We start from the raw sequence: 72089 nt of genomic DNA, 5'->3' as shown, positions 1-72089 counted from the left end.
AGACTTTGTTAAATACATGTATTATATTACTGGCAAGTATTAGTAGCAGCTCAACAGTAAGGAATGTCTCTGATCTCCACTGTGTGATGATCAAGGTATTTATTAAGCTCTCAGCCAGATATGGTGCAGAACAGGAAACTACAAACTGAGATTCAGGTTGACACTTTGCCTGACCTCTAGAAATGTATAAGCACAGAGAGATGCGGTACAACAAAATTTAAAGATACTATTAAGGATTTAGGTATGAGTTAATAGACTTACAAGCTGAGCTATTTTCAACCTTAATTCTGCTAATGTATTTGCTTTCTTTTCCTCAAACTCTTTCTACTTCAAGATAATAAATTGCCACGATCTGAGTAAGGAACTTTAAAAGGAACAGTTTCCCACGGAAATGTTGACAAGGATGCCTTTGCAGTTCGTCATAGGGAATTCTACACACTTAAAAATGTGTAAGAAAAATAAGAACAGGGAGTGTGTAAGTTGGTGGCAGCAGGTGCTATCAGAAGAAAAGTAGTTGAGAAACCTAAGCTTAGAGACACTTTCGAAGTTGCTAGTATATAGCATAGACTTTCAGAAACTTTTTGTAATGTTAGATGTCTTCCTAACACGTCTCTCTCATGACTTTGTTTAGATGCCTCCTGCGAGAATTGGCATGATGGGGCAGAAACAGCTCTGAACTGTAAGACCAGCGACCTGCATCTTAGCCCTAAAGGTTTTTGCTTAAGGATTAAGTCCTTTCATGTAAGTCTGAAGTTTCTCAGATGAGAAACCTGAAAGCATATTCCACATGACATAAGTTCCGCATCCCTTAACCCCCAACTTGTGTGATGGTGAGTGTGCTCTCATGTTCTTCATCTGTTAAAAAACGATGAGGACTTTAATTGATCTAGACGCTCTTTAATTTCCACCAAAGTTAGTGTTCCATGCCTCACATAACTTAAAAATGCTTAATATTTTATCATTAAAATTCAGCATTTACTAAACAATTAGCTTTAACATAATTTTTCCAATGCGCCATTTTTCTGGTTGCCACATGCCAGATAACTGAAACAAAGTAAGGAACTGCAAGTGATTTTAAATAATCCAAGTTTCATATGAGGAAGTCACAAACTTTATTACTTACCTCCTAAGCCAGTTTTAAAAATCCCTAGATCCATGAAATTTCATTTTATGTAAAACAGTGATGGCCCTTAAAATTGGAATGTGTCAGTTGAAAGATACACTAAGACTCTATGGTGTTCTCCAGATTGCTGTTTTCCTGGCAAACACCGTAAGCCACACACAAAGAATCCCCCCAATAATCTAGAAATCCCTTTTTATAACAAAACGCTATCTGAATTAATTTATCAATGAAGGGCAATTGGAAAATGCATGGGTTCTGTTAATGTTTAAATTATTCTTCCAGAAGTGAGATTTTTTGATTAATGAATTTCCTGCCCCAGTGGCTGACCTGTAATATATGGAAGTATTGAGTCTTAACTTTTGAATGGAACATGAAACTAATACCATAAAATTATAAGGTATTATTTTATCCAAAAGAATAAAATATTTTCAGTTACCAATGCCCGTGGCCTTAATTCATATTTACATGCTGATGGCTACCAGATCCATAATTGCAGCTCAGTTCATTTGGCTGATCTTCAGACCCATATATCTACTGCCTACTGTCCATCACAATAGGATATACCTCTCGTCATTCAAACTTAACATGTCTGTGGTAGATGCTTATAGGTGCCTACCCCAAATATTTTTTCTTAATAATATAATCTTTGATATTTGGTTGAGCACAAGGCCATCTTGGAAAATAAAATAGTGTCCCTTGTACATAGGAGTCACCACGTGAATAAGTTCTGACTGATGTAGTCTTTATTCCAGGGGGGTAGAATCCTGATGGGCATTTCATAGCTAGAATGCATATGTGGTAGCTGGAGTTCAGACCATCATTTTGGACCATGATTTGGAGGACATATATTCATTGCTGGTGGGACAGCACAATAGTAGAAGCCTAGAATTACTTTGTGAGTCTCCCTACGGGCCTATCTGCCTGCCTCCGGACTTGTTTACACTAATTCCATTTTTTATAAGCCACTGTTACCCTGAATTTCTTGTCCCTCATATATAGCTAAATCTGATGCTATTACAATGTGCAAAACAGATTAGTTGCAATCAAGGTAAATTGACACTTTTATGTAATTATCTTTGGGGAAAAATTATCTTTGGGAAACTAATTTTTTATAGTTTCTTTATATGGGAAAGATGATAAAATATTTTTACTTAATATTCTCTAGCAGCTGATTTTAAGATACTCTTGACTATACTCTATGACTTTAAGCAAATGACTTCCATTTCTTACTTAGTGGATAAAGGTCTGGGCTTTGGCATCAAACAGTTTGGATTTAGTCCTGGCTCTGCCTCTCATTCACTAGGTGGCTCTGAAATTACTCACTCTCTCTGATTCTACATTTCCCCACCTATAAATGGGGCTAATGATAGCACCTAAGTATAGGGTTCTTCTGAGGGTTAAATGAAATAACACCCATAGAGCAATTGGCATCAGGCCAGGCACGCAGTCAATGCTCAGCAAATGTTGCCTGTTGTCACGATTTCCTCCTTCATAATGAGAAATTAATTTGTTCTCAAAGTGGGTTGAAAAATCCCTCAAACTGCTTCCTGTGTGCCTAAGGGGATAAGAAGATAGAGCAATGAGGCTCCCAAGTTTAGTGCCACTTCACCCAGAGCAACTCTGCTCCATGTGTCAAGGGTTTGCATTAGGCCTATGCGTAAAATGGAATTCAACTGAGAAAGATAGTATGTTCCAACTCCAGCTCCACCAATCACTTACTCAGAGATTTAGAAATCTCCGTCTTCCTAATCTTTGGTTTCCCTACCTGTAAATTCATGGTAATATTAAAATTATCTACATTATAGTCTTGTTGATAAATACCAAATAAGAAAATAAGTGATGGAATCATCTATACAGAATATATACTTGCTTTTTCCTACTATATGTACCCTGTCTGGATTTTGCTAAATGCAGCCTGACATGTCAGCTTTTAAAATGAACAACTAATTTTTAAAAGGCCATATATTTCTGTACATATTCAAATGTAACAGTGGTAACAATAACAATAGTATCTCCTGAGTCACGTAGACACCTGTGTTAATTTAACTCTTCTCTTGACAGTATTGGATAAGGTTTACAGGTGAACAGGAAGAACAGATTCTATCTCCAGTGTTGACTGACTCACCCATTCCTGTAACCACATGCAAATTACCTAATCTTTGAAGGTTGTATCCCCTACTTTATAGAACACAGATAGCAATGCTTCCTGTCTACCAGCCTTGGAGGTCTACTGTGAAGACTATCCATTGAATAATAGCATTGTTCCTTGTAAAGATAACTTTTATATCTTTTGACACAATGAGACAGTTAAGTCATCCTAGCAGTAGAACCACCAAAGTGGATACAGGAGACATGAGGATGGTACACCACCTAGTTAAGAACATAGGTTTCGAGCCAGATGGACATAGATTAATTCCCAGTTCTGCCATGTATTACCTCTGAGCAAATAATGTTATCATCTGAACCTCAATTTCCTCGTCTATTAAATGGGTATAATAATATAACATTAGGTTGTTTTAAAGATTAAACACTCATGATGTTTTAGAACAGTAGTTGGCACATAGAACAGGCAAAACAAATGACGGCAATTATTATTTTGTTCTGCACTGACTCACAGTTTGACTTTAAACAAAGTGCTAAATTCTTCTGTATCTGCTTGTGCAGCTTTGAAAAAGAGATACCATCTGACATCTTCAGAAGAAAGATTGCAGGATAGAATTTAGTCATAATACATGGTACTTTGGATTCCCCTAAGCTTAGTTCTATTATCTCAGAATTACTATTCTAAAAATCTCACGAATTGCCCAACCAAGCAGACCGTGTATATAAGTGAGAGAAGTTTTCGCTTGCAGATTTTGGCATGACTTGGTGTCTCGACGCCCATTTTTTTTCCCTCAACCTCGTAAAACTTCCCTGTTCTCTAATCCACTCAATTCAAGCATACTAAGTTATGCTTGAAACTGTGAGAGCATTCTTCCTAATTCTCACCCACCACCTTCGATGAAAATGTGTCTGAAGGAGTGTGTTTTGAGAAGATCTTTGTGCAGGTTCTCTAAAACCTAATTCTGACCAAGCCGTGAAAGGCAGCCAGAGTACCCATTTCACCACCTTCCGTCTTAGAGACCTGCTCCACAGGTGCCCAGCTCACCTCATTCTCAAGCACTAAAGTCACCAGGCATACTCTGAATCTCAATGCTGATACGGAAGCACATGATGTTGCCTTTTCTTCTTGAATGTTTCTATTTATTCCTTCCTTGCATCGAAGCAAGGACATATTTTTGGAGGAAAGCAGACAACAATGAGAAAATAACAATAAGGTCCACTGGGACAGTTACAGTTACTACAGACTGATGAATTCCTTCCATGAGAAGCTGCGCTAAGTGAACTTGATTTTCACGCAATAGCAAATGTGGTAATCCTTTTTAGAAAACAGTGATGATGCAATTGAGGTGCTATAATCTCAGTCACTGATCACCTTTGAGATAGTGTAGAGAAGTTAGGTCACATTTTCACCTTGTTTAAATACAAAGACAGTTGGAAGAAAATTTTAAAAGAGCAGTCCATGCCTTCTTTAAAATGTTTTTAAAAACCTATCAACGAAAGTAAAATTATACCACCACCCTTCCTCCTTCAGCGTGTTTGTACATTATTTCATAGCAATCTGTATGTGATCTGTTTCTTTGCCTAAACACTGTACGGTCAGCTATGCCTATACACACATGCGCATTTTCTCCAGGTGTGTGTGTGTGTGTGTGTGTGTGTGTGTGTGTTTTCCTTTTCTCGGTCAGAATGCAAACTTTCCAAAGACTCTTCCTTTAGCTTCCCACACATGATAGACAATGTGTTCTGGTAGCAAGAGCCAGGAAGACCAAGATCAGATTCTAGATCCAACACTTACTGACGAGGGACAGCCTGAGCTGCACTGATTTCATCTTTTAAAGGCGCGATCACAGTAAGTGTTTCGCAAGGTATTTCAAAAATTAAATGAGATGGCATTTTACAAAATGTACAGTACATAAAAGGTGCTCAACAGGTAGTTTTCTTCCACACAGAATTTAATATACAATGAGAACTCACTAAAAGTTGTTACATGGACCAGGACTGATCGTAGCTGAAGAAGTGAGGCCCTATCAAAACTTGGAGCAGGATACCCTAGCAGCTCTGGGCCTAAACCTCAATATGGTGACCCTTCAGTGTCACTACTGACTGACTTCAAGTGGGGGTGGGGAGGGGGAATATGCTTGATTGGTTTTATGTTAAGGTTTCCCCTTAAACAGATTTTTAATCTAAATCAAGTCTCTCCCTGTTAGACGTCAACTCCCCAAATCACGTTTTAGCCTCCCTTCAGTTTCCCATACCTCCTGAAATTCTCCTCTCTTCCTTAATCATCACGACACTGCATAAATGAATGCTCTTCTCCCTTGGAGGGAAAGGTGACTAGGGAGAGATCACCACCGATGAAGATATATTTATACCAATTTAAATAAAACAAAGGGCAACCTCTTTTAAAAGCTGACCTATTTCATTTCTGCTTTAATTCCTTTCTGTCTTACACATTCCTTTCTTTTTTATGGCTTCACACTGCTATCAGTTCTTCTCGACCTTTAGTGCGACTAAGAATTATCTGTGTAACTTTTAAAAATATGATTCCCATGCCTCACCCAGAGATTCATGAGAATTTCTGGGATGAGAACTAAACTTTTCTTTTTTTTTTTTTTTTTAAGATTTTATTTATTTATGTGACAGAGAGACAGCCAGCGAGAGAGGGAACACAAGCAGGAGGAGTGGGAGAGGAAGAAGCAGGCTCATAGCAGAAGAGCCTGATGTGGAGCTCGATCCCAGATCGCCAGGATCACGCCCTGAGCCGAAGGCAGACGCTTAACCGCTATGCCACCCAGGCGCCCCTAAACTTTTCTATTTTTAATAAGCACCCAGTGAATCTAATGGAGGGGGTCCAAGGGCCACACACAGACTGAGATGTAGCTCTGACCCTACTGAGTAAAAATTAAAGTCATCTTTTTTTTTTATTTGAATATTACTCATTTCATCTTTGTGTATCTAAATTTGTGTAGATATTGTCTATAAATTCAGTCTGCTCATCCTTAATTCTTGTCAGTTGTTGCTGGTGACTACCGTTAGCATATATACCCATCACCAATAAATATTTATTTAATAAATATATTCTCTTCCCAATGTCTTCCTATAAACTTATTCCTGATAGTTTTCTTTAACCTTCTGCTCTCTGTATTTTTATAAAACCCATGAGTTACTCTCTTCATGCTGAAAGAAGACTAAAAAATAAGACTTTGGGGAAAATGGTAGCATACGAAGAATAATAATTACCTGGTCCAAATTTCTTCTTACCTTTAAATTCTAAAATGGTGGTTCTCATGTAGAACAAGTGAAGCGAGGGAGAGGGCTCTTAGAAATTTGGCTAAAGAGGAAGGAGTGTACCATTTGATAACCCGCCTCCGTGTTTCTTATATGCCATCCCAGTTATGAACAATGTCCTTAAAAAGAAATTGTCTACATATTTCAATGACACTTCTTTCTTCAAAGCATTCTGGTTGTGTGCACTTGGTCCTGCAAATGTGCATAGTAAATTTAATCCCTTTCCAGTCTAGCCCATTCTCTTAATATCTCCTAGGTTGACAAACATAGATATGCTCCACTTTTTATACAGTTTTAGATCAGGAAGGAGTTTTTTGTTTGTTTATTTTTTTCTTTGAGAGATATCTTCCTCTACTCTGAAGTAGGACCAAAATATAGGTACATTTTTTGCTTCAAATTAGAGAGTACACTCAGAAAAATGCATTCCAATACTCCCACATAATAACTACTCTACACAAATTCTAGACTCACTCATATCTAGCATAGACAAAGCCTGAAATCCATTTAGTATCTTGAGTTTGATAGAGATTATATGTTTAAATAAAACCACTCTTTTCCCTATAGTACTATTCTTAAAGATAATGTAGTAAAAAGAGTAGGACAGAAAAATCATCATGGATTATGGAGAAGTACTCACAAAAGGCAGGGAGCCTTGAGAAGTCTGACTAAATTGGTTATGTCTGTAGCTTTTAGTTGCTTTATTAACGTGTACAGAAGAGTATTAAACTTTTCATAACAAGTATGGAACTTTCTATCAGTGACAGAGCCTGAGTGTTTTTCCCTATTAAGATTACCCTGGAAGTTTTACATTTTCCAAACTGTTCTCTTCTCAAACCAGAAGTTATTAAAAAATGTATGCCAAAATATGAATTTGAGAAAATAGAATTTTATTGTGAAGACAAAATTCTTTTTCAGAGCCCAAACTAGTACATGGAAACCTTATTACTGTTTAGTTTCTAACTTTGAATGAAAACAACCTCAAAATAATTATGACTTATCTGTTAGAGAAGTGATTGTGGCCAGGCACATCATTGGATTTATTTCTAAATCAACTATAATAATTTAATCATACTATCTTCTTAATTTCTTACTCTTTCAAAACATCTATGGTTTTTATAATTTAACTATTTAAACAGAAACGAATGTAATTTTGATCTGCATGACCTCACATTAATTTTTTTCTCATGTATACCTCTGAAAATAAGAGTATTTTCCCAATAAAACAAAGCCCAAGCTAAAAACAAGTTCTATTCTTGAAACTAATTAACTTGCTAACTAAAAGACAGCTGTCAAAACTGATGTGCTTTTATCTTTTGCTGAACTCATCTGCAAGTATATAGAAAAATATTTTAAGATAAAACCAAAGATGACAGGGAACACTAATATAGAAAAAAGAGAGATGTATTTCTTAACATAATTTCATGTTAAATATCAAAAGTATGTTTCTATATTAAACAAATAGTAAATTAGAGATCTACACATTCCCTGGTATGGTTCATGCCATTTTAAACTACAAGTAAACTTAAGACAAAAGAAAAAGGAACTCACCGATACATTGCTGACCAGCAGAGAAGAGTCCTGTGGAGACCAAGGTCTGCAGTCAACTGTGTGCATCCAGGCTATATCAGCAATGTCATGGGCTGGATTAAGGTGAGGAAAGAAGTCAGTAATGATCTAAATAGAACCAGTCTGACAGGTCTTGACTAGTGTGGTGGGAACTGTGTGTGTGACTAGTAAGACAAAGTCAAATTTTATACGGAGTGGGAGAACATAAATAATTTATAAACACTTTCTAGGAGTGGGAACTTAGAAGCTATTGCCTTAAGATTATACTAGCTTAAAAGTGTTCATGTAAACCAGAATTTGTATAAAGTCAGATGGTTAAATCTAGAAAGAAATTTTAAAAATCATATCACTTAGCTTCCTCATGTTTTCAGTGAAGAAACATGTTAAATGTTAAATGACAGTCAAAATCATATAGTTTATGACCCACCAAACCAGGAGTAATACCTATTTTTTTTTAAATTTATCTAACATGCTTTCTACTCTACCCTGCATATAATGAAAGTTTTCCTTTGGTATTGACTATAAGTCGGCAGTTGAAAATACAATAAAGACTAGAAAAGTATTAATATAATTAAAAAAATTTTAAAAAAGAAACGTATTAATATCTTAAAATTTTGTGACATAATTCTTCTAGAAAAGTCAAGTCGTTTATAAATATTAACCCCCAATTGAGGCAGTATATTTCTTTCATTATACTGGAGACAAGCACATCAGCCAACACTGAGTCATTACTGTCTTACTTCCGAAGTGTAAGTAGTGTATTTAAAAAATGTATGTTCATACATGTATATGCAGATATCTGTGTATTTGTGTCAGGCATAATCCTCAAATCACCATCCTTAATCCCCATAAATGATATTAGTTATTTCTCCTCTGGGCTTTTATGGTATCATAACCCTTACTGCACTGAGCTAGAATTTTTTGTTTCCTTGTATCTCAACTCTACTAGACTGAATTCTTAACAGATAGTAACTCTATTCTTAGTACATATGGGACTGCAAAAATATGCATGGAAAGAGAACAAGAAGGAAAGACGACGAGGATATGTGGGACCAGTTCTAAAAACCACCATAAAGAAGACAGATTGGTACTACTATCTATTCATTCATTCACTCATTCATTCATTCATTTTTTGGCACTGTTGAATATTACCACACATCCATTTAGCCAATGGCTCATCTAAACAGATGCAGAAGTTGGGATCCATGGTGAGTGTGCAATTAGGCTACTAAGAATTAGAATCACACTCTGGAAGTAACCAAGAAACCTGTATGTTGGGACACACTGTTCTTGGGAGTAGAGAGAGCATCAAACGTACCCTTTTTGTTCTGGCCAATAGATTACTTAACACTGAAGAATAAATAGCATGTACATTTACTTGAAGTTATTAAACATATAGTATCAGGTTTCTGTCTACTCACTTGAAAGTACAATTTAGCCAAAAATAAAGAGGCAACAATAGTGAAGTAAAAACTTCCAGGTTATGAGATTAAATTGTTCCTATTATACAGCCTTTAAAAAGGGAAAGCCTCGGGGCGCCTGGGTGGCACAGCGGTTAAGCGTCTGCCTTCGGCTCAGGGCGTGATCCCGGCGTTCTGGGATCGAGCCCCACATCAGGCTCCGCGGCTGGGAGCCTGCTTCTTCCCCTCCCACTCCCCCTGCTTGTGTTCCCTCTCTCACTGGCTGTCTCTATCTCTGTCAAATAAATAAATAAAATCTTTAAAAAAAAAAAGAAAAAAAAAGGGAAAGCCTCACTAATAAAATGTTAATACTGGCTTAATAATGCTATATTCTATTTTATCTCATATTTGATGAAAATATTGATTATACTCTTGCTTTCAAGGAAAAACAGATCTTCAGTGCAACTTTGGGTCAAAACCTGGCCAGACTCATTTTAACAGACCCTCATAACTTTTTTCTTTACTAAAATCCAGATTCCAAACTCAAATAAATTCTTTATATGCTCCTATGGTTGTGTATACTTACGGTTACGTACACCTAAAGATGTAGATGCAGAAAATGAGAGGGCTTTTATGACTTTTTAAAAACCTTAGGGATATGTGCTAGAACTATAGAAAACCAGAGATTGAGGATATGCAAATAGAGGACAAGTGGATGTCAACCAAAAGATAATCGATCCTAAGTACATCTTTCCTATGTTAATGGCCTTCATTCAGGCTACTCAAAGAGCATTTGTGTGTGTTATCAAATTTCATGATATTGCTTTTACTTTAGTAGACATTTGAAGACTAGAGAAAGATGGAGGAATCAAACATTAGACTAAATTATCCACCAAATGGAGCATTTCATGTATTTAGGTATTTCTTTACCAGTTATTCTTAGAGTTGTAGGATACAAAAAAGAAGTCAATCATTTTTAAGTTTATTGATCTCTAAGAGGAAAAAAAGGATTTTAGAGCAAAAATTTGTGTTTCATGCAAATATTCATTTTCTTGATTGCTGTTTTTCTAAAATCATAAATTTTATTTTGTCATCCTTTTGCCTTAAACTGTGCTGTAAAGAAAATGTATTCAAAGAGTTATCCTCCTCTTTGTGACTGAGATCAGGGCAGTCTGTCTTCCATGTGTCTTTCCGTGCAATGTGGAAGCAGAGTCAGGAGGAATATATTTGTGGACTTGAATCTCTTGGAAACCCACAGTAGATACGTTACATTGCATAACTAGTAAAATAACAAGGTGACCACAGGCATTTTTACTAGCCAACAAACTATTCCACAGTCCGTCCTATACTTAGCAACGTCATAGCAATGAGGCATCTGATGGCCATAAGCATGAGTATGCTAAAGAATATAGCGCCAGTGTGCCTAGTCATGCATGATGTTTATCATTGTTTAAATATCCCCTAGCTTGAATCAAGTTCTTTTATGCCTGGTAATATATAGATGCTTATGCATAATAACAGAATTAATTTATGGAAGCCCTCAAAGTTATACCTAGGTTATGTCTCTGTAATACTAAAACAATCCTTTTATTGGTCAGTTTATTGGGTTGTGCATTACAGGCTGACCAATGTTAAACCAGTGAAGGAGCGAGTTATCAGAGTAGACACTGCTATTGTCATTTGTGGCTCCATTTCCTGCTATCATGTATTGTTTTGAAGGTACTCATGCACCTTAATTTGTTCAAGCTGAGAAAACAAAGAGCATCAATGTAACTAACCTTTGGACTCTATCCAGTAAGAAGAGATAATGTAAGAATACTGCTGGAGAACCAGTCATCACTGACTCTCCTTTCCTCTGTCTGATTTTCTTGGCCAAAATGTGATTTATTTTTCACTAACCTATTGGTACCTGTCTCTGAAACCCTTCCTTTTGCCCCTATAAGCCTTTTCTATTGAGTGTCATCATGCTGTGGTCATTTCTCAGCCCATCTCATCCACTACTTTTTCAATGGAGAAGACTACAGCAGCTAGCCCAGCTTTGTCAACCCGGTATCGCACTCAGTAGGGTTCGTGGTATTGCTGCGAGGCTGCGCCACAGGCGGAGGAAGAGGCAGATGGCTTCCTCACTCTCAGCTGGTTGGAGAGTGCCACTCCCACTCTGAACACCTGGCCTTTCTCTGCAAAGAGTGTACTGTACTTGAAGCAAAGCAGTCAAACACAAATGCCATAGATGGAACTGTTTGCCAAAGAAATTTCTGGTCCTTCCCTTTCCCTTAACTGCATCAGGGAAGAATCCTCATCTCTAACTTGGCTTCTACACGGTTTTTTGAAGTGTTTTTGAGTAAGGGGACTGGGACAAGAAATCTATCATGTAGTTAAGTATGCAAGAAATCTTATTAATCCAGTTTTGTTCAACAGTTGCTTATCCAGATGATTTTTTTAAAGTCAAGTTTAGTTTCACAAAATCCTTTTTTTTCTTCAATTACTTAAATAGGAGAGAATTTTGTATAACTATTTTTATAACAAATTCAAAGACGCCTGAGAGCATAACTTTGAAGCTAAGGTTGGTGACAGATATTCTAGGAGATATGTTTATGTGATCAAGAATGTATACTTCCACTGGTCTAGCTTGATCCACAGTAGAACTCTAAGTACCTAGTTAGAGGTACCCGTGTTCCCCAGATGAACGTTCTGAAACACCACTCCTCTCAGAAGACCTTTAAATGAACACAATAGGAAATAGTCTGAGTTCATAGCCTTGACAAAGGCCTGGGGAGTTAGTATTATATGTTGCTGATTGAGAGAAGATCACATTTACTTTGTTAAACCAAGAAGGCAGTTGACAGAATCAATACTCTATCAAAACTGAGGAGTTGGGAGCACATGGGTGGCTCAGTCAGTTAGGGGATCAAATCCATTTCAGCTCAGGTTGTGAGATCAAGCCCCACATCAGGCTCCACACTGGGCATGGAGTGTGCTTGAGATTCTCTCTTTTCCCTTCTGTCTTCCCCTCCCCCCACTTTCTTGCTCTTTCTCTCTCTCTCATAAATAAATAAACAAACAAACAAACAAGTAAAATCTTTAAAAGAACTGAGGAGCTGGATGAAATTTTACATCTCAATTTTTAAAAAATTCCTTGAGATTATGATTTTATTTATTTATTTATTTATTTTTAAAGATTTTATTTATTTATTTGATAGAGAGAGAGAGACAGCCAGCGAGAGAGGAAACACAAGCAGGGGAAGTGGGAGAGGAAGAAGCAGGCTCCCAGAGGAGCAGGGAGCCCGATGTGGGGCTCAATCCCAGGACCCCGGGATCACGCCCCGGGCTGAAGGCAGACGCTTAACAACTGAGCCACCCAGGCGCCCCGAGATTATGATTTTAGATAAGAGCATTTGACTCCTTAGTAAATCCAGTGTGGTTTGTATTATGTTTTATTGCTTGGCTTCTTCTGTAATGTATCTCAACAGGAGCATAAATGCAAAATAGTTTTATTTTTACTTCAAGCAAAGCTTCCAACCATAATGTGTTGAATCTCCTGTTTGAAACCCTTCATAAAATCTTGGCACATTACATCATTATCTACTAATTTCAGTTATTAGAATTTTTGTCTAGTTTAAAACTTCAATTGTGAATCTGATGTAAATAAGATCACCTTCTTTCCCCCTCAACAGAAGCTTAAATTGTAGCGTTGACTGCTTAGGGTAGAGAAGTTGGAGGGTCTGGCTCCTTTCTCCTCACTACTTAGTTCCTCTAGTTTTGGGATCAGAGATGGAAGATAGGGGTAAGAAATCTCACATAACCAGCCATGTTTTGATGTGCAACAGTGTCCCAGGTCTTTCTGTGGTTCAATCCAGTTTTGTCTATGGCTACTGGTTTCTACTATTGAGAGCTCTGTGCTGGTGATATGCTTGGTTTTCTTTGGATGGTGTTCAGCTTTACCCTAGCTCTCTGTCATTGAGGAATTCATCAGGGAGAATCAAACATGTCCATTTTGGGCTCTGACACCAGTTCTGCCCCTAACTCCTTCTCTTGCTGCAGATTTCCTTAACTTAGAAGCTATCTTGCCTCTTTCCTTTCCTCCGTGTTGCTCTGCATATAGCTATGGTAAACACTGAGATCGCTTTCTGAACCTTCAAGAGCCACAGAATACCAGGGTTAGGTAGAGGGGGCTATTTATTCCCTGTCAGTAACAAATTATTCTAGACTGCAGTTCCTTCCTACTCTGTTATTGTGAGCTACTCCAGTGACCTCTTCAAAAATCTATGACTAGGGGCGCCTGGGTGGCACAGCGGTTAAGCGCCTGCCTTCGGCTCAGGGCGTGATCCCGGCGTTATGGGATCGAGCCCCACATCAGGCTCCTCTGCTGGGAGCCTGCTCTTCCTCTCCCACTCTCCCTGCTTGTGTTCCCTCTCTCGCTGGCTGTCTCTATCTCTGTCAAATAAATAAATAAAATCTTTAAAAAAAAAAAAAAAAAAACAAAAATCTATGACTAAAGCCATGTTTGGTTCACCAGTGCCTCTTCAACTTCAGGTAACAAGTGCTTAACTTCTCCAAGAAAACTCTTACCACAGGACTCTGCCATAGCAGCTCCAGGTACACTCATGTGTTCAGCAGCTTATCATCCCTCCAGCTGAGGAAGGAGAGACCAATCTTTCCTCTGGCACACACACACACACACACACACACACACGTGATCCTTACACATGATTCTCCCAATGGACTGCCATCATTTGGCTTCAGGAAGAGAAAAAATAATCTCTTTTTCCCTGGGGAAGAGGAATAACCTTTTCCTATGAACACTGTGCTCTCCAGGAATATGCCGTCTTTCACACTCTTTTCCCTAGTTTTCTCTTTATACATATTGACAGCTGCGTGCCTACTCTTGGCAGGGTACAGGGTCTGGCCCCAATTTTTGGCATCTCTTCAGAGTTTCTTGTAGGAAGGGTATTATTTAGCTCTTCTTTCCAGTTATGAACAACAGAAAAAGTCCTTCTATTCACTATCCTAAAGACTTTCTTAGAAATATATCTAATTATGGTCCCTAGTGACCATAAGATTTTATACTTCCTGGAGTATTTTTTATTTCTTTATTTTATTTTTTATAGGCACAATATATGTATTTTTTTAAAAGATTTTATTTATTTATTTGACAGAGATAGAGACAGCCAGCGAGAGAGGGGACACAAGCAGGGGGAGTGGAAGAGGAAGAAGCAGGCTCATAGCGGAGGAGCCTGATGCGGGGGTCGATCCCACACTCTGGGATCACGCCCTGTGTTGAAGGCAGACGCTTAACCGCTGTGCCACCCAGGCGCCCCCAATATATGTATTTTTTATTTTATTTTATTTTTTTTAAATATTTTATTTATTTATTCGACAGAGATAGAGACAGCCAGCGAGAGAGGGAACACAAGCAGGGGGAGTGGGAGAGGAAGAAGCAGGCTCATAGCGGAAGAGCCTGATGTGGGGCTCGATCCCATAACACCGGGATCACGCCCTGAGCCGAAGGCAGACGCCCAACCGCTATGCCACCCAGGCGCCCCACCAATATATGTATTTTTTAATTTAAATTTTAGGTGGCTAACATACAGTGCAATATTGGTTTTTGGAGTAGAATTCAGTGATTTATCACTTACATACAACACCCAGCGCTCATCACAAGTGCCCTCCTTAATACCCATCACCCATCAAGCCCATCCCCTGCCCACCTCCCTCTATCAATCCTCAGTTTGTTGTCTATCATTAAGAGTCTCTATGGCTTTTCCCTCTCCCTTTTTTCTCTTCCTCCTTCCCATATGTTCATCTGTTTTCTTTCTTAAATTCCACATATGAGTGAGATATATGGTATTTGTCTTTCTCTGACTGACTTATCTCACTTAGCATAATGCACTGAAACTCCATCCATGTCGTAGCAAATGCCAAGATTTCATTCTTTTTGATGGTTGAGTAATATTCCAGCGTGTGTGTGTGTGTGTGTGTGTGTGTGTGTGTGTGTGTGTAGCACATCTTCTTTATCATCAGCCCATGAACATTTGGACTCTCTCCATAGTTTAGCTATTGTTGATAATGCTGCTATAAACATCGGGGTGCATGTCTCCCTTTGAATCCGTATTTTTATATCCTTTGGATAAATAACTAGTAGTTCAATTGTTGGATTGTAGGGTAGTTCAGTTTTTAACATTTTGAGGAACCTCCATACTGTTCTCCAGAGTGGTTGCACCAGTTTGCATTCCCACCACCAGTGCAAGACGGTTCCCCTTTCCCTGCATCCTCACCAATACCTGTTGTTTCTTGCGTTGTTAATTTTAGCCATCCTGACAGGCGTGAGATGGTATCTCATTGTGGTTTTGATGTGTATTTCCTGGGTGATGAGTGATGTTGAGCATCTTTTCATGTGTCTGTTAGTTATCTGGATGTCTTGTTGGGAAAAATGTATATTCATGTTTTAGGCCCTTTTCTTAACAGGGTTATTTGTTTTTTGGGTGTTGAGTTTGGTAAGTTCTTTGTAGATTTTGGATACCAACCCTTTATCTGATATGTCATTTGCAAATATCTTCTCCCATTCCATAGGCTGCCTTTTAGTTTTGTTGATTGTTTGTTTTGCTATGCAGAGGCTTTTTATCTTGATGAAGTCCTAACAGTTCATTTTTGCTTTTGTTTCCCTTGCCTGTGGTAATGTGTCTAGTAAGAAGTTGCTGTGGCCAAAGTCAAAGAGGTTCTGCTTGTGCTCTCCTCTAGGATTTTGGTGGTTTCTTCTCTCACATTTTTCATCCATTTTGAATTTATTTTTGTATATGATGTGAGAAAGTGTTCCAGTTTCGTTCTTCTGCATGTGGCTGTCCAGTTTTCCCAACACCATTTGTTGGAGACTGTCTTTTTTCTGTTGGATATTCTTTCCTGCTTTGTCAAAGATTAGTTGACCATATAGTTGTGAGTCCGTTTCCGGGTTCTCTATTCAGTTCCATTGATCTGTGTCTGTTTTTGTGTCAGTACCATACTGCCTTGATCACTACAGCTTTGTAATACAGCTTGAAATCCAGAATTGTGATGCTTCCAGTTTTGTTTTTCTTCTTCAGAATTGCTTTGGCTATTCATGGTCTTTTGTGGTTCCATACAAATTTTAGGATTATTCTAGTTCTGTGCAAAATGCTGGTGGTATTTTGATAGGGATTGCATTAAATGTGTAGGTTGCTTTGGGTAATATAGACATTTTAACAACGTTTAGTATTCCAGTCCATGAGCATGGAATACTTTTTAATTTCTTTGTGTCCTCTTCAATTTCTTTTATAAGTGTTCTACAGTTTTTAGAGTATAGCTATTTTACTTCTTAAGTTAGATTTATTTCTAGATACCTTATTATTTTTGGTGCAATTGCAAATGGGATTGATTCCATGATTTCTTTTTCTGCTGCGTTGTTATTGGTGTAGAGAAATGCAATAGATTTCTGTGTATTAATTCTATATCCTGTGACTTTGCTGAATTCATTAATCAGTTCTAGCAACTTTTTGGTGGAGTCTTTTGGATTTTTTACATAGAGTATCATATCATCTGCAAATAGTGAAAGTTTGACTTCTTTCTTGCTGATTTGGATGCCTTTTATTTCTTCTTGTTGTCTGACTGCTGAGGCTAAGATTTCCAGGACTGTGTTAAATAGTAATGCTAAGAAAGGACATCCTTGTCTTGTTCCTGACCATAGGGGAAAGGCTCTCAGGTTTTCTCCACTGAAGGTATTAGCTGTGGGTCTTTTGTATATGGCCTTTATGATGTTGATGTATGTTCCCTCTATCCCAACTTTGTTGAAAGTTTTTATCAAGAATGGATGCTGTATTTTGTTAAATGCTTTTTCTGCATCTATTGATAGGATCATATGGTTCTTATCTTTCTGGAGTATTTTTTAATCGTGATGTTCCATCATTTCTGTTGATCCATTAACTGTATCTACTATTAATCCAACATTACTTGGCTACTCCCACTGTATCTCCAAATACTAGATGTTGCACCTATTTGCTCTTGACCCCTGAATTCAGTTCAGCCTCATTGCTTTTACATTTGCTGTTTCCACTTTCTAGAATCCTCATTGATTTTTCCAGACTTCCTCTATCACTTCACTCATATCTATGCTCAAAAATCATTTCCTTAAGAGCCATTCCATCTGAAACAGTCTGTCCCACTAATATCGCCCATCACTCTTCATCCTTTAGCCTGCCTTCTCTTTCTTCAAAGTATTTATTAATAGTTAAAATTATTTACAGTTTCCTCTATTATAATGAAAGCCCTTAAGATTGAGAACTTTATGTTGTTCACTTTGACTCTGACCCTAGGACCTAGATAGCACCTGGAATATGATAGGAATTCAAAAATACTTGTTGAATGAATTATTTATTGAGCATTTCTTTGTACCCAGTCTCTTTGTGTAACAATAGGAGACTACTGGTATAATTAGATAGCAGGTTCTTACACTCAAGTAAAAATAGTACTAGGTGATGTTTATAGAATGTTTGCCTGTGCCACATTCTTTTCAAGGCACTTCACACATGTTTTAATCTTCACAACAAGCCTGTAAAGTAGCCACTATTTTTAACTCCATTTTGCAGACAAGGGAACTACAATACAAGGACTTATATAATTTTCGTTAATTTTTATTTTATCATGGTAAGAATAGGTAATGTGAAATCTACTCTTTTTTTTTTTTAAATTTCATTTATTAATTTGACAGAGAGACAGCCAGCGAGAGAGGGAACACAAGCACAGGGAGTGGGAGAGGAAGAACCAGGCTCCCAGCAGAGGAGCCCGACGCGGAGCTCAATCCCAGAACGCCAGGATCACGCCCTGAGCCGAAGGCAGACGCCCAACGACTGAGCCACCCAGGCGCCCCGTGAAATCTACTCTTTAAACAAAATTTTAAAAGTATACTGTATTATTTTTGACTATAGATGCAATGCTGTACAACAGATCTCTAGAGACTAATTATCTTGTTTAACTAAAACTTTATGCCCATTGATTAAGAACTCCCCGTCCCTCCCTCCAGTCCCTGGAAACCACCATTTTCTTTGAGTCTATGAATTTTTGACTATTTTAGATACTCATATATTTGGAATCATGTAGTATTTATCTTTCTGTGACTGCTAATTTCACTTACCATGTTCTCAGGGTCCATCCATGTTGTCACATATTTCAGAATTCCCTCCTATTTAGGGCTGAGTAGTATTTCATTATATTGATATACCACATTTTCTCCTTCCTAAGCAAAATTTAAAATATATTCATCAAAAGTTTATATTGCATCATAACCTTCAAAGATATGAATACTTATTTCATCTCAGCAAAAGGAATGGTATTATTGTAACCTTATTAATTTTTTAAAAGTTTTCAATATTTAAAAAAACTTTTTTGAGTACAGTTGACACATAATGTTTCATTAGTTTCAAGGGTACAACCTAGTGATTCAACTTCTCTATATGTTATGCTGTGCTCACCACAAGTGTAGCTCCCATCTGTCACCGTACAACTTTATTACAACATCGTTGACTATATTCCCAATGTGTGCCTTTTATTCCCATGACGTATTCATTCCATAACTGGAAGTTTGCCTCTCCCACTCCCCATGATTTTGCCCATCCTCTCACTAGCTTTTTTTCTGGCAACAATGAGTTTGTTCTCTGTATTTATAGGTCTGATTCTGCTTTTTGTTTGTTTATTCATTTGTTTTGTTTTTTAGATTCCACATATGAGTGAAATCATATGGTATTCGTCTTTCTCATTGTGACTAATTATTTCACTCAACATAATCCCTTCTAGGTCCATCTTTATTGTCACAGATGGCAAGATTTTTCTTTTTTATGGCTGCACAGTATTCGTGTGTGTGTGTGTGTGTGTGTGTGTGTGTGTGTGTACCGCATCTTCCTTATCCATTTATCTATCGATGGATGCTTAGGCTGCTTCCATATCTTAACTATTGTAATAATGCTGCAATAAACATGGGGTGCATATATCTTTTCAAGCTAGTGTTTCATTTTCTTTGGGTAAATACCCAGTAGTGGAATTACTGGATGATATGGTATCTCTATTTTTAATTTTTTGTGGAATCTCCATACTGTTTTCCCCAGTGGCTGCACCAACTTACATTCCCACTAACAGTGCATAAGCGTCCTTTTTTCTCTACATTGTTGCCAACACTTGCTCTTTCTTGTGTTTTTGATTCTAGCCATTCTGACAGGTATAAGGTGATGTCTCATTTGGTTTTGATATCCATTTCTCTGGTGACCAGTGATGTTGAGCATCTTTTCATGTGTCTATTGGCCATCTGTATGTCTTCTTTGCTGAAATGTCTGTTCAGGTCCTCTGCCTATTTTTTAATCAAATCACTTGGTTTTTTTGAGTTGTATAAGTTCTTTTTATATTTTGGGTATTAACCCTTTATTAGGTATATCATCTGCAAATATCTTCTCCCATTCAGTAGGTTGCCTCTTCGTTTTGTTGATGATTTCCTTCACCGTGCAAAAGCTTTTTATATTGATATAATCCCAACAGCTTAATTTTGTTTTTGTTTCCCTTACCTTAGGAGACATATCTAGAAAAATGTTGCTACTGCCTGTGCCGTCTTCTAGGAGTTTTTGGGTTTCAGGTCTCACAGTTATGTCTTTAATCCATTTAGAGTTTATTTTTGTGTATGATGTAGGAAATGTTGGTCCAGTTTCATTCTTTTGCTGGTAGCTGTCCAGTTTTCCCAGCACCATTTGTTGAAGAGACTATCTTTTCCCCATTGTATATTCATATGTCTTTGTCATAGATCAATCGACCATATATATGTGGATTTATTTCTGAGCCCTCTATTCTGTTCCATTGACCTATATGTCTATTTTTGTGCCAGTGCCATATTTTTTTATTACTATAGTTTTGCATTATATCTTGAAATCTAGAATTGTGATAGCTCCATCTTCATTCTTCTTTCTCAAGATTGCTTTGACTATTTGGGGTCTTTTGTGGTTGTATAGAAATGTTAGTATTATTTGCTCTAGTTCTGTGAAAAATGCTATTTATATGCCACATTTTCTTTGTCCAGTCATCTGTTCATGGACATTTAGGTTGTTTCCATGTTTTAGCTATTGTGAATAGTGCTGCAATGAATATAGGAGTACTAATATCACTTCAAAATCCTAACTTCAATTCTTTTGGATAAATACCCAGAATGGGATTGCTGGAGCATGTGGATGCAGTAGCTCTATTTTTAATTTTTTGAGGTACCTCCATACTATTTTTCATAGCAGCAGCTACACCATTTATCATTCCCACCAACAGTGTGCAAGAGTTTCAGTTTTTCCACATTCTCATCAATGTTTTTTTTCTTTTTTTTAATAATGGCCATCCTGACAGGTGTGAGGTGATATCTCACTCTGGTTTTGATTTGCATTTCCCCGATAGTGATATAGAGTTTTGTTTTGTTTTGTGTGTGTGTGTGTGTGTGTGTGTGTGTGTGTGTTGGCCCTTCGTATGTCTTCTTTGGAGAAATGTCTTTTCAAATTTTTAGCCAATTAAAAAAATCAGGTTATTAGTGTTTTTGCTTGAGTTATAGGAGTTCTTTGTGTATTTTGAAGATTAACCCTATATCAGATAAGTGGTTTACAAGAAGTTTCCCCTATTTCATAAGTTGCCATTTGACTCTATTGATGATTTCCTTTGCTTGGTCGAAGCTTTTTAGTTTGATATAGCCCCACTTGTTTCTTTGAGTTTTGTTATTATTGTTGTTGTTTTGTTTTGTTTTTTGTTCTTTGGGGGTTTTTTGCCAGGATTTATGTAACTCAACCTAGATGACATACTGGTAAGTATCTAAGCTAGAATTTGAGCCCAATCAGTCTAGTACTAGATTATAGGCTGGGTTGTTAACTATCATAATTTAGTAGTGCATTTTTAACTTCTAGGTTGGTGGTTTTCCAGCATTAAAGTATTCGTGATAAATCAATAAACTAAAGACCTGAAAGACTGGCCCTCTTGAATCTATAAGGCTAGCCAGAAGGAGAGTATATGTAAATTATCTCAACTGTCTGAGAGGAGGCACTCACTACTCAACGTTCAAGTCAAAAAGACAATGTCATAGTTGGTTTCTTTCTTAAACTTACCTACCTGTATTTTTATGAAATGCTTCATTCTAAAAAAAAGAGAGAGATAGGACTGAATATTTAACAATATTAATGATTTGGTGGATGATAATGTAAAAGACATCTTTTTTGACTTTTTAAATTTAAATTTAATTAATTAACATATAATGTATTATTTGTTTCAGGGGTACAGGTCTGTGATTCATCAGTCTTATATAATACCCAGTGCTTATTACAACACATACCCTCCCCTAAAAGACATCTCCTAATACCAGAAGTGTCCAAGTTAAATGAGCTTAAGTGGGGCTATATTAATTGAAATTGAACTGCAGAGGGACACCTGGGTGGCTCAGTTGGTTAAGCGTCTGCCTTCAGCTCAGGTCATGATCCCAGGGTCCTGGGATCCAGTCCTCCATCAGGCTCCTTGCTCAGTGGGGAGCTTGCTTCTCCCCCTGCCTGCCACTCCCCCTCTTTGTGCTCTGTCTCTCTCTCTGGCAAATACATAAATAATAAAATAAAATAAAATAAAATGAAAAAGAAAGAAAGAAAGAAAAAGAAATTGAACTGTAGAACATAACAATGACTGTTTAAATAAGTCCTAGGAAATTGTGTTTGGCACATATGTCTCTGTTTGGAAGTCTAAAAATCCAAAAAAAAAAAAAAAAAACAAAAACCAAAAAAAAGAAAGAAAGAAAGAAAGAAAGAAAGAAAGAAAGAAAGAAGAAAGAAAGAAATTGAACTGCAGAACATAACAATGACTATTTAAATAAGTTCTAGCAAATTGTGTTTGCACATATGTCTCTGTTTGGAAGTTACAAAATGATTTTAGTTATAATGACAGAAAGGCTAACTTCTATTGCAGTCTCTTTTAAGGAAATAACTTTTTTTTTATTCATCTTTCATTCCACAAAGCATCTAGCATAATGCCTAGAACAGCAGACTCACACAAAAACATTTATAGAATGACCAGAAATATTATTGTAAAGTATGTTGTTCTGCTTGTTTAAAACTGGACCTAGTGAACAACTTTTTTTGTTTCCTTCTAACATCGTAAACAAGGCTATTTTGATCTCTGGAAGCCACAACTTCCTGTTACCAACCCAAATCCAAATATACTACAGTAATATGTTTTTCTACCTATTGGTAAATCTTTGGGCCTAATAAAGTTAAAACAAAATACACAAGTGATAATGAGATCCTGCTCTATGTGTGAAGTATCTGGAAGTGTGGGATATAAAGTATTAAAAATGGAACCTCCAAAGAGGCTGTCAGAATGGATATGCCCTTTCTTCATGGTCTCAAAATATTTAAGGGAGAATATCTAGTATCAAGAGCCACCTCATAACATTTTTGCGTCTGATATATACCTGAAATGAAAAAGAAAGGAGAACTAAAGTTGGAAAAGAAAAAGTCTAGACATCAAACAGTCTTTTGATTAGGTAACTTGAGGTACAGGACTATATATCCATAGAAGGGTATGGGAAGGTAGGCACAGGCCTTTCTTCATCAGTTTTCTTACTCAGATCCATTACTCAGCCCTGATCAACTGTGTGTGAACAAGGCCTATCTCTCTCCACCTTAAAGGAGTTCACTAATGTTTTGGTGTGTTTGTTACTGAATTACTCAATAGGAAATGAGTCTCATATCATATTCACCTAATCAAGACAATTTCAGAACAAAAACCAATGTCACCAACATAACCTCATTCTTTTATTGAGAAAGAAGAAAGGGAAAACAAGCCTAAATTTGCTCAATACTGAGATAGTATAGACTTTTAGTGATAAAGTAATCAAAATAATGAGTTGTCTATGAAAATAAAATTAAATCTGAATACATTTAATTCTTATATTTGTTAAAGTATCTATTATATTTAAGTACTATACTGAGTTCTGAGGTTAGAAAATGGAATGATGAGTTGCTTTCCACTAGCAGGAAGTCGTAGCAGGAGAGGTCAATGTAGATGGTCCTCGAGTGGTATGGAAACAAAGGGCTAAGGGAAGAGAGACAATGGAGTAATTGATTCCACTTGGCAAAGATTTTACAGAAGGCCAAGAACTCACAAATAATGAAGATATCACCAGGATAACAACAAAAGTTCATTCCAGGAAGAAGCAACAGCGTAACCAAAAGTACTGAGACTTGAATAAAATACACAATACATTTGTAAGAGGTTCACAAAAAAAGCTCAATCTGAAAGAAATACAATTTCTTTTTTCTAATCCACATGCTTAAGTAATCAAACTCTTTGTGCTAGTCCCTTCTTGATAGATCAATGTAATAAGTAACCCTGGAAATAAGTTCCCATACTGACAGCTTTTTCAACTATTTCTTTACTTCTAAGAAACCATTCTGCATGGTTGAATAAGACTAAGTTTTCATTCAAATGCAGAAAATTACCACCAAGCCATTCCTTCTTTGTCTTTCCTGTCATTACACTGCATCACATTCTTGGAATGCATTCCTGAGCCACATAAGAGACCCTGCTCTGTGCTTCTTAAGATAGTACTTCACATAATGTTGCATTTCTTAGCCCACTTTATAATTGTCTGTACGTTTGTATCCCTCATGACAGTGTAGGCTCCTTAAGACAAGATTGTGCCCTTCTTTTTAACCATAGTATTCCCAAGGCCTGCCCAAGTGCCAGACCCATAGTTGGCGTTCAATAAAAATTTATTAAATAAATGAGTGTTTGTATGCTTATTGTTTTGGAATTCTGAGATCCTCTTGTGGGGTATCGGGTCAGGCCTGGGCAGGACAAGAATCAGTAGGGCTGGCAATTGAGGACCAGTTCCTAGGGTAGGACACACTAGCTGAGGAGGTCTGTGGCAGAAAAACAAGAGGACTGAATTTAAGCCAAATCCTTAAAGAGAATGGAGTTTCAAAGTCAAGATAACAAAATCAAATCAAATGGCAGAATCAGAGTCTTAAATGAGGAGAAAGCCGAGGCTTTGCTTCTCAAACAGGGGACCTTGTGTTCACAGGAGTATTTGTCAGGGTGCCTCGAAGGACAGGAAGCCATAAGACCAAAGTGGACTGACTTCCTACAATGTCAGATTTATTCAATGGCGAGTAATTTAAAACATTCTATTTCTACTAAACATGGAGTGAAATGTAAATTTTCACATATTTTAAAAATAAAACTGAGCTTTCAAAATAACTCTAGCTTTCAGTGAGCCACTTCATTTGTATGCCCAAGTTCCTAGAGGCATGTGCCTTTCCCCTGATATTAGGGATACTGCAGTACAAATTTCTGAGAAGCACAGGTAGGGTAAGAAGCTGCACAAAACCAAACTTCCAAAGAAATGCATTGAGCACAATTCGAGAGGGATTTTTTAAAAAGATTTGATTAATTTATCTATTTTAGAGAGAAAGTGAATGAGTGGGGGTAGAAGCAGAGGGAGAGGGAGAAAGAATCCAAAGCAGACTCCACCCTGAGTGGGGAACCTGATGTAGGGCTCCCCTTGGGGCTCGACGTGGGCTCAATCCCATGACCACAAGACCATGGCCTGAGCCGAAACCAGGAGTCAGATGTTTAACTGACTGAGCCACCCAGGCAACCCTCAAAAATGATCTTAAGGAACTAACAAGAACAGTATCGGACCGTCCTTAGCTTAATTTTACTGAATTGCATAAAGGTGAATTCTATGGATTAGAGAAAATGTTAAGTAAGTGACTAGGTCTTAACTTTTTTTAACTAAAAAAACTTTTTTTTTTACAAATAATTACAAAAAAATGCATAAAGCAAGATTTGGCACAAATTGATCATTGTTGAAGCTAGGCGATGGATACTTGAGGATTCATTATACTATTCCCTTTATTTTTTTTATTTATTTGAAAGTTTTCATACTAAAAGTTTAAAGAGACAAAACCAATGTGGCTTAGTTATAAAATAATGTTACGTGCAGGTAAGCAAAAGGAAGAAAATGTACAAGAAATGTAATTCCATCACCCAGATACCACCATTTGGTAGTATTACTTTTCAAGACTACTTGTAGATAGCAATAGATAGAAATATTTTTTAAATCTATAAGAAATATAACTCCATTGCCTGGACATTATAACATTGTAGGGTTAATTTTCTAATCTATTCATAAATAGAGGTTAGATAGGTATTTTAAAAGTTGTGTTTGACTCTCTAAACACATTCTACCTTATTCTCTATTGAATGGCAGCACTTTGGTTTGGGAAATGGACCTTAGCTTAATGAACGAGCCTGACTGGTCTAAAGAGAATCACATTCCTTTTACCAGCTATGAATTTAGAAATCAGCAGATGATGCAATTCTGCCAATGATAAAGGAGGAAATAGCTGCTAACAGCTTCTAGAAAAGTTCCTCCTCTTCAGTCTTTATAGCAAATGAAGGCCATTCTCTACTTCTCTATCTGAATGTGAATGAGGAAAGAAGTAGTTATGCTTAATTGTACTTGGAATCTATCTTACAATTATATGGGGAACCAGTTATAGGATGAAGCATGTTTTGAATGACAAAGCAAGAAGAAACCCCCTGGTTCCTTGATAACATTGTTGGGTCACTAAATCAGCCAACCGTGAATAATGCCCTACATCTGGGCTAGATGAATTGAATTAATACATTTAATAATTATTATAAAAACAAATGTATCATTTTTAATTCATTTTGAATTGGATGTTCTGTTACTTGCTGCCAAAACTATCCTGACACCATGCAGTTTAATCTTTTTTCTACTTAAGGATGTATCGTGAACATCTGTATCAGCGTTATTTTGAATGTCTATATAGTACTCCATTGTGTACCTCTATCTTTCCATCTCCAAAGTGTATTATGCAATCTTCTTGTACCATCGAATGCATGAAGTTCTTTAGCAGTGAATCCATTAAGGACAAACTGGTTGCAATATCAGTATCCTTTTTGAAGGCAAACTGCTCTTCCAATAAATGACCACTATAATAAAATAGCAACTATATGTTAAAAATTGTTTTATCTAAATTCAAGATTTGAGACCAAGACAGCAATTCTTTCTTGTGAATCCATGGAAAGTTTACATGATATTTTCTTCTTTTCTACCTGTCATGAGCATGCTATGAAGGCACACACAAGAGTCGTGTCTTTCCACATTGTCAGCTTTGTTCAATCTCAAAGCAAAGTCAATCACAATTATAAAGCAGGTCAGGATTCCAAACTCAATGACATTTCACCGTGTAATTAAACGTGGCTTCTTACATAGCACACAGAGCAGGACATAAGATAAACCACACAACAAACAAGGAGGGCCTCGGAAGTTAATGAACCAAATGCAAAGTCAGTCTGTGGGCAGACAGTTGAGACAAGGCCTTGGTCCTGTCTGAGCCAGCTCTATGCTCTTAAACTGGTTCTTATTTTCAAGCAGTGAAGGATCTCAGTTCTGTTTGGAGATCAATCGGGTAGAGCCTTTGGCATCAGTTGCTTTTTTAAGTGGTCAGACATAGAGAGAGGTCATGTCTGAAGACTCTGAGAGTTTGTTGCCAAAATCTTCCCGTTTTTAAAGGGATTTAATTGGTCTTGGGTCCCGGCAGACCTCCTCTGGTTCTGCTCGCTATCAGTTCTGGGGTGTCAGCTGATGCTGGTCCTGGCATATCTCCTAGCTACAGTACCTTAAACTGCTTGTGTCATTGCTTGACACAGGACCCTGCTTGACATGAAAGACTCCATTTTTCTCTCTACACCACCCTTTATTAATGAAAAGGTTACTATACCCTGATACTAGAACAATTCTGCCACCTCATGTAGGATGCTATGCAAAGATCCCCCTCCCTGATATCCAGACAAAGATAGGAGTTCAGTGGCAAGAGATTTGTTATGACTGTTTTCCCAACATATTCATGCATCATTCAGAAGTGTCAGAAACTAGTGCCCCCCAAAGAAACTCTGGCTGTTGTAAGGAAAAGTAGGTTTTGAGGTCCCATTTAGGGGTTTTTAAACTTGATATGTCATGTTAACCAATTGTCCTTTGACTGGATGCAATGTTCTCAGAAAGGATATTGTATTATCAGATTAGGATTAGGATTATCTAAAGAGAATGGACAATAATTTCTTTTAGCTATAGCTTCCTATCTGTATCAAGGACCCCTAATATGGGTAGAGAAAGTGTGAAAAGGGGCAATAGTTCACATATGGATAGTCACTTCAATAAATAGTCTTATGAAAAACCACATCATGATTAAAAGAACATTGTTAAACCATAAATATTGCAAATATCAGGGCATCAGTGCTCTACTAAGTTTGACTGCACTTGGTGCCACTTCCCCGGTTATTTGCCTTTAATTTGGGGTGGTTTGCCAAAATCTCAAATAGTCATGTTATTTTTTATTTCATAAATAGACAGTTTAACTTGTGTCCTATTTATACTCCTTTGTTCTAGTGCTGGTGAATTGGCAATGGTACTAATTCAGATTACTTTATGAATAGAAAATTAAAATTATTGTCATAAAATGGAACCACAGTGGATATTCACTACTACGTACTCTTCGGTTGCCTAGCACACATCCAAAGACATACCTACAGCTCCAAAAATATTCTCACCATGCGTGATCCATGTGACACCAAAAACACCCACCTTCTTCCCAAATGGGAAGTTATACCAAGTCATGTCTATTAGACCTTCACAATGTCCTGTGGTAAGTGATCTTCAAGTCCAAGCTTTCTGTACAATCTCCTTCAGTACAGTTGAGTCAGATTCTAATGTGAGAGTTTCAAAATACCATTCTTGGGTTAGAGGACAAGTTTCATTCTTCTTCAGTCAGGGTCCCAGAAAGAAATAGGTGGCACAACTAAATAGGTTAACTTCAAGGAGGAACTGTTCATAAAGGGATGATTTACTAAGGAGTGGGTGTGGGAATTACAAGGTAGAATGCAGGAACCCAGGGTTTTGTAGCAGTTGAACTATTGCCCCTCGGCCAGAATTTACCAAAGGAGGGAGAGAGTCATACAGAGTGATTTGTCTTGAGTAGATCATTGACCTTCAGTGAAGGACGCAGAAGGCAAACTTGAAAGGAGGGAGCCAGGAGATAAGTATTATGACCTTATCCTCTCCCCTCCCTATGATTCTCTTTAGACCAGCTAGCCTCACTCATTAAGCTAAGGTCAATTTCCCAAACCAGAGTGCTGCTGTTCAGTGGAGAATAAGGTGGAATGTATTTGGAGAGTCAAACACAATTTTTACAATATCTACCTAATCTCTATCTATGAGTAGACTAGAAAATTAATCTTACAATATTATAGTATCTCGGCAATGGAATTATATTTCTTACGGATGTTATAGTACATGCTTTTAACAAGAGATCACCTTCTTCCATTTCTTTTCTCTAAACGAGATATTTTATTATAGTTTCTGTGCCTGTGGTATGCCTTTATTTTCCCCTCTGAATCCACTGTCCTCCCTCTACCCTTCTCTACCCTACTCTCTGTCTTGGGAGGCTGACCTGTACAGACACCATTAAAGGATTCTAAATCCTCTGGCTTCCAGGTGGTCTAAGCCAATGAGGAGGCACAGCAGTAGATCTGTGAGGCATAAGTTGGTTTTGGGGTATGCTGAGGACAAAAGTAGGTCTGACGATTGTGTCAAAATTCTAGAATCTCTCTATAGGTATGAGGGGAAGGAATAAGTTTGAAATTAAAGGAATGGAGAAAGGACTGATGATGCAGCAGGGCAGCATTCCTGAGACCATTTCCTTCATTTCTCTGAATTTAGTGTAGGAGGGCAGATTGCCTCAAATGTTTGCCATTTTGAAACTGGAAGTCTGCCCTCCACCTTTTTCTCATTAATATGTGTGTTTTGTACTTAGTAATATGGTCAAATAATTATCCATGGAATTTTCTGGAAAAAAAACCCACAACCTTTAAAAAATTCGATAATTTCATTGTATTTCATTTTTATTCCTTACAAACCTACCTCAGTCCTTATTCCCCATCTCTATATTTTAAAAATAAAAATAGCTATTGTAAAAAACAAAACATAAGTCATGGGAATAAAAGGCATAGCATAAGGAATAGAGTCAATGATGTTGTAATAGTGATATAACAGAACATGGTAGCTACACTTGTGGTGAACATAGCATAATGTATAAACTTGTCAAGTCGCTAAGTCATATATATACCTAAAATTATTATAACATTGCATATCAACTACAGTCAAAAAATAATTTAAAAAATAAAATTTATAACCACTACCAACAGGAAAACAAGAACTTATAAAACTGTAAAAAGAGTAATTGACCTTTGAAAAATACAAACACGTATGAGAGAGGTCACAGATTCCCTTGGGAAAGTTCTGACCTAGGAGGTAAAACCAGCTAGACCCGGAAGCAATTGACAGGATGGTTAGTTGGAGTACCACAAAAGAAGGAGGCAGGCAGGTCAACCCTTGCATATCTTTTTCCTCCCCCTCTTGCAAGACAAATGGCAGTATCTACCTCCGGGCAGCAAAGATGAATATGGGCACCTACTGCAGAGAAATAGGACAATGTCCTTGAGGGCTAGTGGCAGTAAGAGGAATGGGGAACTTTCAAACCCAGACCAGCCATTAAGTTAGCCTGCCAGGCATGACATCTTTCACTAGATTTAGACAGATTTTAGATAGAAGAAATATTTCAGGGGATAATTGCCTAGAATTTTCCAGAACTGCACAAAGACATGAAACCTCACAAAGGGTTAGCAGAGACCATGCAAAATAAAAACACAGAGAAGAGATGGTGAAATCTTAGAATATCAAGGTAAAGAGGATAGTCCTGAGGCCACTTGAGAGAAAAGATGGATTCCTTACAAGACAATAAAAACAGACTTTTCATTGGCATACTGCTTGCAATGAAACACATACAATATCGAGTGAAAAACCTTTGAACCTGAAACTCTATACCCAAATTATCAAATACACAAAATCATCTGCAGAGAAAACAGTAACTGGGAATTTGATGGACTCCTTTTCTAGTTCTGAATGAGTTTAGCTTAATGTTAAGTATCAAAATTAGTTTTAGGGGCGCCTGGGTAGCGCAGTCGTTAAGCGTCTGCCTTCGGCTCAGGGTGTGATCCTGGCTTTGTGGGATCGAGCCCCATATCAGGCTCCTCCGCTATGAGCCTGCTTCTTCCTCTCCGACTCCCCCTGCTTGTGTTCCCTCTCTGGCTGGCTGTCTCTCTGTCAAATAAATAAATAAATAAATCTTTTTAAAAAATTAGTTTTAAACATATCTCAGATATAATATGCAGCTGATCCTGCCAGTAGGCCCCTTCCGATTACCTACTGTGGATGAATGCAGTTGTTAGTTTCTCTGCAACGAAATCTGTTCTTTGGAAGCTACATTCAGTTTGTTCCTTTGTAACACAGTTATTTTCTACTCATTCTCCTATGCCTCCCCACTACCTCACAAAGAATGTAGGTTTTACATTTATGTGGTGCCTTGTGTCTCTGCCTGGATTCCCCTATCTCTAAAGCCTATCCTTCTACAATCTCACATGTCTACCAGACTTGAATGGTGGCCTATTCCAATCTGGCTCATCCAAATAACACTTAAACCTTGATTAGGGCAAATTAAGACTTTTAGTAACATACGAAATTATATGTTATGTTACAGTTTGAGGCTACAATGTGTCAATAATAAATCAGAAGAAATAGAAGAGTCCTCTAGGCTTTTAAATTTAAATCGTAATCCTACAATTTACTAGTTGTGTGACCCCGGGCCAGTCTTATTATACATGCTTAAACCTATTTTTATAAATGAGGAGAATACCCTTTTTATCTCAGGGTTATTGTGCAAAACAAATGATGTAATATATTTAAGAAGCCCAAACAATAGTAGGCTATCAATAGATGGGAGTTTTCTCCACTTCCTCCCTCTTAACAGCAGGGCAAATTCTGTTGATGAAGAAATACAAATTCATTTAACCTTGAAAAATAATTTGAGAAATAAAAACAAAAATTCATTTTTCCAGTCCATGAATAAAGAAAAGTTAAAAATGAGTTGAAAGCACCAGGTGATATTGTAATTTACCATGTTGCTATCTGAGGATGCCTATTTAAAATCAAATTATCAAATATTTGAGTATGTAAAATGCATAAAGCACTCCCAATGTGTTTATCACATGGAATTATATATTTGTGTCACTACAGCATATAAACCAGAAAATGTGTATGTTAATTTGCAATGAGAAATATGTCAATCTAGCTAAGTGAACCACCATTTTTGGTTTGGCCTGACCAGCACATTCTTTTCTGGTAGGCAAATCTACTGGGAAAATTAAGTTATCAGAATATTCTCTAGTGCGCATACAATCAGAATAGATATTAGTTAGGTAATTCCAGTGTCGCTGAAGCATCTTCTCCACAATGGATAGCTACCTGCTGGGTTATCCAAAAACTAGAGGTGGCCTCTTAGCCTCTCCCCAGTGTGATGCTGTTTCTTACTACTGATAGTGGACCTTGGGACGCTGCTTGTTTCAGCTTCTGTGGCTGAAGTGTTCTTCCTTTAAATTTGCTTTGCTTTCAACTGGGGTTCCTGAACCATCTAGCTAGTGGAAAGTGAACATTAAATTTTGAAGCAGGAGAGGCTTCCAAGGAGAAAGTGACATACAGGTCTCCTGCATGGCATGGAGAGGAGATGGGCCTTTTACACTTGGACACAAGTAGCTTTCCATTATTCTTGAGGAGCGTCCTGAATATAGGGAAGCGGTCTCCACGCAGAGAGGCCTGACACTGGGCTGAAATGTTCTGCTCAGTCATAGAAATTTGATTTACTAGCGAGGCTGCCTCCACAGAACTGAAGACAGTTTCTCTTAAGTCTGGATTTAGCTCTCTACCTGAAGATTACTATTTCATTCCTGGAAGCTGTGTTTATAATCTTTGTTCAAGAATTTGCTCCCAGGAGGGTAAGAGGTGAAATTGTATCATGTGTGCAGTTGGAACTTCTTGCCTCATCCTGAAGGCAAGACTAAAAGCAAACTGTATTGAATTCAGTGCAGTGGCATCTGAGCTATATTGTAACCCTTTCCTATAAAGTGTCATTTGAGATGGAATTGGGCAAAGCATGTGACCATTTTAAGTAGTTGGTTAAGCCAGATTCCATTAGTGGAAAGGATGTGGGTTTTCCCCTGATAAGCATGGAATTCTCCCTCACATGCACTGTGTGTGTGTGTGTGTGTGTGTGTGTGTGTGTGTGTGTGTGTTTGGCTCCTGCAATGCTGAAGTCTGATGGTTGCTATGCAGGGACTTGGAACTATAGTTGGGCTATGGGTTCTACAAGTAGCTACTTGTAAGAGCAGTGTTAGTCAAAGATATAAACTAGGGGCCCACAGTGACTCCTCAAGGCCCAGAGAAATGTTTGGTTTGGCCATGGTAGTGTCATTTAAAAAATAAAAGAATCAGGTGCCACACTGCTCAGAAGTAAAGTTTCACTTAAGAATACTAACTTCACACTTCTTGCAAAATCACGTCTGGCAAACCTAGGTCTTTTCTCGCAGGTCAGCTCTGTTCCCAGCAGCATCTCCCTTCCAATGGAGCAGGTACTGGCTGGTTCACCACCACTCTCACATTGTCTATTATTGGGTGACATTTAAGCCAAATGTCATGGCCACTTTTCTTACAGCATGCAGCCTTCACACTTCCCCATTACCAGCCAGACCTCTGTTGACATTCAATTTTGTGATTCCTCTGCCTCCCAAACCTTGCCAAGGAGCTAGCAGGGTCTCAAGCATCTTCTGGAGAATTACCAAAACAGTGTCGCCACTCAGGAGCTGGGCAGGCAATGCCAGTGGTAGTTAGAGGCAGAGTGCCAGGCTGATACACATCACTAGCAGCAAGCGTAGCAAACATCCTGTCAGCCAGCGGGATGGGAAGGCTGCAGGGAGGAACCTTGCTGTAGCAGAGCTCGCAGCCGCATGCAAGGGATACCCTGCAAACTCTCCAAACAGGTGCCGATATCTGATAATCAGATAAAGTCTTTAAGCATCGTTATCTAGACACAAAAATGAAACATCGCCTCAGTTTGTAGTGACGAGCTAATGAAGCCGGAGAGGAGGGTTGCACAAGTGCTGGAGGGTCATCTCAGGGTCACTTCGTCAGTTTCTCGTTTGTTCTCCACTGTCTTACTTGCACGTGAAGGCATGCTTTGGCTTCAAATAGAAAAAAAGATTAAGCAGTTTTCCTTTGGAAACAGTAACTAGGGGGGAAGTGACATGTTTCTTTCATGGCTGCAGAGCAGCACTGATTTAGATGTGGGTTGCACCTTCTCATAGGAGCACATCTCAAATCTTATACTTTCCTCTGCGGTCACAAATGTTTAATTTGTGAGTATTTTCAGTAGATGAATAATAGAATTGTATATAATTCTGTATTTAAAGAATTGACAGTACGTAATTTGTGTTGTCGTATTTACGCTTGGGAGGATCTGCTGTGCTGCTGTTCAAGCCTGAGAACTTTGACAGAAGTTGAAATACCTGAGCTCAGAGGTACTGTGGGAGTGAGGTAGGTTTCTTCTTTTTGGAAGGAACCTTGTGAAGACAGAAGTCGAGCTCTAACTCAGCCTCAATACCCAGGGAATAACTTTTTAATTCACTTTAGTGAATTTAAGTACCTATATACAATGCCCATTAATTATAAATTTTACATCATCTATATAATATATTATAAATGAAAGAGAAGTATGTGAAACAAATGCAGAGAAACAAGAATTTTTTTTCTGGTTTGTTTTTTGTTGGTGATGGGTTTTGTTTTGTTTTGTTTGTTTTCGGGGTTTTCTTGTTTTGTTTTGTTTTTGAGAAACAAGAGTTTTTATAAGTACAAACTGAGACAGTAAATAGCTGGATAATAGGGAGTCTCCATGTGCAACTTTGCTAAATATTGTCAAATTGCTTCCCAATGTCATTTACCAATTTACACTCCCATGACAGTATGTGAGAGTTCCTGTGTCCATCCATGGTTATTTCTGTCATTATATCTCAAGTACCTACACGTAGTAGGAATATAAATGACGTTTGATGAATGAACAGATGAATGAGAACCAGGATTGTTTTTAACCATGGGGACAGTCCAAAATACAGGTCCAGCACCAGCTCTTCCTAAAGGCATGTAAGAGCAGAACTAGGATTGCACGAGGGTCTGCTCAGAGAAGCAAAGTAGAACACATTACATGCAAAGAATAGTGATAAAGAAGCAATCAAATCCCAGGTGAGAAAAATGTAACATTAGATGGATGGGACATGGCAGGAAGGCAGTCTTCCAGTAGGCAATACACAGAGATCCAGGCAGCACTGACTATCTCAGTGAATTCTCAGCTAGTGGGAACTCTAACTCTGATGGCAAGACCCCAGTTTCTGGAAAGGAGTGTCAGAGAAACTATTGTCTTTATGGAAAGACAGTGGGAGGTACAAAGAACTTTAAGGAGGATGGGCATTGAGTGGAAACTAGAGAAAACCCCAGAGCTAGAAATCAGAGTAGGTCTGTCAGACTGTACCTTTGTCTTTTTAATCTCAGCTCTAGACCCCCCAGTGTTCATAGATATCAATGTATTTTTGGCTGTAGTGGAAGGTCCATGGTGTCAGTTCGCAAGCAGATTTCCTCTTTTTCTTAATTCCTTTTACCCTGCCGCACCTCCCCCCCACTCGCCATCACCTGGGTTTCACTCCTCAGGCTGTGTGGTCTTACAGGCTCTATGACAGAGTCATTACTCCTGGTTGCCATCCTTTAATACTAAATCATGACTTCCCGAGTTTAGCCCAGTCTGCTGATGGGATTATTTCAAATTAATCTGCTAGTATTAAAAAGTTTAAGGGGTGCCTGTGTGGCTCAGTTGGTTTAGTGTCCCACTCTGGATTTCGGCTCAGGTCATGATTTCAGGGTTGTGAGTTCAAGCCCTGCATCGGGTTCCGTGCTTAAGATTCTCTCTCTCCCTCTTCTTCTGTCCCGCCCCCACCTTTCTCGAACTCAAAAAAAAAAAAAAAAAAAGTTCAAGGGATATGCAGGGAGGAACAATATCTAATAGATTCATAAATATCCAATAACGAAGGATAAATGCTACTTATCTTTGAAAACACTGCTGATCAATCTGAATCTGAGAGACTTGAACTTCAGCTTTCACATTGCAAAAGGATACATATTTCAAGGCAAAAGGGAATATCTACTTTCTATAACACTTGTATACAGTCCTCCTAGAAAAGAAAGCTGACTTTGGGAGGGATCTTTCTACTAAATTATGACCAATGGTAAATGTAAGGAAGAAATAATCAGTAAGGTTTGTAACATGTTTCTTTTTTTGCCTCTTGGCCTTAAAATTAACAAAAAGCTTTCCTTTGATTAGACCCCTCAGTTCAATATTTATTGTTTGTATTTATTGTTTTACTATTAAAAATTATATGCATAAGACTTTATGCTGCAAGATACCATAGAAAATGCAAAGACGAAAAATGAACAAAAGCCATTCCTCATAAACTAGCCCTTGAAAGTTGGAGTTTCTATAAATTTTGCAAATCAGAGTGGCAGATTTTCTCTATATGAACATCCCTTATCGGGGGACATAACTTATACCACTTGAGTGCTGCAAATAAGGCATGATTCTCCACTGAGGCAATACTGCATCTTCAGTGGGGACAGTGAAAGTGCTTCATCCAGACTACGACTTGGAGAGTTCAGAAGTCAGATGTCATTTAAGAATCCAGGACAATTAGGAGCACAAAAATAGAATTGACTGATTCCTATAGAAAAGCTGGGATCTTGCCATACTTGCTTTTCTTAGAAGGAAATACATTTCCCGTACTTCGTAAATGTCACTGGGGAAGAAAAGGGTTAGCATGTAAGTCCCCTCAACCTCAGGGTTCATAGCCAACCTTTAGTTTTCCATTTCTGTTATTGAGTTCCTCATCCTGAAAACCACATATACATTTATAGATTTTTGGTTGAATAATAGAAGATTGAAAGAAAACCCTTCCTCCTATTTTTAAAACTCCTTGATTCTAGGATTATTGTCTTTCCAAGCTCTCCTTTCTTTTCTACATCATGTCAAGGCCAAATGCTTTCCACCTGGAGACCCTTTTGAACATCCTCATAATTCCAGGGAGAGGTTCCTGCTTATCCAAATCCCAGCACAACAAGAAAGAAGACACAGTCCATGATGACCCAACCCAACTGCAGTTCGAGAGTAGAAAGATAGGATAAGAGGGAAGACAGCGCTCTGCCGCGGGTGCGCGTTGCAAGGAGGCAGGGGTGTGGGGTGTGCACAGAGCACCGCACCCACATAAACAAAGCCTGAAACTGTTCCCTCATCAGCTCAGTAGCCTCTGCAGCCAGCATCTGCCGTGACACCTATGTTTATAGTCATAGCAACCGCACCATGTCAAAAGGATTATTTCACTGTCACAATTCATTAAGGGCAAGTCTTGTTATGAAAAAATTCAGGCTTATATTTTTTTTCAACTTTATTGAGGTGTAAAATTCACCTTGCATAACTGAGAAGTAGGGACTGCTTCACAAATTTGTGTGTCATCCTTGGCAGGGCTCATGCTAACCTCTGCATGGATCCAATTTTTTAATATATGCTGCAGAAACAAGCACCAGGCTTGTTTGGATTTTTATTTGGAGTATTGTATTTTTTCAGTAATTGTTTTGACATTCCTTAGATCTGAAAAATCATCAAATCCAAAATTAATAAACTATTTATGCTCTTTGAGAAAAACAGATTTTCACATTATTTTAATTGTTCCTTTACACTGAACAGAGTTGATTTTTTTCTTAAAACAGTGTGTGTTGTTTTAATTATTGCATAATTATTATTTTAATTTTCTGGCAATACTAGTTCTCTGTTCTAATTCTCTTCTTCAAATATTTCTCAGCAATTACCTTCTATATAGTCTTTCAGATAAAACTTTGAATCATTTCATCAAGCCCCCTCCGCCTTAGGATAAAACCTCTAATTTATTTCTCTCACCAAAATATATTCCAGATAGTCTTGAGTTAAATATAAATATGCAAGCCAGCACCAGAAATAATTAGAAGGAAACATAATTGTTTTCTCTTACCTCTAGGCAGAGAACTTTCTAGGCATAAAAAGCAAAGGAAGAAACACAAGATGAAAAGATTGATGGACTAGATCTCACTATTCTTAGCCTTCCCCCCTTTGCCTGGATTAGTTTTACTAGCTGGGTAATCTTGGGGAAGATACTTATCCTTTCTGTGTCCTTTGTGCCCACATCTATGTAGTTGAGAAATGAACTCAGTCATGGTGAGTTTATGGAACACCAACTGTATGGAATAGCATACATTAAAAACATGCTGAAGAAGCACATGGATAAAATGTAATCTTTAGAAGTAATGTGGTATAATCATAAGAATAGACTTTGGAATTGGACAAACCTGGCTTGTAAATTCTGCTTTTTCCACTTGAGTAGATCTGTGACTTAAATACGTTGATAGCAGTTTAAAGGGTTGCTTTGAGAGTTAAAAATAGTAGAGGCTAAAGTACCAAAATAATAATTTCATTGCCCAAAACAGTAAGCCAATCATTCAAATTCTAATACAATCCAAAAACCACCATTCGTGTCCCTAACTCAATCAGTTCCTCCCAGATCACTCATCTGTCTTTGTTTAATTTCTCCCCATAACAAGGTTATTAGCATCACAATCTACTCCTAAAAACCTGTAAACCAGATAAGAAAGTAACTTACAAAGAAGGAGAATATTTGCAATGCATATGACCAAGTGTTAACGCCTTTTATATTAAAAAAGACTCCTAAAAATCAAAATAAAAGATGAGTATGTTCGGTAGAAAAAAATGAGTAAGTAACTAGCAATTCATAGAAGATATACAAAGGATGAAGAGAAAGATGTTAGTTTCATTTGTAATTAAAAAATGCAAATTTGGGAAACCCGGGTGGCTCAGTCCTTTAAGTGTCTCCTTCAGCTCAGGTCATGATCTCAGGATCCTGGAATTGAGCCCCATATCAGGTTCCCTGCTCAGCGGGGAGTCTGCTTCTCCCTCTTCCTCTGCTCTTCCCCCCACCTGGTGCTTTCATGCTTGTTCTCTCTCAAATAAATAAATAAAATCTTAAGGAAAAAAATGCAAATTAAAATAAGAATATACTATTGTTTAGCAATCAGCATCAGGTATTAAAAAGTCTGATAATACTCAGTATTGCAGACAGTGAGGGTAAGTTTATAAACAGGTACAACTTTTTTGGAAGGTAATTTGATGATATATTAAAAAATCTATCTTAAAAACATAAGTTGTTTTTAGCCATACCACTTATAGGAATTCAACCTGAAAATAGCAGAGAGAAACATAAATATTTATATACATGAATGTTCATTAGGGCATTATTTTGTAATAACATAAAAAAATAACCTAAATTTCTGTCACTTGGGTGAATGGTTATATAAATATGTAATTTCCATCTGTTTGACTATAATACCACTGCTAAAAATCATGACCTGGAGGGCCATTTAAAGAATGAAGAAATTCTTATAACTAAGCCTTAGATGGAATAGAAAGCATATAAACTATATTTCTTAACACTATTCCAATCCCGAAAGTAAACCACTTGACTACACATACAAACACACACAGAAAAACAAACACAATAAAGTAATGTACATGAAGTTTAGATTTTTTTTCACTTCCGATTATCAGTATTGCCTGAAGTTTCTGCAATGAGAAGTTATTTACAATTTATAGGTTAAGAACAAGCACAGTTTCTTTTTCTTTCAAAAAAAAATGATTATTTCATATACACGTGATTTTTTTCTTCTATTTTAATTCATTTTAATTTATTTTTTTCACATGCTTACAATCAATCAATAGATAAATAAGTGATAATTATTTTATTTCTAAGAAGACCTTGGTGATGAAACAATCCATTTTTGTAGCCTGAGTGCTGTAGTGTATTTAAAGACAGAATTTAGGACACGAGCACAATAAAAGGGCTTAATAACAAATCAACAAATGCAAAAATATTATATCAACAATACAGATGGATGATCTGGTTCCAGCTGGGTAAGCTTTTGTTTAGACTCAGGCTCAGGCAAAATCACCACTCTTACTAAAGTAAGCTGATGTACCAAGTCCTATCCTCCACCCGTCCAGACAAACAAACAGATAAAAAAAGGGTTTGGAATGGAAAGAGCAAGCCCAGTTTATTCACAGTATTAAGTACTGTTCAGTGAACTCTCTGCTCATTTAAATAATGCTAATTAGAGTAGGAAATGAGGTAGAGAGTCTAGGAACAACTTAAGGAAATGTGCAGGCCCTACACAACCAGGACATACCAGCATTTCACCTCCTGGACCAAATAGTGAAATCACTCGTAAAATCAATACATCTATGGTTTTTCTCAATTCTTATAGTCTGTGATGTTATTTGTTGTGTCATAACAAATGAATTTGCATATATGCAGGAAAGTCCTGTATTCTCATTCCATTCTGAAAAATATTTGACCAAAGTGAAATTAATAGAGAAAAAACTTGTTGTTGACTAGTTATCATATAAAGACATAGCAAAACTGCTACCAGATTGTAATTTAAGTTGTGGTTCTTATGGGAAAAATTTCTTATTGTTACCCCACAATACTGCATGATGTTCTGTATGAGAGAAAACCCCAACGCAGGCAGCATGCAGCTCAGGCAACAGCACTCTCAAATCTAATTCTCAAGTGCTGAGTCAACAGCTTCGTATTGATAAAATTTTCAAATTTGGTCTGTTGGTCCCAGCATGACAGCATTCAAACATTTTAACAATGTTCACATTAAAAACTGTGGTCACCTACATAATTGCTCTGGGAATTTGCATACTAATCGTACCGCTCTCTGAAGCAGTTGCGAAACTGTTGATGTATGTAGTTATTTTTTAAAAGCCGCAAGAGAGTAATTATAAGGATGGGTGGATGCATATAGTTTGGAATTTTAACTCAGAGATCCCTATCTAGAAATTCCCTGACGATGACACTTTGTCAGAGAGACAAATGCTTGTACATATACAGAAGAGATTCCAAAGCTTAGAGAAGAGAGGGTGTAGTCACCTCAAAAAGAATCAGGGTGATGTTTTGGTGGCAAAGCCCTGGGGCAGATGCTGAAAACTGGTATTCCTCTTTGGCTTTCCTCCCTTTGTTTTTAGTCTTCTAAATGCTGCACGGACTCATTCATAGTAAAGCCTGAAAATTTGAAATTCCCTGGGAATGAAATTGAAAAACTAATAGTTTATTGGGGTGCCTGGATGGCTCAGTTGGTTAAGCGTCTGACTCTTGGTTTCACTCAGGTCATGATCTCAGAGTGGTGGGATAGAGCCCCATGTAGAGCCCTGTGTCTTGCTCAGCAGGGAGTCTGCTTGTCCCTCTCTCTTTGCTCCCCCCCCACACACACTCACTTTCTCTCTCTCAAATAAATAAATAGAATCTTAAAAAAAAAAGAAAAATTAACATTTTCATTTTCAGAAAGCAAAACATCTCATTTATATAGAGAAGAGGCAGTCATTTTTCAGTGGATTGGCAAAAGCTTTTTTCTTTTTTGTTGTTGTTGTAAATTTCCATGATTTATTATTTGTGTATAACACCCAGTGCACCATGCAATATGTGCCCTCCTTAATAAAGCATTTATTCTTACTTGGAAAAGACTTCTTAGACATTGTTTGGTCTTTTCTATTCTTTTAGGTAAAACAGTCAAAGTTTGTTGTGATTTAGACATCTTTTCCCCTGCCATTGGAGCTAATGTCATTGACTCATTTCTAAGAAAACACCATGAAACCCTCAGGTGAGAAGTCGCTAGCTATTATCAAGTTGAGCAAGTTTTAGAACTAGTAATGATGTGGTTTGAAGTGGTGGGGCTCTGAGCCAATGGCCAAGAAAGAATTCTTGAGACATCTTCAGTGCAAAAAGGTGGGTTTATGAAAGCACAGGGAAAGGACCCATAGATGGAAAGAGCTATATTATAAGTGGAGGGGTGACTGATTATATCTCTCAGAGTTGGGGGAAGTAAGGGCAAGGAAAATTTCCAAAAGGACTTTCATATGTAAAGAAGACTTACAGGATCCTAGAGGCCTGGCTATTATCAAGCTAAGGTTGTTTTTCCACTAGCAAAGCATTAAACTTAAGACAATTGGGAGTTTCCTGGAGAAATGTTATATTCTGCCTGCCTCAAGTATTTGTCATTGGGCTGCAGGTTATAAGGAAATTTAATTTTATCTACGTTTGCTTCTGCCTTCTCCCACATCAGTAACATGGAGAGAAAATTCCTGAAGTATGAGTCAATCTCGCTTGCTCTGAATGGGATTTAAACTGTGTAACTACTGTAAGTGCAGTCTAATACAAGGGAGAATGAAAAAAAACTGGCTTTATAGACCAACTAGTAAGCATTAAACTGGATAGAATAGAGCTTCTTCTAGTCGGATGTAACTATACGAGACCCTAACAGGTAGAAAACTCATTTGGAATGGAGTCATCCTTTGAATGATGAGTTCATGCTAAAGGATTCATCTAGACAAGGATTCATCCAGACTTTACCCTTTAAAAACTGATACGGTCCATAAAGTTCCTCAAATATGATTTAGTACCCATCTCTCCCCCTTGGTCTGTAGAGCCCAGCTCTTTGGAGGTTCTTCTCTACCCTGCAGACTAAATTAGACTTTTCCTTCCCCTAGCTCCCAGAGAACATCATAGATTCTTCTATTATAATCATAGTTAATACATACAGTGCTTACTATATGCTAAGCATTATTCTAGGTTATTTAGATATATTAATTCATTTAAACTTCAAAGTAACTTTATGAGGAAGGTTCTAATATTATCCCCATTGAGCACACAAATGTTACTTCAAATGTCGTTCACCTAGTAAATTAAAGAGCTGGTTTTGAACCCAGGCAATCTGGCTTAAAAATCCAAGCAATTAACCATCACTGGATTTTAACAGTATTTTTACATGTTTAGGTCATTGTGATCTGATTTATAATAAGAAGTACATATTTGCTCTTCTTCCTCTTCCAGGCACAGAGCTCCTAAAACTCTTGGAATTTCCTAAGCGATGAGAGCCATAAATATGTCTTCTATTATGTTAATGAAGTGATTTCTGGAAAGTCCTGAAGTCCCATAAGGGTGGGGCTGGTTTTCAGGGGAACCAATGCTGTGAGTAGAGGTTTGGACCCTTCAGTCCCTCCTACTGACCTTCACAGAGGGGAGAGGGGCTGAAGATTGAGTCCAATCACCAATGGCTAGGGATTTAATCAGTCATGCTAAGTAATGAAACCCTTATTAAAACCCAAAAGGACAGAGTTTAGAGAACTTCCAAATTGCTGAACCAGTACACTTCCCTGTCGACTGTGCCTGGCTCCAAACTCCCCAGGGACAGAAGCTACTTTGTTCAGGACCATGCCCTATGTATCTCTTCTTCTGGCTATTACCCTTTGTAATTAACTACTAATCTAGTGACTAAATTGGTTTCCTGAGTTCTGTGAGCAGCTCCAGAAAATTAATCAAACCTGAGGAGAGGATCATGGGAATCTCTGATTTATATCCAGTCGGTCAGAAGCACAGGTAACGATGTGGACTTGTGATTGGCATCTGAAGTGAAAGGCAGTCTTGTGGGACTGAGCTCTTACCCTGTGGAATGTGATACTATCTATGAGTAGACAGTGTCAGAATTAAGTTGAGTTGCAGGACACCCAGCTGGTGTCTGAGACCTGCTCGGTAGTGTTTGGATTCAGGGAAGTTCCACTCTCAGATTCTTTGCTTACGGCCACGGGACAATGGAGAGTACATGAAAGATAGTGAAGGACATTTAAGAAGCCAGGTCTGGGAAGTGACACAAATGGCTTCTGTCCATGTTCTATTTACCACTTCATATGGCTGCAATCCAGCTGATCTGATTTCAGGAGACACTCTGAACTGTAGCCTTCCCATATGCCCAAAAGAAGGAAATAAGATTAGTGAGCATCTAGCCAGTCCTCCTTCCTGGCCACTTATTATCCCTTTATTCATCCTCCCACACATGAAACAGTCACTTCCATCACTAACTCAAAACCTTTAATCACTAACTGCATCAACTCAAAATCCACAGTGCCGTGCAGTCCTTCCCATCTGATCCAGATGTGATGCCCCAGGCTCTGGAGACCAATGAACTAAAAAGACAAGGAAGTCCTCCTCACCCAAACACATATCTAATTACAATGGTGGAGTAGGAACAAGATAACCACAATCAACGCATCCATTTAGGAGAATAAGAAACGCGGCAGCAACTGGTTTGAACCAATTTTGAAATCCCACTGGGCAGATACTGCCCTGGGGTAGGGGAAAATCTTGATTAGGCTCAATTATGTTTTCTGGGGAGAACTCCCATTATCCAATGTTCTCAACCTCTGGAAAGCTCTTCCTTGTCCAATATTTTCCTTGACTACATCTGGCATGGGTATTGGGCAGTAAGCCCTTTTTAGAGGATGTATAGATTGAAGAGTCTGTCTACTCCTGCAGGGTTGAGGATCTGCATATTGTTTTAAATCCTAACATCACAAATGTTTTTTATTGCACTTTCTTAGTTTCATTGGCAAAAACATTTCTTCAAAATTTTAATAGTTTCGATCTGTGGCCAATCAATTCCATATGCCAGTAGCCACACTAATAGTCTTTTTCTAGACATGATTTTGCAGTCTGATTTGTGTTGTGGCTTCACCCTATGACTTTCTTTTTACTTAATGGCAGCTACCTTGAATCTATCTTGAGCAAATTAAGGACATACTCATACTCATACTCTGTTCTCTCTTTCTTTCTTATCATTTCTACTTTTCAGTTGGCCAATTTTCTCCTGGAATCATCTCTTTTTTTAAACTATACTTTGACAAATGAGCAAATAGTCCTAAAAACACTGCTAACATTTGGTTTTCCAAACTCTTCCTATAGAGTTTACAAGCCCAGCTGGCACATGGTCTGCATTGTAAGGAAAAGCAGGTAACAAATTTACTGAAAATGTTGCTACCACATAACAGAACTATCCAGTAACTATTTCTTCACTCTCCAGAGCCAGTAGCTGAGCTAATGCCACATATTTTAGGTTTTTGTTATGGTAGTACCTCACTTCTGTTACCAATTACTGTGTCAAAATGAGTAAAGATCACTAGCAGCTTTAGCAATAAACCCTCATATCAGAGGAGCATAATACAACAGAAGTTTGTCTCCAGTTCATAATGTGGCCCAGGTAGCTCTTTCAGGTGACTCTACTCCAAGTGATGACTCAGTTTTGGATTCCTTCCTTGGTAAAGCTCTTCCATCACACTTTTAACCACTTGAACAGAAAGAGAATTTGAGATAACAGAAAATACATATATTGGACTCTGCCCCCAGTTCCTGGCAAAGAGCTCCGAAAACCCTTGTAATTTCTTAAGTGATAAGAATACTAGGAGCAACTCTTATTCTAATATTTGTCTTTGACCCCATCCCTGACACAAGGCTCCTAAAACTCTCATAAATTCCTAAGTGATAAGAACACTAGGAGGTTTTTTTTGTTCTAAGGAGGCAACTCTGGGTGGACTCCTAGATGGCTTCCAGATGGTGGTTGATCATGGGGAAGAACAAGCCATGATTAGAAGCTTAGAATTTTCAGTTTCATCCCCTCCCATGCCCTCTTCTTTAGAGGGGGAGACGGGCTGGAAATTGAGTTACTTGGTCATGCCAATGTGAGGAAGCCTCCATAAAATTCTCATAGTGTGGGGTTCAGAAAGCTTCCAGGCTGGCAAAAACCACATGGGGGAATGATACACCCCAATCCATGGGGATAGAAGCTCCTGTGCTCAGACATGACATTCTCACACCGCACCCTATATATCTCTGCTTATACCCTTTATCATATCCTTTAATAAACTGGTAAACACAAGGAAGGTTTTTTCTGGGTTCTATGAACCGCCCTAGCAAATTAATCAAACCCGAGGAGAAGGGTGTTGGGACCCCTTATCTCTAGTGGGTTCGTCAGAAGCACAAGTAATAACCTGGGCTTGCAACCAGTATCTGAAAGGGTAGGTAGGGTGGGTGAGCCCTTAGCCTGTGGGATCTAATGCTGTCTCCACATGGGTAGAGTCAGAATTGAGTTAAATTGTAAGACACTTAGCTGGTGTCTCAGAGAATTTGCTTGGTTTTGGGAACTCTACACATTTGGTGACCAAAATGTCAGAAGTGAATGGTTGTATGTGAACAATAAAGGAGACTCATAAAAAAGAAATACACAAAGGGAAGAAATGGATTTTTCCTTACATATGGGAAAAAAAAAATCCCTTAGGTTTTCCCTTTAGAGAGTATGTACAAGATTGAGGAGACATTTTAGTGGCTAGCACTGGAAGTAGCAAACATCATGTTCACTCATTGTCCATAAACCAGTCACTTGGCCCCAGACTAATGACAAGAGAGGCTGTGAAATGTGAGCTTCCTGTGTGCTTAGTAAAATGAAAAAGTATTGTTCAGCGTGTAGCCGATGGATCTTTGCAAACTATGATGGGAAGAAAAAGCCCCAGACTTAGAGCAATTATATTTGAATCCCGACTCTTAGTTCTTACTAAATGTTTGATTTCAGCCAAGTTAATTAATATCTCGTAATCTTTGTTTCCTAATACGTAAACACTATTCATAAAATTATAAGGTTATAGAGATATGTAACTCGATTCTATATTTTATTGGTCAGGGTTATTTAACCAAGTAAAAGAAGCCAACTCTAATTTAGGCAAAAAAGTAATTTATTGAAAGGATTTTATGTAACTAAGAGAATTGCCAGAAAAGCTAGAGAACCACATTCTGAAACAGGGAAAGTACAAAGAATACTAGGCAACCAACCACAACTGAGACCATGGACCAAGGGCCATGAGGGTGCTGCTCCCACCACTGGTGAATGTTGGATGCCACCACTTGCACAGCCACCCACCTCCGGCACTGGACACCATCTGCCACACTGGGTGGGTGGGTGCAGCTAATTAGTGGAGCCCAGATCATGTTCCTGTGCCCTAGCTGAAAAGGGAGATGGGATATAGAGTACATGGGCTTTAGGGCTTCTGTCAAAGAGGCACGTCGCGAAGAGTTCCCTAAGTATAAGAAGGGGATTTGCACTTGGGGCCAAGAGAACAACAAAAGATAGATATTTACTTCAGACACTTACTGAGCTATATCTGGCGATTTCTGGGTTCAAGGGACACAAGTCAATGAAATAGTTCCTGCCTCTAAAAAGCCGTGTATGGAAGTGTTTTAGGAATTGGAAAGCCCTCAGAAATTGAAGATCCTGATGTTACTGTAATAATTTCAATATCCAGATTATACTAATAGATTCTGGAGATATTTTTATAGACTTACGTGGAAGTGCCCATCTAATTTCAACATTACCTTAATCTGTTCAGAGATATAAGAACCTCAAAATTTGACTTCATATGGACAATACTATTTTTAACTAATAGCTTTTGATGAAGATTAGCTGATAGCAACTCCAAAGTTAAAAAATACAGTATACATGAATGAGTTTTGTAATTTCTCTTTATCCGGTGAAACTGTAGTTCCTGATCTAGCTGAAGAATTGCCTGTATTTATATGGACTCATTTCAAACAACTTAGGGGAAAAAAGGCAAACAGAATAAAAACTAACGTTGCTCATCTTCTATTGTAAATAGAGACTTTGAAATTTCAGATGTTTCATTAAAGCACATTTTACTTTTCTACATTAAGAGATAAAAGAACTGTGGATCTCTGAAGAGTATTTCTCCAAAAAGAGAACAAAGGAAATGCCTCTCTCCCAGAACTAAATTAGCAATTAACATTCAGTGAGTTGAATGAACTTGTAAAAGTAAGTACTGCAGTCATTCTTAGTTACCCTGCTTATTGTGGCAATGAACTAGGGAGTTCGCGACTTAGCCTGACCCAGAGGGATGGATCAAAATGGGGGGTTGAACCAAATCTCACAAACTCTACTTCTTTGGAAACAAATCATAAGGAGGAGGTAAAAACAATCAGCAACCAGCAGGCAAACGCTAAGCAAAATAAGCAGGAGCTTATAGGTCCAACATGATCAGGTCTGAAAGGGTAAGCTGGTTCATCTGTCTTTGGATTTCAAAATAGTCATTTTTGCAAAGTAAAATCATTTCAAAATACAATATGTATAAAAGTTTCCATGAAATAACCAGAAAAAATAAACACAATTATGATGAAAATAGAGAGGAAAGCAGCAGCAGTATCACACTTTACAGAGTGACTACAAACCAATTTACAATAATAATCAGTTTCATTAGGTAATATTTCTGAATCTATTCCTTCTCAATCCACCTAGTCAGAGAAATAACTAACCTAACCTTGTTCACTAGTTAGAAGATGAAAGAAACAGATGACAGCTGAATTGTAATCATCACTGAGTATGTAAGTTTTTTCTTTCTCAAATAGTAATGTCTATATTTCCTCATCCCCCAAAACAAGCGCAGCTTTTTTATAAAAAGAACTTTTTGAAGCACTTTAATCAGCAGCCAAAGACATTCTTTAGATTCCCTTAGGTGCAAATTTGGCATTTTACCCCATAATGAACATTCACTCCACTATCAATTAAGGAGTAATCGGTGATATTAAAACACATTGAGTATAGTTAAATATTCTACATGGGAGCATAATATCCTCTTAGTCTTTACATTCAACAGTTAAGAAAATATTATTTCAGCCATTTCCTCTAATAAACTGTGCCGTATATTCAATTGCCTTCTGTTTCTTTTGTGTTTGTTCAAGGGAAACAAGACAGTAAGGATACAGAGCACAGGGTAAGTGCAAGACAAATAATTTTGAGAGGCACAGAGCTCCAAAGATAATCCTCTTCCAAGGTTATTAATGACAATTAAAGAAAGATAAAATGATAGCTTCGACTGAAATAATTCCTAGTGACAACACATTAAAATCTATTAGTGCAATATTAAGACTCACTTACACCAATTAACAAGATAACTACAAAGGAAATTCCACTTGAAAAAAAAATCACCCTATTTGTCATGGAAAATGATGACGATTATGAGGAATATGGTACATCATTTCCTTTTTCTTTTTGGAGTTTATTTATTTATTTGGGAGAAAGAGCATGAGCAAGGGGAGTGGCAGAGGGAGAGGAAGAAGCAGACTCCCCGCTAAGCTGGGACCCCAATGCGGGGCTCCATCCCAGGACCCTGGGATCATGACTTGAGCGGAAGGCAGACACTTAACCGACTGAGCCACCATGGTGTCCCCATTTCCTTTTTTCTGTTCTACTGTGTGTTATTATTTTTAGATTATCAGTTTCACAGAATGGAATTAATCACATTCTCCATTTCATTGCACATTATCAGCATCTGTGCAATGCTTTTTTTTTTTACTTTCCAACTTTTACTATTTTTTCCATTCATCTACCATCTTTATCTCTCTGCCACCCTTGTGTATATAATATATGCCTTTCCAGTCAGTCATTTCTGTTTATTTAGACACATGCGTATCCTTAAAAATAAATGTAGTGTTGTTTTCTGGTTGTGAGCATTTGATCTCCTTAAAAGATATTCCCTTATAAATCTCATATTGTTTCTTTTTTTTTCCACTTGCCATGATATTTGAAGATTCACCTAGCTATGTATTAATATAGAACATTAATTCTGAGTGCTGCATATAACTTAATTATATGTCTGTCTCTCATTTCACTTCCCATTCCTTTCCTGATAGACATCTAGGCTTCCTCCATTCTTATTACCAAAAACAGTGCTGTAAAAAGTATTCTTAGTGACGACAGGTTCAAGAGACCTGGGATATAACTGCTACATCATATAGAGTGTATAAATGTGGTTAATTTACCAGTACTTTCAGGTTGCTCTCCGGAACGATTGCACCAGTTTACTCTCCCTAAAGCTGTATGGAAGGTTTCTTACTTCCCAACATCCTCACCATGACTTAATGCTATCAGACTTTCTAATTAGTGTCTTAATTTGCATTTTTGTAATTAGTGGTATGGGCAAATATCTTTTCAGTTGCTTATTACCCATTTGGGTTTTCCTGTTTGTTTTTGTATCCTGTTACGACAGTAGAATGCAGACGTAATGGGTGCTGTTAGTTATTTGCATCTTCTTTCCTTCCCTGATTAGTGTGAACAGAAAATTATCTAATTAATCTTTTAAAAGAAAAACCAGCTCTGGATTTTTATAGCAATCCCTAGCACATAGATGCTCAATATATATCGAATGAATGATGAATAAAAGAATACATGACAAATGAATGTCTTTTCCTGGATAGTAAACACCTGATGGCTCAGTGACACAACATGGTTATGCAGACCGGTCTGTTGGAAGCTGTGGCTCTGCTGAGATCTACTGGGCTTGGCTCCAGCTTGCAGTTCGGTTGAGGTCTGTGATGAGGGGAAACTTTCCTTTAGATTTTAAAAATACTTTGCTTAATAGGTTCCAGGTTTAAAACTGCCTTTCCTTAAAATATAGGAGAGAAATGGTACAGAACATTTACGACCCAGGAAACCTAACAAAAAAACTTGCAAGCTGACTTTTCAGGAAAATATCTTGAATAGGATCATATTTGATTATTTTATCTTCTTTATTATAACTTAATATCCCCTACTTAAAGAGTCTGACTTCCAATGTAAAGAAGACTCCAATATTTCAAATTGTTTTACTACAGACTGTTTTAATCTCTCAGGAATATAACAGCTACGCAAGATGGGTCACAAAAAAAGGAAACAAGCAAAGCATGTTTCAGAAATTCCTGTGAAAGTTATCAAATGTGAAGGCATATTGCCGCTCTGCCAGCATACATGACCATACCAATTGTCAACATTTTGACGCAACTCCGTATCCACTGCTAAATCGGCTCTACCCTGAACCCCTACCCACTGCCTCTCCACTGCCCCAGCCTGTCCCAAATACATTCATAATCCCCACGGGGAAAACACAGCCAGAGCCTCCCAGAACACGCTCCAGCACTTTAGCTGGTGTCTGCTCTGATTGGTCAGTGCTCCATGCCATACTAGATATATTTTAAATATCACCTCTGATTGTAGGAAATAGCGCATATTCACATGTACAACTTGAATTGTAAATAAATTCATGGTAGGGCTTTTTTGGCCTTTGTTCCTCCAGTAAATACACACATATACATATGACACATGTGACACACATGCTTACTCTATGAAATCTCTGGGGCAAAGAAAACAGTCCAGTCTTGTTTTTCCCTAAAGCTATTTGTTTTAAAGATGCCTCCAGCAGTTTCTGTTCCAAACACAATGCAAAGCTTTGCTTCTTCTGTACTTTCCACTCCCAGTTACCTTCTGAATTCATTCCTTTTCTTGATCAAACACTTCTTCCCACAGTATTTTCAAATATTTGCATCAGCCTTCTGAGGCCTTGTATGTCTTAAAATAACTTATTCAGCCTTACATACAATAAATTAGATAACAAATTCTAGCTTCTAAGTTCTCTTATTTTAACACTTTCTCTGTGCTCTTTCCATCTGGATACTATTATTCTTTAATCTTTCAAAATTCATAAGTCACTATGCCTTAACTTTTCTGTTTTTTAGTACAACTTTGTAACTTCCTAATTCCTTCTGGTAATGTTCACTGACCCGGTATTACAGCTTACTAATTTGTTTTTCAAGTGTATTCACTCTGATAAATAGTATCCACAATACAGTAAAAAGGTGTAGCCAACACTGTACTTACTGTGTTATTTCATCTAGTAGATTTTTCATATTCAGTATTTCCAATTAGTGCTTCATAACTGATTTTCCTGATTCATGTTTCCATTTTTTTTGCTTTAGTTCTAATATTATTTTTTATTCTTTTCAAAAATCCTTGTTGCGTCTGGTCCATTCATTTGGTTTCCTCTTTTAAAGATTTTTCAGTTTGCTTACTTTCTTTTCATAGTACTTTCATTCTTCTTTTGTTATTTTTTTCCTGTGTCTCTTAGGATCCGGAGTAATATCTAAATGATTAATAACCAGATAGCATGGACACCAACTAATCCTAATAGAATGTTGAACATACTGGAATAGATAGATGCCCATGTAACTACCTGATATAGGCACTTTGCTGAACGACAGCCCAGTTTGGAGCTATCAGCTATCTTTACTGATACTAATAGATTAATATCTCTAGAATGCAAAGTTTCTTATACCAAAAATCTCTGCCAGTGACCCAATTCTGATGTTGATCTGTTATAAATTGGTTGGCAACATATTTTTGAAATCTTCTCCCTGAAACAATTGAAATATAATTCACATTTTATTATGAATATGATTTTTAAGATTATAAAATGTTTAAAATGTTAAAAGTTAAAATAAAACATTTTCAAGAAAAGACTGCAGTTACAAATATTCTGTTTATCATCCCGGGGTATTCTTTTTATTTCCAATTAGATGACCTGACACAATATCCAATTATAATCATGGATTACTTTACATAGAGTTTTTATATCCAAATTTATCAAAACAGTGTTGAGCTTTATTTGATACTACAATACTTACTGTTCTCTTTTAAAATATTTGGCTCTTGGGGCGCCTGGGTGGCTCAGATGGTTAAGCGTCTGCCTTAGGCTCAGGTCATTATCAGGTCATGATCAGGTCATGATCCTGGGATTGAGCCCCGCATTGGGCTCCCTGCTCACGGGGAGCCTGCTTCTCCTTCTTCTTCTACTGCTCCCCCTAATTGTGCTCTCTTGCTCTGTCAAATAAGTAATAAAAATAAAATCTTAAAAAAAATAAAATAAAATATTTGGCTCTTAACATTCAAGTGTCAGGATATCTCTTCCTAGGAACTTGCCACTAGATGGAGAGTGATGACCACGTAAGGTCTTGTAACCAGTCCGCCTTTAAAGGGAGCTGTTGAAGGGTAATGCGTATGTTTAGAGCTTTGCCTTCATGCAGCAGAAGATTAATATTCTAGTTTTAAAGGCGAATTTAGACAAGTTTTTTTCCCCCTCTAAATCACTAAATATGAATAAAACAAGACTTCTTTTTAATTCCTCCTCTAAATCTTCCCATATTTATTTGGTTAGAAAAGGGGGAATTCTTAGCTCCAGGAATAGTAAGTAATTAAGTAAGTAATCAAATCAATCCGCACATCAGTTAATCTCTTAACATTTCAGTCTAGATGCTGAACATGCTGCCTGCCAGAAGAAAAAGACATACAAACTGTTGTCCTGACAGGCTGAGGATTCCCCCAGAATTCATCCAGCCATATTCATCAGGAAAGGACAGAGATTCCATCAGCAGATTCCATCAGCAGTTTCCAGCAGATGGAATGACAGCTGTCTGTTTGGACCTTTCAAACCTCCCTGAATCAAAGCGCTCTTTCTTACAGAGCTTTTCTCCTTCCAGGGCTCTTACTGTGAGGGGCAAGACATTCAGAGGCTGGACCCATATACAAGTAACCCACAGACCTCATAGAACTATACTGATAGATATGCAGACATTTATAATTCACATCTAGCATTTGCACCAAAATTGAAGTGGCTGCCTCATAATCAAGTTACATAATCTTACTTTTACGTTAAAGCCTACAGGCTCGACTAAGTTTCATTTTAGAGATAGTAAAAGAAGAAAGTTTCCTTAATCCTTATTTGAAAGACATACTATCTATGTACCAATACAGGGCTATGGTAAGAGGCCACTAGATCTTAAAGTTACTTATTTAACTAGCAACAAATATGTGTGGATGAACAAAACAAATGTTATATTTCTCATCATTTGAGATAATGAATAAACGCATTGTTGAGAAATACTGGGGGAATAGGTAAAGACTTGGCTGTAATTCACCTATGGTAAGAATTAAAATGTTCAAACTCACCAGCAAAAAAATTTCTTAGGGTTTTTTTGTTGTGTGTGTGTGTGTGTGTGTGTGTGTGTGTGTGTTTGTGTGTGTGTGTTTTAAGTAAGTTCTACTCCCAACATGGGGCTCCAATTCATGACCTCAAGATCAAGAGTCATGTGTTTCATCTACTGAGCCAGCCAGATGCCCCTGAAATTCTTAGTTGTTTTTTTTAATAAAATATTTTATTTTTTTATTTACCAGAGAGAGCGAGCGCGGTGCGCACAAGGAAGGGGAGCGGCAGGCAGAGGGAGAAGAAGGCTCCCTGCTGAGAAGGGAGCCTGACATGGGGCTTGATCCTAGGACCCTGGGATCATGACCTGAGCTGAAGTCAGATGCTTCACAGACTGAGCCACCCAGGTGTTCTGGAAATTCTTAGTTCTTAAATGATGTGTCATTTTCCTTTTTCTTTCTTTCCCTTTTTGTTTTGTTTTGTTTTGTTTTGGAGAGAGAGAGAGTGTGCAGGGAGGAGGAGGTACAGAGGGAGAGAGAGAATCTCAAGCAGGCCCCACGCTCAGTGCAGAGCCCTACATGGGGCTCAATCTCATGACCCTGATATCATGACCTGAGCTGAAATCAAGAGTCAGATGCTGAACCAACTGAGCCACCCAGGCACCCTGTGTCATTTTCCTTTTTAAAAGTACAAATATGGGGCAACTGGGTGGCTCAGTCTGTTAGGCCCTCAGGCTCCCTGTTCAGTAGGGAATCTGCCTGAGATTCTCTCCTTCTCCCTCTGCCCTTCCCTCCCCCATCCCGGGTACGCTCTCTCTCTCTCAAATAAATAAATCGTTAAAAATAAATAAATAAAAAAGAAAATTACAAATGCGTTAATCATGATTGACAATATGGAACAGAGATGGCTGTAAAGAACATAAACTGTTGTAAATTTCCAAGAGGGCAATTTTGCAATAATTATAAAAAAAAAACTTGAACAGAATTCATATTGGTATACTCAGAGATTTCACTTATAGGAATTATAGGAATTCAATTTATAGGAATTTCACTTATAAGAATATAGGATTTCACTTACAGGAATTTAATTATTTATCATAGGGAAAGTATGTATCAATCTAAAATCAAAATTGAAAGAATGGTTAAATAAGTTATGATTCAATGCTCTACTTCCATATCAGTCTATTTCTAATATTCTTCCTGGCCTTTGAGGTTGGAAGGTAAAAACTACATTTACCAGATGCCTTCAGTGTTAGGGTGGTAGATGGGTTTGCGTCCCCCAGTGAGGGACACCAGGTTCGTGGAGGCAGGACTTGCAGCAGCGGCTGTTTTGGTTCTGTTGGTCACCACTGTGGTTTGATGACTTCGCAGGGGCAGTGCTGCCGCCAGAACGCGGAATAAGCAGGCCAGGGGAAGTTATCAGGAGTTCACTTAGTTCCTGCCATTCCAAGAAATTTACACCATCAAATACCCAGTAATAAATTTTTGCTTAAACTAGGTAGGACAGTCTGCAAGTGAACCCCATATCCAATAACTCATGTCATATGATGGAATATGACACATCAATTTAAAAATCACATTGTCGCAGGATTGTTGAGCTCACGGTGGTCAAGAAAGAACTCTTGAGACATTTTACGGTGCAACTTAGTATATTTAAGTAAAGACTGAGGACCGGATCTGCACTTTTGTTATATGAAGCTGGTGGTTATATACTTGATGTTCAAGGGGGAGGGGAGATGCAGGGAACATTAGATCATAAGTGTTTGCTTCAAATTTCTACTTGTAAAACTACTTTCGTAAGATTTTTCTGGTGCTTGTCATTCAGCTGCCTATTAGCTGTCCGTGCGATGTACAGAGAGTCATGAGACCCTTTCAGAATGTAGCAGCCAGCACGTATTTGATCCTTATCGGAATTATACAGGCTTAAGGTCAGCCTTCTGGGCTAAGGGTGAACATTTTTCTGCTTCTATCCTTCACCAACATTGTCAAAATTAAGATTTGATGATCTACAAGTGAATTTCTAACTTTTTTTTTGCTGGGTCAATTTATTTTCCACTGATTTATAATTTATCCATCATTACTTAGGCCAAAAACTGTTTTCTTAAAGGGCCTCTGTCTTTGAGAGCAAACACTTAAATACATGTAATAAGTTCAATCTGGTTGTAGGGAAAATTACGAATGATTTTTTAACTCAGAGCACTAAAATGATTTCCTTTCTGCTATTTACCTTAAGCCATGATTGCTGTTCTACCCAGTTTCCCTCAAAAGCATTTGTTTTTAGGAGTAATCCGGTTAATCATTTAGCCTGTCCTTCAATCTTCAAAGAAATCTGGCTCAAACTCACATAAATAGTATAAGTTCTGTATATCTCCTGCTTCCAATTGTTCAGCTAATTTTTGAGAAGAGATGGAAGGAAGGTGGGAGGGTGGCTTTGTTTCGGGTTTTTTTTTTTTTTTTTTTTGGTTGTTTTTTTTTTCCTGAACAGTTAATCTAGTGGTCTTCTGTTTGTTGTCCCCATTCTTTATAATAGGGTAAGGGAACAGTACAGAAATGTCTTTCCCTCTGATATAAATTACACTACTTTCCTTACCTGTGCCAAATTAATTAAAGAGGTCATTAGACTGAGGTGGCTCTAAATGCCCTGTTGGCCCAGGTAAGCAAACCAAACCTTAAGCTTGTAAACGCCTCAATGTTACTACATCAAAAGCTAAAGACAACTAACCACAAACAGCTAACTAGGCTTTAAACTATAACCAATCAATAATTTCCTTACTTTGCTTCAGCTTTTTCTCTATAAAACTCTCTACCCAACTCCTAACTACTTCTGGTTTGGCACTACCCAATTTGCATTGATTTTTGCTCAAACTCAAAATTTTTAATATGCCTCAATTTATCTTTTTAATAGCAGATGGAAGGAGCACAGTCCATCTTAGTTTTAAATATGTTTTCTACCTCCATTCTACAAGATGACTCAGTCATCATTTTTTCATTTGAAAAACTTGTAAACCTGAGACCACACCAATATGTTCTGTATATGTTTGTAGACATCTTTGGGATAAAGACTATACAATGTAGATGAAAGATAAAGTATATCATTCAGAGGAAGGACTACAATACAGTTTATAAAAAATGCCGCTTTTTTTTTTTTTTCTTCAACCTCTAGAACTGACGGGAGTTAAGAGCTAATTTTATGAGTCTCCCTCTTACCCTACTTGGTCTTCCCAGGCTGCCCTGACTAGAAGGCAGTTTGGTACGTAGGCTCATATGGGATTTAAGATTGGTTAGTTCCGGGTTCAAGTTTGAGTTCCTCTACATACTTTCGTTTGGCCAAATATGTTAACCTGTTTCAGTGTCTTCGTCTTTAAAAATGGGGATATAAGAATTCCTTCCTCAAAAGGTTATTATGCAGATTCAGTGAGATAATGCATGCAATTAAATTTTATCATTTAAGAGTATAAGGTCCTGGGGGGATGTAAGTTGTGAAGAAATTGGAAGAAATTGACCCAAACTGGATTTACAGTCCTTCAATCCTGATTCCTCTTTTATAATCCTTATCTCTACTAATACATCTTTTAGATGCTTGTCAAGAACAGATATTATTTCCTTTTCTGAGCTAAGTATAATTTGGTTCTTTTAAAATAAGCAATGAGAAGAAAATTTCAGAGCAGCAATAATGGTAGAACATGTTACATAGGGATTAAATAAGAAAATGCATGGAAAGTGGAAAATAAACTAATAGTAACAAAATAAATCTCTGCCTATTTCTAGATAATGGAAGCAGTGAGAACTCTTCTCTCTTTTGAACTAATTAAGTATCTAGTCATGCCCCAAGAGCTTGACCACAAATTGTGGGGAAAACTTCATGTCCTACTCCTCTTCCCTCAAAAAAACAAAGTGTGGTAAAACTGCCACCAGTCATAACTGCAAGAACAACCCGCAGCGGTGCCTTCAGCTCAGATCATGATCCCAGGATCCTGGGATCGAGCCCGCATTGGGCTTCCTCCTCAGCGGGGAGCCTGGTTCTCCCTCTCCCTCTGCTGCTCCCCCTGCTGGTGTGCCCTCTCTCTCTCTCTCTCTCTCTCTCTCTCCCTCTGTCAAATAAGTAAAATCTTAAAAAACAAACAAACAAAAAGCATCACCACCGGTAATACTAACAATAACTTCCATCTTTTGAGCACTTACTGCTGTGTGCCAGATACTTATGTGCTTTACTTTCTAAATGTGGCACAGTCGCTCTCTGAGCTAGGAATTTTGGTCCACATGTACCCCCGGAGATGAAGACACAGAGTAGAAAGAGGTTAATTTGGCCAATAGCTCCTAAATGTCAGAGTCTAGATTAGAAGAGAGAGCCTGATTCCAGAGTTCCTGAAGAGAAATAAAACTTGCAGAGTTGGGCAGCCCACAACCCAAATTACTAGATGCATAGAAGCTAATAGGCTTATTTTAAAATGTAAATCCAATCATGTTATTCTTTTGAATCATTTGAGATGCCAGTTAAAAGGGCAGATTACCAGGCCTATATCAAGCTTCTGAATCTGATCTCTAGGATTAGTACTAGGAATCTGAATTCTCAATAAATTTTCCTTAGGAATTTATACACAATACAAGATGTGACTTTGGAAACTCCAGATCAAGAGGATCAAATTCAAACTTTTTATTTTGGAACAAAATCCAATATCTTGAGCCTACCACAAAATAGATGTTTAATAAATGCTTGTGGGGAAAAAATATCCCAAGGAATCAGGGAGGGGAAGAGGTGGAGAAGGTAGGTCTGACTGCTTAAATTCTAGATAAAATTAAGGCTTAAGACAGAAATAAGAAGAATAGACTAGATACCCTACAGAAATTCTGCACATATTAATTCCAGTCTGCTTTCTGCTTTGTTTTTCTTTCTCCAAAATTGATATAGCCCTTGAAAAACAAATGCAATGATTAACTGTCAATTAACTATTTCACTTTTTATTTTTATTTTTATTTTAAAGATTTTCTTTATTTGAGAGAAAGAGAGAGAGAGAGAATATAAGCAGTGGGGAGGGGTAGAGGGAGAAGCAGACTCCACAGAGCAGGGAGCCTGATGCCAGACTGGATCCCAGGACCCTGGAACATGACCTGAGCCGAAGGCTTAGAAGCTTAACCAACTGAGCCACCCAGGTGCCCGTTAGCTATTTCACTTTTTAATGCCTTTCATTCTTTCCCTCTTTTTATCACACCTTTCTCTGCTTACATTGGCATGTGAACTGGTTGTTCTGGTCAAATCGGTTTGGATGGAAGCATTAATTTATAGGAGCACAGCTTGCTTTGAGGTCCTTCAAAGCCATGCATAGTCACACATGAACAAAAGTAGTGGCTGTGGGGCGCCTGGGTGGTGCAGTCGTTAAGCATCTGCCTTCGGCTCAGGGCGTGATTCCAGCATTCTGGGATCGAGCCCCACATCAGGCTCTTCTGCTGGGAGCCTGCTTCTTCCTCTCCCACTCCCCCTGCCTGTGTTCCCTCTCTCACTGGCTGTCTCTGTCAAATAAATAAATAAAATCTTTAAAAAAAAAAAAAAAAAGTAGTGGCTGCACATCTGTATTCCAGTTAGCCCACAGCATTTTTTAGATGTTCCTGGAAATTTAGCCTGAACACTGCTTCAGAAAGACTGGCACAATTTAAATCCAAACTTACCCAAGTAAGAAGTCTCCTAATGATGGTTTTTGAAGAGCAGTTTCAGACTCACAGTAAAATTGAGAGTAAGGTACAGAGATTTCCCATGTACCCCCTGCCCTCACACATGCAGAAAGCCTTCCTCATCAACATCCCCCACCAAAGCGGTACATTTGTTACAACTGATGAACCTATGTTGACATTATCACACAGAGTCCATAGTTTAGATAAGGGTTCATTTTTGGTATTGTACATTCTATGGGTTTGGACAAATGTACTTATCACTATAGTATCATATGGAGTAGTTTCACTGCCTTAAAAATCCCATGCTTCACCTATTCTCCCTTCTCCCACCTCTAACCCCTGGCAACCATGGACATCCAGATGGCTACCAGAATGAAAAGGTGCTCAACATCACTCATCATCAGGGAAATGCAAATCAAAACTATAATGAGCTAACAACTTACACTTGTCAGAATGGCTAAAATTAACAACACAGGAAACAACAGATGTTGGCAAGAATGTGGAGAAAGGGGAATCCTCTTACACTGTTGGTGGGGATGCAAACTGGTGTAGCCACTCTGGAAGACAGTATGGAGGTTCCTCAAAAAGTTAAAAATACAACTACCCTATGATCCAGCAACTGTACTACTAGGTATTTACCCAGCAACTGTACTACTAGGATACAAAAATACTTGAAGGGATACGTGCACCCCAATGTTTACAGCAGCATTATCAACAATAGCTAAATTATGTAAAGAGCCCAAATGTCCATTGGCCAATGAATGGATAAAGAAGAGGTGATATATACATATATTATGGAATATTACTCAGCCATAAAGAAGAATGAAATCTTACCATTTGCAATGACATGCTTCACCTATTCCTCCTTCTTCCACCTCTAACCCCTGGCAACCATGGATCTTTTTACTGTCTTCATACTTTTGCCTTTTCTAAATGTCTTCTTTGGAAAAATGTCTATTCATGTCTTCTGCCCATTTTTTAACTAGATTGCTTTTTTTTTTGAGTGTTGAGTTTTATAAGTTCTTTGTAGATTTTGGATAGCAACCCTTTCTCAGATACGTCATTTGCAAATATCTCCTCCCATTCCAAAAGATGCCTTTTAGTTTTGTTAATTGTTTCCTTCATTGTTCAGAAGATTTTTATCTTGATTAAGTCCCTATGGTTCATTTTTGCTTTTGTTTCCCTTGCCTCAGGAGACATATCTAGAGAGAAATTGCTATGGCTGATGTCAAAGAGGTTACTGCCTATGTTCTCCTCCAGGATTTTGATGGTTTCCTTTCTCATATTTAGGCCTTTCATCCATTTTGCATTTATTTTTGTGTATGGTGTAAGAAAGTGGTCCAGTTTCATTCTTCTGCATGTGGCTGTCCAGTTTTCCCAAAACCATTTGTTGAAGAGACGGTCTTTTTCCCATTGGATATTCTTTCCTGTTTTGTTGAAGAATAGTTGATCATATAGTTATGGGTCCACTTCAGAGTTTTCTCTTCTGTTCCATTGATCCATGTATCTGTTTTTGTGCCAGTACCATACTGTCTTGATGACCACAGCTTTTCAACATAACATGAAGTCCAGAATCATGATGTCTCCAGCTTTGCTTTTCTTTTTCAAGATTGCTTTGGCTATTCAGGGTCTTTTGTGGTTTTAGGATTGTTTGTTCTAGCTCTGTGCAAAATGCTGGTGGTATTTTGATAGGGATTTCATTAAATATCTAGATTGCTTTGAGTAGTATGGATATTTTAACAATATTTGTTCTTCCAATCCATGAACATGGAATGTTTTTCGATTTCTTTTTGTCTTCTTCAACTTATTTCATCAATGTTCTATATTTTTCAGAGTACAGATTTTTACCTCTTTTTTAGGTTTATTCCTAGGTATCTTATTATTTTTGATACAATTGTAAATGGGATCAATCCTTGGTTTCTCTTTCTGCTGCTTCATTATTGGTGTATAGAAATGCAACATGGGGCCTGGGTGGCTCACTCGGTTAAGCGTCTGCCTTCGGCTCAGGTCATGATCTAGGGGTCTTAGGACTGAGCCCCGCAATGGGCTCCCTGCTCAGCAGGGAGTCTGCTTCTCCTTCTCCCTCTCTCTTGTGATCTCTTTTGCTCTCACTCTAATAAATAAAAATAGAATCTTCAAAAAAAAAAAAAAAGAAATGCAACAGATTTCTGTACATTGATTTTGTATCCTGCAACTTTGCTGAATTCATGTATCAGTTTTAGCAATTTTTTGGTGGTCTTTTGGGTTTTCTACATACAGTATCAAGTCATCTGCAAAAAAGTGGAAGTTTGACTTCTTTCTTGCCATTTTGGATGCCTTTTGTTTCCTTTTGTTGTCTGGTTGCTGAGGCAAGGACTTCCAGTACTATGTTAAGTAACAGTGGTGAGAGTGGACATCCCTGTCATGTTCCTGACCATAGGGGAAAAGTTCTCAATTTTTCCTCATTGAGGATGATATTAGCTATGGGTATTTTGTATATGGCCTTTATGATGTTGAGATATTTTCCCTCTATCCCAACTTTGTTGGGGGATTTTATCAAGAATGGATGCTGTATTTTGTTGAATGCTTTTTCTGCATTTATTGAGAGGATCATATGGTTCTTACTCTTTCTTTTATTAGTGTGGCATATCACACTGATTGATTTGCAAATATTGAAGCACCTCCGAAGCCCAGGAATAAATCCCACTTGATTGTGGTGAATGATTCTTTTAATGTACTGTTGGATTTGATTTGCTAGTATCTTGTTGAGAATTTTTGCATCCATGTTCATCAGGGATATTGGTCTGTACTTTTCTTTTATAGTGGGCTCTTTGGTTTTAAAATCAAGGTAATGCTGGAAGTTTGGAACTTTTCCTTCCATTTCTATTTTTGGGAACAGTTTGAGAAGAATAAGTATTAACTCTTCTTATTTTTAAAAAGATTTTGTTTGTTTATTTATTTATTTATTTATCTATTTATTTATTTGAGAGAGAGAGAGTTTGTGAGCAGGGGGGAGGAGCAGAGGGAGGAGGAGAGAATCTCAAGCAGACTCCCCACTGAGCATGGAGCTCAACGAGGAACTCGAACTCACAACCCTGAGATCATGACCTGACCCAAAATCAAGAGTCAGAGGCTTCATCAACTGAGCCATCCAGACACGCCAGTACTAAGTTTTTTTAAATGCTTGGTAGAATTCCCCTGTGAAGCCATCTGGCCCTGGACTTCTATTTTTGGGGAGATTTTTTTACTACTGATTAAATTTCTTTGCTGGTGATTGGTCTGTTCAAGTTTTCTATTTCTTCCTGTTTCAGTTTTGATAGTTTATATGTTTCTAGGAATTTATCCCTCTCTTCCAGATTGCCCAGTTTGTTGGCATATAATTTTTCACAGTATTCTCTTATAATTGTTTGTATTTCTGTGGTGTTGGTTATGATCGCTCCTTTCATTCATGATTTTATTTATTTGGATCCTTTCTCTTTTCTTCTGGATAGGTCTGGCTAGGGGCTCATCAATTTTATCAATTTCTTCAGAGAACCAGCTCCTGGTTTCATTGATCTGTTCTATGGGTTTTCTTTGGTTGTTGTTGTTTCTGTATCATTTATTTCTGTTCTAATCTCTATTATTTCCTTTCTTCTGCTGGCTTTAGGCTTCATTTGCTGTTCTTTTTCTAGCTCCTTTAGTTGTAAGGTTAGGTTGCATATTCGAGATTTTTCTTTCTTCTTGCAGTTGGCCTGCATTTCTATATACTTTGCCCTTATGACTGCTTTTTCTCCATCCCAAAGGTTTTGGACCATCAGGTTTTCATCTGATCTGCTGCTTGGTCCACACTATGGTCAAAAAATTATTAGCTTTAAATATTCATGTATTACTTATAGCTTCAGCCAAACAGAGAAAATGATTCCCAGTCTGATTCCTGAATTCCAAGTCCTGGGGGAGGTGACTTGGAACTTATTCCTATTCCTACTTCACTCTCCTTAGCTGTGGCCAGAAGATAACTGTAACATTATACAAAAATGGCTAGCAATAGCTGTGTATCTGAGGGGCGGTTAAGGGCAGTTGAGTGCTGGAGCAGTCATAATGACCTACAAGAGCCAATTGTTAGATTTTCAGAAATTCTGGAAGCTGGTTGTTAAATACAGGGATTATTAAAAATTAGATTTATATAAAGTGATAAGTATATTATATTAAAAACAAAAGTAACAAATTTCAAAACTGGTCACTTCCTAATTTTTTCAACCAAAATTTAATATCTATGTTCTTGAGTTTATCTACATTTACATCTATTACATCTGCAGAGTGGAAATAATATATATGTTACTGCATACTTCTCAACTCTGTATTCAGTATTGTGATGTCACATTTACAGCTTGAAATAGGTCATGGTGGGAGTATTAACACCAGAGAAATTGTCAAAAACTACAAAGAAGGTTTTTTTCCTTTTGGAGAACTGGTTGTTAAGTATTTACCAGCTCACCACTGGTTAAAGGAGTCAAAATACCCTTTACTCTACTACTTATTACTTCTGTAGTAGAAGATGAAGTTCCTTCAAACTGGCTATAACACAATTGATTCCAATACAATAGTTTCTTCTATGATTTTTGATATTCTACTCAAGTTACAAAAAAACTGAGTATGTACCCTGGTTAGCATGATTTAAATTTAATTGTTTATGAAGCTTCAAAGACACCCACATCCAAATGTATTCTTTATGGTAGAATTCATTCTTCAAATGATTGACTTACGACAATTTTTTAATATCATCAGTGGCAGTAAAGGATAGAGGTTAAGGGCACAGGTCCTGGAATCAGAAAAGGCAGGTTCAGACTCTAGTTCTGCAATATACTAGCCATGAGCTTCTATCTAGCAAACTGTAAAATAAAGGTTAAATGATAGTGCATGTAAAGCATTTTTTTATAGTGCTTGGCACCTAATCATTAGTAAATTTTGAATTGTTGTCTCAGGACAGTATTGTTCATGTATCAATTGTTTTCATATCTAGTTTCCCTAACACTCCCAACACACATGTACGTGTACAAAACTCTCACCCATGTACTACCCATAGCCTCGGTATAATGGGCCTGTACTCAGTTTAGATTTTCAAGTTAGAATCTCATTTACTGAAAAAAAAAAAAAGCATTTTTGATTTTGTTTTCATGTTTGCATTCAACAAATAATGGTTGAACAGCTCCTTGTTTAGCACTATAGGAGGATAAAGCTGTCGATCACATAAGGATCATACTTTTCTAATTTTTCAAAAGATTTTAAAAATTGTTTACCATTTATTTTTATAAACACTTTATAAAGAACTATACCATTTTGGCACTTGAAGTAGATGCATCCCAATTTTGGTTCAAAAAATAAAAAGGTGGTTTTAAGGCTAAATTACTGCTCACCCAGAGGTGACTATGCGTTTGGATACAAGTAGCCACAAGGAGAACAGCAAGTGTCATAGGACTATAGAGCAGGCAGTTGTCACTTGAGGCAAACCGGGTGATATCTCAAAAAAAAAGTGATACTAAATAGTTTTTCTTTATACGAGGTATACATACTTAAAGAACATTTATTAAAATTAAAGAAAAGTATAAAGAATATGTCAGTTAGGAAGCATGATGGATTCCTTATACAGAGCACGGAGGTACCCAATACATAGACTTTTAGGCAAGTGCCACAAAAAATAAATAAATAAATAAACAACTGGAACATAATTTAGGATACAAAAAATAGCTCTGATTATTTCACAGGTTTTACTGACTTAATCACAAATACCTCTCAGAAGTGGAAATTACTTGTTTCCTTCTCTTAGAATCAATCCATCATTATGGGGAGTTAGGGTTGATTTTTTTTTTTTTTTTACTTTGACTCCTCTTCATCCCACAAACAGCATTTTTGCCTTCTGTTCTTGACCCCATTGTCTTTTTTTTTTTTTAATTCACGGCCTCTGGTTTATTTATCTGTTTCTGCCTACTTTACCGTTTTTTTTTTTTAATTGAGATATAATTGACATATAACACTGTATTAGTTTTGGGAGTACAACATAATGATTTGATATATGTATATATTATGAAACGATTACCATAATAAATTGAGTTAACATCCATTACCACATATAGTTACAAATTTTTTCCTAGTGATGAGAACTTTTAAGCTCTCTCAGAAACTTTTAAAAATGCAATATGGTATTATTAAATATAGTCACCATGATGTATATTTCATTCCCAGGACTTATTTATCTTCTGACTGGAAGTTTTTACCTTTTAATTACCTATCCTTAGTTTGCCTAACCTCCCATGCCTTGCCTTTGGCAACCATCAATCTGCTTTCTATATTTATAAATTCAGCTTATAAATTTTTTTGAATTTTATTTTTATTTCTTTTATTTTTTATTTTTTTTTAAGTAGGCCCAGTGTGGAGCCTAACGTGAGGCTTGAATTCGTGACCCTGAGATCAAGACCTGAATTAAGTTCAAGAGTCAGATGCTTAACTGACTGAGCCACCCAGGTGCCTGGGGTTCAGCTTTTTTTTTAGATTCCACATATAAATGATATCATACAGTATTTGTCTTTCCCTGTCTGACTTATTTTATTTTAATTAGCATAATGTCCTAAAAGTCCAACCGTGTTGTTGTACATGGCAGGATTTTCTTTTATACAGCTGAATAATATTCCACTGTACACACACACACACACACACACACACACACACACACACCATATTTTCTTTATCCATTCATTAATCCATGGACACTTTGGTTGTTTTTCCACCTTGGCTATTATAAATAATGCTGCAATGAACATAGAGGCACAGATATCTTTTCAAAATACTATTTTTATTTTTTTCAGATAAATAACTAGAAGTGGAATTGCAGGATCATATGGTAATATTAATTTAATTTTTTGAGGAACCTTCATACTGTTTTCCATAGTGGCTGCACCAGTTTGCATTCCCACCAACAGCGCACAGGGGTTCCCTTTTCTTCACATCTACCCAACACTTGTTATCTTTCTTTTTGATGATATCTGTTCTAACAGGTGTCATTGTAGTTTTGACTTGCTTTCCTGATGATCAATGACGCTGAACACATTTTCATGTACCTGTTGGCTATTTGTACATCTTCTTTTGGAAAAATGTGTGTTCAGTCCTCTGCCTATTTTTATTGGATTGCGTTTTCTTTCTTTTTTCTTTTTCTTTCTCTTTCTTTCTTTCTTCCTTTTTTCTTTCTTTTTTTTCTTTCCCTCTCTTTCTTTTTCTTTCTCTGCTCTTGAGTTGTATGAGTTTTTAAATATATTTTGAAGGTTAACTCCTTATCAGATATATGATTTTCCTATTCCATAGGTTGCCTTTCACTTTGTTGATAGTTTCCTTTACTGCACAGAAACTTTTTCAGTTTGATGTAGTCCCACTTGTTTTTGTTTTTGTTGCCAAATCCAAAAAGTCATCGTCAAGATGAATGTCAAGGAGCTTACCCCTATGTTTCTTCTAGGATTTTTATGGTTCGGGTCTTACATTCAAGTCTTTAATCCATTTTGAGTTGATTTTTGTGTATGGTGTAAAATAGGTGACCAGTTTCATTCTTTGGCACATGGATATCCAGTTTTCCTAGCACCATATATTAAAGACAGTATCCTTTCCCTGTTTTGTTGTTGTTGTTGTTTTGTTTTGTTTTTCTTTTTTAAGAGTAACAAATGTTTATTCAGAAATGGATAAATAACACAAAGTCTCCTTCCTTATTGCCTCTTCCTCTCCTTTTGAACAAAAGAGACACAGATGGGAAATGTAGGAGAGTGATAGGTAGAGAGGGACACAAGACAGACCACATTCTCTTCTCCGTTTCCCATGATGACATCCTGTTGAGCAGAGGAGAAAAACAAGCTTCAGCCCCCAATGTATCATACGGCTATCCAGAGGACAATGTCCAGATGGCCAGGCAGCTGCAGCTGGACTCAATGAAACTCTGTAATAAACAGAGTGGCCTGGCATGGGAATAGGATGGGGAAGGGAGGGTAAACCATGCAAGCAATGTATTCACTGTCCCTTCTTGAAACAAAATCCAAGCAGTGATCCAACTGCCCCCAATACCTGAGAGACCCGGTCTGACTGTTCTATGGGTGCTCTCTTTGGCCAAGAGGGGGAAAGAGTAGGAGGAATGTCTTCCAGCTGCTAAAGAGAACTAAATTTGTACCCATTCAAATGGGAAGAAGGGAATAAAGGGGCATTTTTTTTGTTTTTAAAGAACTAAAAAATAGAGCACCATCAGGCCCATTCCTTGGATTTCCCAGACCTGGGCAACCTCAGAGCTGGAGGACTGAGCTGGGATTAAATCCTGGGTCTTTTCTGCTTCACAGAATTAATTCTGTGGAAACATAAGTTTCTAGGTTTTTCTTTGCTGGGCTAGCCCAAGCAGGTCATGAGAGGCTCTTAGTACCTCAAGTCCCTTTTACTTTTAGGCTTCTGCCTTTCACACTTGCTACTGGTTTTGTAGCACTCCCTGAATCCTGCTCCCCAACTCGCTCCAGCTCTGCCAACCTGGATTCCCATTACAGCCCCAACAAACAAGCAGGAGACTGAGAATGACACTGGGGAATGACACTGGCATTCAGGGGCTGTCCTTGGGTTCTATAGGCTCTATCTCCAAGTACACTCTATGAAGCATTTGGGCTTCAACATAGGAGTTTGGGGGAACACAGTTCTACCCATAGCACTACATTAGGCTAGAATGAGCAAATTAAGGGTGGAGTTATCAGAAACCAGATAAGATATCTATATAGTGTTGACTGCTAGGAATTGGGGCCATGGATAGAGGGACAAAGCCAACCTCTGGTAATCCTATAGGGAGGGAATCATGAAAATCAACAGTTAACCCTCACTTTCTTCCTACTTTCAGATCTGCTTGTGCCTCCCATTGTTTGAACTCAACGAAAACCATGGAAGCGACTCAATTGGGCAGTCTATATGAATCAGCTTTCTAAGGTACAGAGCAGGGCAGAGAGTGTGAAAAATGGGTCAGGGCAGCCAGAGATATACAGCTCATTCCTATACCAAGATGCTATCAAGAGAAGGAAAGGGGGGGGGGAAGCAAAAAAACCCTAAAAGACTAAGCATTTACTTAGAAGAAACTTACCTACTCGGTAAGATAAAGATAACAATAATGCCTCATGGGGTTGTTGGATGGATTAAGTTAGGTAAAATATAGCCAGCATGCAGATTACTTGCACAGTCAGTACTCTGTAAATGCCAGCTACTGGTATTATTGAGAAGTAACCAGAACAACTTTGGAAGCCCAGAATTCCTTAAATATCCTAGGAGTAGATAATTATTTTTTAAAAGCTCTGTTTTTTTTTTTAAATACTTATATTTTGAAAATCTGTTTCCTATTTCAAGAATTGAACCAATATAATTTTGTTAAAGGAGGCAAGGCTACCTTCTGTGGTACACAAAAAAAAATAAAGGAAACTTGATCCAGAAGAAAAGGTTCAGGTACCTGGTTTCAAATCATAAGATTAATACATTTCCAAATGTAAGAATACCCGGTAATATTTAAGTAGTATTCTTACTTTTATTGACTTTTTTCAATTTAAAAATTTACTTATTGTTATAATAAATAGTTAACTCACAAGCTGAGTGGTGCAGAATACATTTTTAAATATGTTTAATGATTTCCATCAACGTATTTTTAGATCTTTATAAACCTACTTCAGATGGGTTCAGGACATTCCCTCTCTAACCTCTTGATTGTGTTATTTTATAAAAAGATCTCATCCTTGGGAGGCATGAATGAAGATTATTTTCAGTTACTGCTTAGCTCTGATAGGATAATCACGGATTAGGGAAAATGGCATTTTGATATCTCCTCATTTTTTGGGGGGGTGTTTCTCTTGCTCTTTCTCTAAAATTATTAAAGAAAATCTCAGATATATTTTTAAGAAAGTAGAGAGGAGAGTATGTCTGTCTATGTAGGTGTCACCCGTTTTCAACTTATAAGCAGGTGTGTTTCATAACTAACCCCACATATAACCCCTGCTCTTATCTAGATTATTTTGAAGAAAATTCTAGATACCCTTTCATTTCATCTGTAAATACTTTAGTATGTGTCATGAAACTATAAGAATTCTTTTTTAAACATAACTTACAACTAAAAAAAATCAAAAGCAAGTTTTTAAAATCATCATTCACTCACTTTTTGAAGTTTGTTGATAGGTATATGTCAGTATGAGTATGTGTTTGTATGTGTACTCATGTATTCAAATAAGCATCTAAAGAAGGTCCAAGGTACTAGTTTCATAGAACTGCTATAACACAGTACTGCAGCTGACTTAAAGCAATAGAAATTTATTCTCATAGTTCCGGAGGCTAGAAGTCTGAAATCAAGGGGTGGACAGTGTCATGCTCTTTCTGAAACCTGTAGGGGAGAATCTTTCTTTGGCTCTCTTAGCTTCTGGTTTTTGCCTATTATCCTTGGAGTTCCTTGGCTATATCACCCAACCTCTGTCTCTGTTGTCACAAGTTTCCTTGTGTGCCTCCATCACTATGTCTCTTTTCTTCTTGTAAGAACACCAGTCATACTGGGTTAAAGGCACACCCTACTTCACTATTACCTCATTTTAATGAATTACATATGAAACAACACTGTATCCAAATAAGATTATATTCTGAGGTGTTTCAGGTTAGGTCTTCAACATATTCTTTTGGGGACACAATTCACCCTATAACATCCATGTACTATAATTGGCTTATTTTTTTTACATTGCTTATACGTTTACTTTAATGTATAGATTATTCACTCCTGTAGTTTCCTACTGCCTGGCTTTTGCTAATGGTATTTGTATGGATTGCTTAAAATATTCACCTGTGCTTTGCCTATTTCCTAGAGCATGATTTTTCAGCATTAGCACTACTGGCATCTGGGTAAGACAGTTCTTTGTTGGTGGGTAGGGTGTACGTGTGTGGGGGGGTGCAGTTTTATAGACTTGTGTGCCTTATAGGATGTTTAACAGCATCCCTGGCCTCGACCCACTCTGAGCTACTCGTACTTCTGTTGGGCCAACCATAAATTTCTCCAAAAATTGCCAAATGTTCCCTGGGCACAGAATTATACCTGGTTGAAAACCACTGACAAACGTTTTCCTGGGTTTAGTGTTTTGGCAAGATTATTTCGTAGATAATGTTATGTATTTCCATCAACAGGCATATAAAATCTGATTGTCTTTCTGATACATAAATTAGCAGCCTTTAATAATGATTGCCTTGATCTGTATTTCATTAATAGCTGTAAAATGGCAATGTCCTAGTTTTATCATTACTTCACCCTGGCCATGTATTAGCTGGAATACTTCCATAGAGAAACTTTCCTTCAACAACTATTTGCTTTGTAACCCCAAGATACAGTTCTAATTGGAAAAACAAGATCAATGATGATTTCTCTGTTTACCAGTTTTCAAAATAACTTGTTCCCTAGCATCATCCAAAGAGGACTGATGGTTTTTTTTTTTTTAACTATTATGGAATTTGTGGATTGAAACATAATCTAATGCAGTTTTCTCTTTACAGATGCTCAAAATGTCTCATATCTGGTTATTGGGAGCCACTTTAGTTAGCAACTCTTCTGAGTCATTTTGACAGGATCCTAGCATTCTTTCATTACCACTTTCTGATATGACAAGATGTCCTAGGTTCATATTGTATCTTTGCATTCCCTTTATCAATATTCTTCAAAATTTGGGACTGAGTCTTATTTACTCCTCACCCTATATAACCTTTCCAGGGAGAAAGATTCCAACTACCCTCCCCCCACAGTCCCCAGAATCCAGACAAATTTCAATCAGTAATATTTGCCAGGGTAAGGCAACTGAGAGGGGTGATGGAGGCCATGTCTCATCGAAAAATGTTAATCAAAGCATTACACTTCAACAAAAACACACAAACACAGTGTTGGTTCAAGATCAGCAGGCGCCAATTTGCAACCTGTATTATATAACCTAGCCTTGGCCTGATTTAATGTTGAATATTGTGGAAAATATGTTTCAGAGACTCCAGATTTTATTGTCGTCCTCTGAGGAGTGCTGATCACTTTGAACTTGTGTATGCTTGGTTTTACATTTCATAGGCATGAATCTTTAGAGAGGCCAAGGTGTTTTCCCTTCCTGTCCTACAGTGGGCTCAACCTCAAAATTCTGTCTCGTCTCAAGTATTGTACTGCTTTTGTTTCAGGCTAGGTCCTGATTATGCCCTTACTCCTAAGATATGGCCTGTTCTTCAAACACTATCTCAGTCATTTGTGCTCTCGTTATCTGGGCTCCAGATCATTGGCACTCTCCTTACATCCTTGACCATATCACGGCCTCTTTCTCCTTCAGAGCCTTTGTATGTGCTATTCTCTGTCTGGAAGACTCTTACCTCCAACTTTTACTAGGTATCAGTCTCAACTTCACCTCCTTAACAAGGCCTTCACTAGTTTTTCCACATAAAAAGCTCCCCTCCCCAATCCTGCCTCACCATAACAGCCTCTTACTTGTTTCTTTCATAGAATTCATCATGATTTTTAATTTGTTTACTTATGCCTTATCTCCCTAACTAAAATATAGAGTTGAACTCCTTGAAGAAACTAGATTCTATACTAAATGAATTTAACCCCAGAGCCTGTAATATATTTGGACTGAATAGGAATTTAATAAATATTAGCTGACTGAATTAATAAATGAGTAGAACATTATATAATGCTTTTCTTGATTCAGTCTTTTCTTACCTAACCATTGAATATCAACCTGAATCGAACCAGGGCGGCTCTACCACCTAGGACCTTTTTTTTTTTTCCTGAAAAACATCCTTCAACACACCGTCTTTGCCCTTTCTCCCTTTCACCTAGACTAATAATAGTCTTTCAGTTTTCAAGTAGGCTTAATTTTCCCTTCACCAGAAAGCTTTCTTTGACTCTATTCTGTACCCCACCCCCCAGTCTGAGTGATGTGCCCCTGAAAGTTCCAATTATATTCTAAGTTTATTTGAGGCACTATTATCAATTGGGTGGGGGCTGGGGGTAAATTGCCTGGGCTTGAGCCATGTTACTACTACTCATGACCTTGGGCACTTTAATTTTGTATTACTTCACTTTCCCTTTATGTAAAATAAA

The 72089-nt window shown here is 37.6% G+C and overlaps 1 non-coding gene across 1 annotated transcript; it reads right to left on the bottom strand.

Annotated features, from left to right (window-relative positions):
* Positions 1–37020: 37020 nt before the first annotated feature.
* Positions 37021–37123, bottom strand: LOC121101567. Its single transcript, XR_005833560.1, has one exon. It is a non-coding gene; the product is annotated as a U6 spliceosomal RNA (small nuclear RNA).
* Between the last annotated feature and the right edge of the window lie 34966 nt (positions 37124–72089).

This window comes from Ursus maritimus, unplaced genomic scaffold (genome assembly GCF_017311325.1).
Source record: "Ursus maritimus isolate PB19 unplaced genomic scaffold, ASM1731132v1 scaffold_8, whole genome shotgun sequence".
NCBI lineage: Eukaryota > Metazoa > Chordata > Mammalia > Carnivora > Ursidae > Ursus > Ursus maritimus.
Note: the sequence above shows the minus strand (reverse complement) of the source record. Positions and strands in the feature narration are given on the sequence as shown.